Consider the following 60,879-nt stretch of genomic DNA (forward strand, 5'->3'; position numbering starts at 1 on the left):
CACACATTTCACTGTAAGGCTATCTGTGTGTGTGTGTGTGTGTGTGTGTAAGAGTGTGTGGTATGTTTTGAGGAGGGACTTCTGTATGCAGTATGTGGTTGAGCAGCTCTCTCTGCATTCTTAACATGCTTCCCTCTCTCTTTACAAGAACAGTGTGAGCACATCAGTGGGCTACACCACACACACACAGTACACACACATGAACACACACATACACAATGTACTGATGAGAGGGGCACATGCAGGGTTCAGAGTAAAATGCTACGCTGTTGTTGCTGCTAATATAAGCGAGCGGCAAGCGACAACACATTAGCCATCGTGCTAGCAATAGCCTTGCTTACACACTGAAGCAGCCAGTGCTTTCCCCCTTTAAGACGCCAAGCACTCACTCACTCAGGTTTAACAGGATAGCAATTCTCCACAAGGGGGCGCTGTTAGTTCCTGAGCAGCTTTCTGGTGCTTTGCAGCAGTGACACTGTGTGTTCTTGTTAAATTAATTAAACCATATTTATTTACATAACCCCCCCATTCTCCTCCATGTTGTGTTCATGTTCATCAGATTCATGTAAAATACAGTAGTATTTTTTAGTACAGAATTAATACTGTTCAATAATTACTAGTAAATATTGAGTACTTTATAATACACACTGAATAATTCATTGTAAAAACTGAATATTTTATAGTAGCTACTGAATAATTCATCGCAGATATTGAATTATTTATAGTGTGCACTGAATAATTTATTTAAAATAGTTTGTAGTTACCATAGTTTAGTAAATACTAACAATGTATACTAGATACTAAATAATTCATTGAATATACTACATATTTTAAAATAGTTACTGAATAATTAATAGTATGTACTAACTAATACATTCTAAATAATGAATAATTCATAGCAGATACTGAATAATTCATAGTGGTTTGTTGCCAAAGTAAATACTAGATAGTATACTAGATACTGAGTCATTCATAGTAGGTACTGAATAATTAATTGTAGACAGTTACAGAATAATTCATATGTAATTACTGATTAATAATTGTAAGAAGTAATTATAAAAAGTATATAAAGTATATCATAGTATTTACTGTATAATTCTTAGTTGATACAGAAAAAATATAGTAGATGCTGAATAATAAATTCCAGTGAATAATGCATAGTATGTAATTCCTGAATAATTAATAGTGAATACTAAATAATCATTTTTAAATGATACTGAATATATCAGTATTACTGAACAATTCTTAGTTTGTAGTTACCAGTAAATACTAATTCATTGGTATGTAAACTCCATAGTAATACCATGTGTGTGTGTATGTAATTGGTATCTAATTCGTGGTATGTAATTACTTATTAATTCATAGTAAATACAAAATGTATCAATTATACTGTAAATATCAGTATTTACTGAGTAATTCACAGTGGGTAGTTCCCACAGTAAATACTAAAATAATATAAACTAGATACTGAATAATTCATTGAAGGTAGTTACAGAATAATGAATATTATGTAATTACTGAATAATAGTAACAACAGTAAATACTAATTATATATACTTTATATACTTACACTAATTACATAAATAATAAAGTACATCATTGTATTTACATTTATAGCAGATACTGAAAGTAATCAGTGAATAATTCATAGTATTTCATTAATTGTAGAAATTAAGTAGTTTATAGCAATTACTCACTAAGTACCTGACTAAGTCTTAATGGTTAATTACTGAATAATCCCGGCGTTAATAATATCTCAGTATCTTCTCATTCACTGGTGTGTGTGTATCCACACTGGGGAATCCAGCGTTGTTGATTTGACAGAAAATTTGCAAATCTTTGAGGGAAGGAACGATTTGAATAAACAGATGTTTGCATCTCCAGAGCTGTGTCAGATTTATCATATGCAAATGAGCTTCTTTCTCTCTCCACTGCTGGAGACCCGACTCAGCGTGCCTGATTTTGCCGATTCACTGAAAGCCATGCATCGAATGTGCTTCATTCAGACGTGGTCATCCCATAATCACATAGATACAGTACATTACATTACACCAACACATCTACTCCCAAAGATAGAAGACGATGTTCGAGTCGGTGTGAGGTCATTTTCAGACGCGCTCTGTGGTAAATTTAGTATCCATTATCAGAGCAGGGCTGTGTGGTAAAAGCCTGGCGATCAATCACACCACCTGCCCTGCTCACACGATTGGCCCGTTCAGCAGCCGGAGCTCAAAGGTACTTGTGTTTAATCTCTGCACTGAATGCCAAATGATGAGGAGAATAAAATCTGATAATAAGAGTGTCTGATAATCACCAATTTGGTCTGACCCTTGTTTTGTAGCATGCTTCTGGCATAGTCCTACCCTACTAGGCCTCAAAGGCCTGTCTGTGGCACCACCCTTCACTTATTGCAGCACATATTGATTTAGCATCCTGTTACCTGGCCTATTGACATCTCCAAAGCTAAGCCAAAATTACAGGCTTACAGATCTCCCAGATGGTACACCAACAGGGAGCCGTGCCCCCCCAGGGGATGATGGTTTTTGATGATGGGAGGAGATACATAACCACGTTACTTAAGTCACTGTCGGAGGTGGGGTTTTTTTTTTTTCTGGTGCGATGCTCAACAGTAGTGCTCAGAACCTGGTCATAATTAGCTTCATAGCCTGTGAATTGGGATTTCATCTGAGGAACCAGTGTGATGTAGTCTAATGAACCTCAACGAACAGTACCTGTGCTAATATAGCATAATTTAATTCCATAGAAATGATGAAGACAAGTAAATTCACTGCATTAGGTTCAGCAGGCCCAGTAAACAGTGTAGTAAAGCACACACAGCCTCCTTTAAGGTCCACAACCCTAGTAATACCATGTGTGTGTGTGTGTGTTTGCTGCTTCTCTTAGATACACACACATTATTGCTCTTGAGAACCATTCAAACATGCATATGTGTGTGTGTGTGTGTGTGTGAGTGAGTGTGTGTGTGTGTGAGTGTGTGTGTGAGTGTGTGTGTGTGTGAGTGTGTGTGTGTGCATAGTATAAACTGCTCCTCAGATAAGAGCGTGTGGCGTGTGAGCGTAGCCCCGCCCCATATGGTGATGTACAGCATTTCAAATATCACACCACTCTAAGCCACGCCCCCACCCCAATGGACCACGCTGAAACCGGTCAGATTTGCCACTGGACAGTTTAATGAGACGCTGATACAGCACCAGGACACTTTACCTCTCTCACACACTACTACACACACACACACACACACACACTCCAGCCGGTGTCTATTTTTCCACCTTAAACAGCTAACGTCACCAACCTGCTCGCTGAGGTCCAGAGCATCCTGCCTGCCAGCCTCCATTCAGAGCTCCGCTCGAGCCTTCTTCAAGAGATGCTGCTACGGTGGATCTTGAGCTGTGTGCTGCTTTGCCTCGCCTGCTTGACTGTAACACGTAAGTAGACGTAATGAACATTACACTGGCGCCCAAGCGCTCATTTACGCCTAACTAGCATCACTGAGATAGAAGTCTGAGGCTGCATCTCAATTCGGCTCCGTGTTCCCTATGTAGTGTTTTAGGAATGCGATGAAATAGCTGCCAGGCGTGGTGTATTTCTACGAGAACGACATTTACAGTCACCCATAGCTGGCACGACCACCTGTTTGGGATTTAGTTCACTGTTTTGGGTGTAAATGCCGCTGCTTCGTGATCTTGCTAGCTAGCTAGCTAGTGCACTACGTAGGGAGCGATGTGAGAATTGGGGCCGTGCCTCTAACTTTACCGGGCGTTTAAACTGGGACTGGGAAACAGCTTAACTGGGAAGTAATTCATCTGTAAAATGAAAATTGATGACAATTATTTGTTGTAATTATTATTATTATTAATAATAATAATAATAATAATAATAGTGTTTGTCACATGTGTTATATTTGGAAATAGCGAGTGGAGTTTAGCATTTAGCTAGCATAAACAAGCATGTAGGTGTATCTAGTGTAGGTTTATGTCCTAATCGGACATCAGGAGGAGGTAAATTACAGCTAGATGGCGAGAATGAGAAAGAAGAGGACGAAGAGGAGGAGGAGGAGGAGGAAGAAGGGAGCATCCCAGGTGGGATTGTCATTCTAGATTTTTCCACGATTGACATTTCACCTCAGTTTCTCGCCGCATCAGTTTCTGAGGGTATAAGAAAGGATAATATCAAAATGTAATAATTTTGTGGTAAATATGTGCGTCGTTTACCGTAACATTTAGCTAACTTCCCACACACCCGAATGGGCTTTTTTTAACAATGGAATGAATGGGATGTGCGATCGCCGCTCTGATTGGTCAGACCGAGAGAGCAGGCGGCGCTGCAGCCAATAGGAGAGCAAGCCGGTTTGTTGTGTGTCGTGGATGCGGCGTTTCTCGTTAGTGGGCGTGGCAGAAAAACAAGCCGGTCGAACTGTGCTGGGTGCGGCCAGAAACCCACGATGGGGCTGAATTATGGGATTTAACATGATCCCCACGATTAATTCTGACTAGATCAATAATGCTGACACATACAATCACTGAGCAATTTATTAGGAACACCTAATAAACTTTCCCACTAACTTTCCCACTGTACTGTAAACCTACTCATTTCTGCAGTTCTGCAGCGCATACAGTCATGCAGACATGGGCCAGCAGCTTTGGGTAATGTTCACATCAACCATCAGAACCGGGGGAAATGTGATCTCAGCGATCTCAGTGATTTGCACACTGGTTTGAGGTTTTTTTTTTTGCACAGCGGTCCCTAGATTTCTGCCGAGACACCTCACTACAGACGCTAGGGTCAGAAATGAGCACCAACAGCATGACCCAATCCATGGACCCAACCTGCCGTCCGTGTGTCAGCAGTCCAGGCGGTGGCGTGGAGGCGGTGGTGTAATGGTGTGGGTAATGATGTGTTCTTGGTGTGCTTTGGGCCCGTATGTCAATGTCAATCAGTCATTACTCGAGCTCCTCTGGACTATTTTAAGTATTGTAATTGACCATCAGCACCCGATTCATTCACCCGACTTCAAAGCAGATGTTGTCTTAAGCTGGTTTCATGAGCATGACAATGGGTTCAGTGTTCTTCTGTGGCCTTTCCAGTCACCTGATTTGAATCTAGAAGAACACCTTTGGGATGTGGTAGAACGGGAGTTTCGCAGCATTAACCCTCTAGCACAGCAAGGCCTATTCTACACACTAAGGTGTATTACTCAGTAATTACAGGGACTTCTGTACAAACCGGTGGGGCTATTATTTGGTAATAAGACTTTGTAGTAACACTTTCGACCCGCCGGCGGGCCACAGGCTTTTAGGGGATATTAAGGGTGCTCCTAAAAGGAGTGTGTTTTTGGTGGAATTCTTGCCATTAAAAAGGAAGGCCCTACCCGGTGTTCCTAATAAAGTTCTTAGTAAGTGTCCCACTGTAAAAGCCTGGCTTTTCCCTCAGAAAGCAGAAGCGAAATTGGAGTAGAGTCTTGTACTTCTGCTCCTAACGGCTGTTTTAACCACTGATTGTTTCAACTCACTCTCACTGTACTGCCCAAATAAATGCAAGGTCACGCCTGATAAAGGTGCTACGCCCTCCATTTCCACATACACACACACACAAACGGACACACACCCCTATCCTGTCCTGCTGTCGGATCATGTAAGGACTGCCGTTCGAAACAGGACGATAAACCAGTGCCACATGTGTCCTTAACAGTTCCTCTGACCTTAAACACCTACCACACAGAGGCCCATATGCTTATGCAATGCAGCGCCTCACAGCCAAGGTCTTGTTTTATTGGTGGCTAGATAAAGTCTTTGTAGGGGGGGCTGGAGCTGGGCCTGGGTAAAAGCTCAGTGTTCATGCATATCACAGTGCGGTAATAAATTAACTCTGAAAGGAGAGGCAGGCCAGACCGTGAACTTTACACACGGACGCTCTGTAAGTAAACACAGCGCTCGCGTAAACCCATAAAAGGCAGAGGGGAAGGAAGGGACGTGGTTTTTAATGTAGGATTGCGCAGTGGATAGTAGGGGGGGACGTCTTGAGGTGTGGACAGAACGGAATATGCATAGCCCCACTGATGGACAATGATTAACTGTGGTGTTTCTTGGTAAGACAAGGCAAAAAAAAGCCCACCTGAATCTTCTCAGGAGTTGTTGTGTGGAGGAGTAAAGTACTCGCAGATCCTTCATAGTACTGTACAGTGCTTTGCAGTCGAGGTGTAAAGATTAAAAGTGCCCTAAAATATGCGCAGTGTGTTCATATGTTATTATATTAATATGTTAAAATGACGAGTACAGTTTAGCCTTCACCCTCCCAGCACTGGTAGCAAGCACACTGGTAGTATCATGTGATGATGGAGTCGAGAAATGGAATTGACTAAATTTGGGGGAAAAAATTGGGGGGCAGACCAGTATTAGGGCTTCATGATGTTTTGTCATCAGCCAATAAAGCACTAATATTGTGTCTTGAAATAATAATAATAATAAAAAGAATTTAAATGTAAAAAAAAAACACTCCAGGATGTTGTTACCAATAATAATAATATTATTAAATAATAAATCCAATAATATATTTTTAAGTAATCATGAAAAGCTTATACTGCTTTAGAGAGGGTTTAAAAAGACATGCAAATAACATGCACACATGCAATATAATAAAAACCATCAAAGCAATAAATTTGTTCTATTATACAATATAAAAATACAATATTTCTATTATTACATACGAACAACATACATATTAATAAAAATGAATGAAAACAAAGGGGTTTAGTTCCTTTAAATAAAATGTAACATCTAAACAAGTTGTGTATTTGATGTATTGAGATACAAAATCGGGCGTATCAGTTTAAAGTGAAGCACAGTTTAACTAAAAGTACGTGAGTTTATTGAATTCTTGGCCAACATTATTAATTATTCATTTGTAACTCTGTTAATCAATATTAGTTCAGGTAAAAACGTCTTAACATCAGTCAGGTCCTGATAATTACCACCCTGTCACAGTGTCTGGAGTTTGTGAATTTGTTTTAATGACTTGAGCTGAAAATGCCACCACAGCAGTACGTCACGTCTCTCAGGATGTGGTAGACCTGACTTCTGACACCTCATATGGCTTTTTCTATTAATACATGAGGGGCTAGTTAAACACACACACACATATATATGTGTGTGTGTGTTTGTGTGTGTATATATATATATATATATATATATATATATATATATATATATATATATATATATGTATCCATATAAATATATATATATATATATCCATGATATAGTAGCAGTAGTATTTGAGAGTGTGTGTGTGTGTGTGTGTTTCTAAATAAAAGCGTATGGGTGTCTGAAAGAGGATAAGTTAAGTGTCAGGTGATTCCTGCATTCCAGGGCAGCTATATGCTACTGTCCAGTGTTATTTAGTCCACTATGAATAGAAAGGGGTCCAAGCATTCAGAAGCTGTTGACCCAAATACTATGAGCAGACTGTTTCCGTAATGGAAGGCATTCCACATTTTTTCTACATTTGGCCTTATGGCCATTTAGCCACGTGTCGGTCAGTTTGGCGCTTTTTGCTCTACTTGTATGTCGTCCTTTTTTTCACTGATAGAAAGTGACATTTCTGCGAGGCTTGCGATCAGATTGGTCTGGTATTCTCATCCAGGTTGCGTTTTCACAATGAACCTGACACGACACCACAGGAATAACTGCAGGCAAGGTCGTCACGGCTTTAGTTTTGACGGTAAGCTGAGCTCCTAAAAGCGTCAGATGTCTTTATTTTTTAGTTCCTCAACTGAAGGAGAGTTGAGGGCTGAGCGGTCACAAGCAGCTGCGTAGACCTAGTTTCTCCAAGTAACTTGTGTTATGAGAGGTGAACTGGGAAAATACTGTACTCCCAAACTCAGTGGGAATAACGAGGGATTTGGGGATTTTTGTCTCAATTAATGAAACTTTAATTAGTCCAATTCTGGAAAGAACGTAAAGGCAAAATGTTGGGCGGGGACAGTCCTAATAAGTCCTAATCCTAATAAGTCGTTGCTGTGTAAAATATCCAAAACAGCAACTTTACAGGAGAAAGAAAAAACTTTCCCAACTTTCAATGGAAGTCAATGGAAAAATATATTTCAGCATTTCTATTGGTCCAATTATTGATTTTTTTACACAATGTAAAGAACTGTCTGGTTAAATGATGTCCAACATAACAAATTTCAATAACATACAATCAATAATACATTTATTTTGGGCAGATGGGCAGAAGGATGGCCTGCAGTTTGGACATTGCTGTTGGCGCTCCCTCGTTACATATTATATTCTGTTCTGTGGGATAAAATATAAGAACGCTAAAAAATCAGCATCAATTTCAGGTGAATTTAAGTTAATAGAGACTTTTTGGGGGATTTTCCTCAGTTTTCTCTCCAATATGGTTCTATTTCCAATCCCACCCACTACCTAGGACTCCCCCAGCCCACAATGCTACCAGCGCTAAGAGGCTGACGGCTAGTGAAGGCCAGCATGTGCTCCACCAAGTCATAATAAGCACCACTGCATCTTTTCCCACTAACAGTCACTGCAAGTTCTGCTACAGAGGGCGAGGGGTGGCTATTTGAGTCCTACCCAGAGTTATGCAATATTCCATAGCTAGGAGTTGGGTAACATACACTCTATCAGCAATGTACTAAAATTCTGAAACTATTTATGGAAGTAAAAAGTCAGATATGAGAGAGACGATGGACGCTAGCGTAGATCTCACGAATGAGAACACATGGTCGGTCTTAGGTGCTCTTAGGCAGACAAGACAGATGTAGGGCTCATTCCAGGGTCCAGCCAAACGAGCTCTCTCTGTGTTTCATGGAATCCAGTTCTGCCACTACATTCCTTCCAGTTTCCTCCCAGTTTCTCAGGGTCTGGTTTTAAGCTGGGGGTCGGTTGTGGCTGGGGTTTGACCTAGTTTCAGCACCTGTGGTGTAAATAAGGAATGAATGTATGGGGAACCTATAGAGGGGTGGGGTGGTATAGAGGGTCCTAAACACTGTGCACTTGAACTGTATCTTACTGAGTGTGCTCATTTTAGAGGTATAGAGTTACTGTTGTTTATTATTATTGATATAGACTAGATTATAGATTATCAGCAGTCTATGTAGACACAGTGTTTTTGACTGGGGGATAAAGGTGGATGATAGGAGTGAAAATTTGCAGTATATCCAGATGTCTTCCAAGATTTAGCTGGGCAGCGATGCTATAGTGTGTAAGGGTTAAAAGACCCCCATATTCAGCATTTCTGCCTGTTAAAAGTAAAAGTCAAAAAAGCTACAATATAGGGGGTTCCTAATGCGCTGGTCTCATGGCCTGGGGGTCTTGATTTTGAACCTTGAACCATGCAATGTCAATCTGGGAGAGCACAACTGGCCATGCCCTCTCCGCTCTCTCTCCTTGTCACCCTTAAGCGCTGTTGGCTGGCACTGTTAGCTGTTGCGGTTGGGCTGGGGACCCCGCACTTTCCTCAGAACGTTGGCAGTACCAAATTAAGAGCAACATGGGAAAATTTGGACAGAAAATGTATTTGAAAAATACTGCAAGGTATCTAAACGAATATATGAATTAATACATAATTATATTATTAAATAATTGAATTATAACAGATTTTAAATTTGCATTTTCCACAGTGCCTCAATTGTGTATATAAATTGCCACAATAGGCCAATAATATTATTAATAAGGAGAATTTCAGTAGTATTATCAGCTTAATAACAGTCTTTAATCTGCTTTAAGCCGCTGGGTTTGGGAAAAGCGCTATGTTAATTAGGCAAAAACCCCTATTGCGCAAGTGCTAACTGTTGCACTGTTGCACATGCAGGTTTTTATGGTCATCAGGATGGTGAAAAAGAAAGGCTGCTGGTGTTTCCCACTTTTGGTTAACACAGTGTGATGACCTCATCTGCGAAATGGTAAAAAAACATGGGACTGATTCTCACTGGTTTATTGTAATGCCAGAATGTCCCCGATCCCTTCTGTGGGAAACGGAGAGCTGGACTGCTGAAGAACGTAATTCCAAGTTATCCATGACAGCTGGTGTAGTTTTGGGGGAATATATACACTTTTAGATACACACACTCACACACACACACACATAGTTGTACCAGACCTCAGTGGGCGGCCTGCCCAGAATTTCCCTCACTCTCTCTCTTCTCTCTCTGTCTATTATAAGTAACCCTTGTTTCACCAATCCTCTCAGATTTTCTCTGTCAGTGTAGCAAAGTCTTATTGCAACACAGGCCTGCAGTGCGTCACCAGCAGTGTGTGTGTCCAAGAATTACAGGTTTCTTATGGAAACTGGTTTCTTAAGCATCCATCCAGTTCAGATCAAGTTCACCAAGTCCTCTCGTCTTCCCCCCGCCTTCCCGCGTGTCTCCGCAGCATCCGAATTATGCGGAACGTCCTGAGAGACCAATGAGCAACTGGTGGTGTGACTGCTAAACTCCTCCTCTGGCTGTTGTCTTAAAGAGACAGCTAGTGGTCCTCGCTCGGAGTGGCCGGCTCAAGGCTCGAGTCTTAAAGAAGGGATAACGGGAAGAGGAGAAGCGGAACGTGGCCGTGACCTTTTTCTCGTGGCTGACGTTAGCTGTCAACGGCAGACGACAGCCACCTTGAAACCACACACACACACACACACACACACCATCTTAGACCCTCCATCTCTCTCTGTGAGTCTTGTATACATCCAGTCATGTGAAGAAATCAGGACATTACGTCTCTGTTTGAACATCTGGACATTTGATCTTCATGATCAGTATTGGGAGGTGGATCATCATGGCCAGACTCCAAAGAGCTCTCTGAGGCCTGGGATCAGACCTTTAGACATGTAGTGTATATGTTTAGCTCTTCAGCTATTCAGGTTGGTGTGGCGCAACAGATGGTGCACCACTACCTGACAGTGAGCTACCACACCATGTGGGACACTGGGGTTCGATTCCCAGTCTGGGTGACTATGCAGCGCTACACCAGTAAGAGTCCTTGGGCAAGACTCCTAACGCTACATTGGCCCGCCCCTGTAATACGAGGAACCTTGTAAGTCGCTCTGGATTAAAGCGTCAGCTAAATGCCGTAAATGTCAAAATGTCAATTATTGACATAATGTGAATCTGAAAAGTCGTCGTGTCAAAATGTCACGAGGAATGGACCAATAGAAACGCTCCAATATGGCTTCGAATCATTTTTGAAGCTAGTAGTATAATGAGCCACTTGCGAAGTCATGCGAAGTTCATCAGATGCTTTATGATTTGCGATCATTCATTTGCAACACTTCCTGTGAACTACCACACCTGGCTAATCACAAAATACAGCATATATAAGGGAGTGTTTGTGTGTGTATGTGTGTGTGTCACGGTCATTTGATTGTATAGCATGTGATAAGATCCATATAGTGCTTCCAAGTAATTCTAGGTTGTGAGGTGGTGAAGCATTAACCTCTCTAGGTTACACATTATCAACCTCTTACGCCACTTTTTACAAGCGCTGTTTGGGGTCCGATACAGCACCAACGGCACCAGAGCCCACCCTTATCTATATCAGCTATTGTTATCTGAGGTCCAGTTTTCGCACCTTGGTGAGCCGCCCATCCCTGAAGCAGATTGTTTGTGCCATGTTTGTGCTTCTTTAGCTTTGAACTGGAGCCACGAGACTAATGTAGCCAGGACTTACTGGAGGTCTTAAAAACTGTGTGCAGGTGTTCAGAAATCTCATTTTTAGCTTTTGTCGTTTCTGCCTCTGGTTCACACACTGGTTTTCTGGTTTACTGTAAACATGGCTGGCAGTAGCAGTCATCCCGAAACCTGTTGCGCTAATGTTGTGACTCTTGCCGTAACCGTCACCCTCTTCTCTTCCGTCATGCTGGTTCAGGTGCGGCTACCTGCGGCGAGCGGCAGTTCCAGTGCTCAAACGGGAAATGCATTACGACCCGCTGGGTGTGTGACGACATGGACGACTGCGGGGACGGGTCTGATGAGCTGCCCGCTACATGCAGTGAGTTTATTGCCAAAGCGATCACGTTCATCACCTGGCTGGAGAAAATGCTAATAGAAAATATGCTAATGCATTTAATTTAATTTAAAGTTAATTATTTATTTCATTTAATTTCATCTCTATATCTATTTAGGTCTATTTTTATATCTATTTCTATCATTATATCTATTTTATTTAATCTTTTATTCATTGATTTTGAACAATTCCCTAATATGCCCATCCCCCCACATTGTCTCCCCATTTTTCAGCTTAAAAATAAAATAATAAAGTAAGATAATAAAAATAGATAATAATAACAAATACATCTGTAATAATTGGATAATTCATTTAAAGTGAAGGAATTCAGAAATCAATTAATTATTAATAAAATAATAAATTGCTGTTTCTTTTAGTTTATCTGTGATTTCATTTATTTTTATTATATTTTATTATATATATCATTTTATTTATTATTTATTTATTATTTTAAACAACAGTATGGATGCCACACTATTTACATACCCTTCACCCCATTCTCTGTTCTTCAGCTTTATAAAAAAATAAATAAATGAAAAAAGTAATTTAAATGAGTAATTAAGTTATTTAAAACAGTAAAGTGATTAAAAACAAATAAATAAAACAGCGATCAAGTAAAAATGACAATGTTTAAAGTAGATAAATGTTTAAAACAGATGATACATTTGTAGTTTTTAATCTCAGTATTTATCAATAACTCCTGGTTACTCTAATGTCCAGGCAAGAAGAGCTGTCAGCAGTCAGAGTTCAGCTGTGGCGACAGGCTGAACCAGTGTGTGCCCTCCCGGTGGCTCTGCGATGGCAAGGCCGACTGTGAGAACGGACGGGACGAGGAAGGCTGTGGTATGGCGTCGTCATTCATGCGCACCCTGATATCACATTCAGTTACATCCCAGTGTCTAACCGGCTGTCTCTCTCTCTCCAGTTCTGAAGAACTGCACGGGGGAGGAGTTTCGCTGCGCCGACGGTCAGTGTGTCTCCGCCTCGTTCGTGTGCGACGACGAGTCGGACTGTTCGGACGGCAGCGACGAGGCGTCCTGCAAACCGCCCACCTGCACAGCTGGCTCCTTCCAGTGCAACAACTCGGTGTGTGTGCCCCAGCTGTGGGCATGCGACGGGGACGCAGACTGCGCCGACGGCTCAGACGAGTGGCCCCAGAACTGCGGCCAGCAGAAGCCCCCGCCGACGCCCTGCGGCGCCCAGGAGTTCCACTGCAGCAATGGAGAGTGTGTCCACGGCATGTGGCGCTGCGACGGGGGCTTCGACTGCACTGACCACTCGGATGAGGCCAACTGCAGTGAGTTTATCACAGTTTTTTGCAGTTATGGTTTATTTAGCCACCGGAGATCGAGGTCTGGTTTACAGTGGAGTTGATGGAGGGGGACCTTGTGAGATAATGAAATACTAATTATTCAATCAAATTTCCATTTTATTACAAACATTGATATGAATATTAAAAGCATGTTTAAAACAAGGACATTACATGTACAACATTAAGATTGGGTCAGCTGACATTCTCCTTTAACGTGTTAATGTGTGTGTCTGTTTGCAGGTGCGCCCACCTGTCGGCCAGATGAGTTCCAGTGTGCCGATGGTACCTGTATTCCAGGCATCCGGCAGTGTGACGGCGAGTTTCACTGCAGGGACATGAGCGATGAGAATGACTGTGCGACTGGTGAGTACACACACACACACACACACATTCCACTCTCTCACATGTTCCTGAAGCTGTTCTCGTAACTGCATATTTCACATTGTTATAGTGTCAGAGCTAGAGATGGGAGGATACCACATTTTCCTTTTCTGATCCTGAACCAGTGTTTCTTCTATATATATATTTTTTTTTTTACTAAATTTTCTACCCAATTTAGCTAAGCCAACTAACCCACCCACTCAATAGGACTCCCCTTATCGCTTGCAATGCTCCTGACACCAGGATGCTAAAGACAAGCGCATGCCTCCTCCAATACATGTGAAATCAGCCAATACTGCATCACTAAGCAGCCAACGCACTCTGAGGATAATGCCAGATCCCCAGCTCTGATACATCAGCCAACAGCCACCTGTGCTGACCAGCATCACAGTGGGTAACGAGAAAGTGCCATCTACCCAGAGAGAGAGAGAGTGGCCAATTGTGCTCTCTCAGGCTCTGGCTGCTGATGTCAAAGCAGCATGAGCCGGGATTCAAACTCGCGACCCTCAGGCGATAGTGTCAGCGTCTAAGTCTAAGCCCTTAATGCACTTGCAATGCATTCCTGTCAGCGTGTTACTCTGGTTGTAACATCGTCCGTACCTCTCCCATTGTGCTGATTCTGATTGTGACTCCTGACTGTTTAACCCTCGTTTCTCCATGCAGTGAGCAAGTGTGAGGGTCCGGACACTTTCCAGTGCCGCAGTGGAGAGTGCATCAGCTTGGACAAGGTGTGCAACAAGCAACGAGACTGCAGGGACTGGTCCGATGAGCCCCTCAAAGAGTGCAGTGAGTAATCATCATCATCCTCCTCATGATTATTATCACCATCCATATGCTAGAAATGCTAGACATGCTAGAAAACCAGCATCAGGCACTGTGCTACTGGGAAAACATGCGACCAGCCCAAACGGCTGAGACAGAAAAGACAGTAAGAGGAGTGCAGGAGTGGGAAAAACGTGAGTGTAAGCGAAGGTCTTCTCTCTCTCTGTCTTCTCTCCAGACACCAACGAGTGCCTAGAAAACAACGGTGGCTGCTCTCACACCTGTAAGGACCTGAAGATCGGCTATGAGTGCCTCTGCCCTGCAGGATACCGGCTGGTGGACAACAAACGGTGTGAAGGTGATGACCGCAACCTTCTTCTAACTTTGCCATTGCGCTTGAAGTGTATGGACTGCTTGTTTGGGGACACCTTGCTAATGGAGATAGCTGTAGGACTGTAGGATGTAGAGTTTCTCTCCAAGGTCCTGAAGCAGGAGTGCACAGCTGCAGTCCTGGAGAGCCAGTTCTTTGTAGATTGGCACTTTTTTCCGTGTCTCCAGTCGTTGATGCAGTCGAAGTGGGGCCAGGACAACTATTCAGGACTGACGTTCTTAGTCTCTCGTTCTCACTTTCTCTCTCTCTCTCTCTCTCTTTTTCTGCCTGTTCCAGACATTGACGAGTGTGCAGACCCTGACACATGCTCTCAGGTGTGTGTGAACCTGGAGGGCAGCTATAAGTGTGAGTGTGAGGAGGGCTATGAGATGGACCTCATGACCAAAGAGTGCAAGGCTGTGGCAGGTATGTTGGAAGGTTTAACTGAGCTGCACTACATACACGATATGTCCAAATGTTTGTGGACACCCTTTTAATGCACCCATGCTGACACAGACGAGTTCCTTAACAGGTTCTTCTCATACCTAAATATTTTTCCTTCTTTCATCTTCAGGAAACGTCCCATACCTATACTTTACCAATCGTCATGAGGTGAGGAAGATGACGCTGGATAAGAGTGAGTACACATGTCTGATCCCCAAACTGAAGAACGTGGTGGCACTCGACATGGACATGTCCGGTCGGCGGATTTTCTGGTCCGATCTCTTCCACAAAAAGATCTACAGGTGGGTGTTCAGTTTCTGTTAATTCTTATTAAAAGTACGATTCATTAATTAATCTACAGTTTCATGAAATATACTGTCCTCAAACATCTGTCATGTTTTCATTTTTATCACCAGCACTCCTGTGGACCAGGCTGCTGACTCCTCCCACCACAGCACTGTGATTGACGGCCACATCTCCGCCCCCGAGGGACTGGCTGTTGACTGGATCCATGGCAACATCTACTGGACTGACAGCGTCTTTGGACTCATATCCGTGGCAACAACGGATGGACTGAGGCGCAAAACTCTGATCAGAGAGGAGCTGAAAAAGCCTCGGGCCATTGTTGTGGACCCAGAGCGCAAGTGAGTTCCTGTTTGACACAGTCAGGATTACTGAGACACTTACCGCCAAGAAAAAGAGCCTCCGTTCAACAGCACTGTTAAAAACACACATGTGCCTTAATGATAATGTAGCTGATTATAGTGTACTAATATTCATTCATTCAAATGAGAACCCGTTAATTAAAGTCTTATTGTTCAGTTAATAATCTTAGAACTAACACTGAGATATAATATTATAAATAATGGCATATACATGAACAGATTTTTACAGGTTAAGGAATAGTTTGGCAGAAGAATTCTTTTGCTAATAATAAATAAAAACAAACAGCCAACAATTAGCATTACCAGGGTTTCCATGTGTTTCCATGAAATTTAGAGACTCCTGGATAATTGGAAAATTGCTAAAGATATTTCTGGAATATTAGTGAGATCCTGGAAAAGAGTTTAGAGGCCAGGATTTTCATAGAAATTCCTGAAAAATGAGAAAATTGCTGTAATTGTTAAAAAATTATTATTATTATATGTACAATTATTATTATTATCATTTATTACCATTATTATTATATTATTATTTTTTATTTATATTATTATTATTAGGATCCTATTTTTTATTAGTAAGATCCTAAAAATAATATTTATTTAAAGTCTATTTTCCCTGTCATGGATATTCCTGGAAAATTGATCAATCTGTCAAAATAACCCAGAAATCTTTGTCAGATCCTGAAAAAAAAATCTACACTATTTTCCCAGTCATGGAAACTCCTGGAAACATGTAAAATGAGAAAATTGCTTAAAATATCCTGTAAATATTAACCTGATCCCATAAAAGAATTTAGAGATTATTTTTCCCAGTCATGGAAACTCCTGGAAACATGTAAAATGAGAAAATTGCTTAAAATGACTATACCTATACATCATGCATGCTAGTTGCTTGCCACCATTCACAGTTAGTTAATATTAGCATATTCGCAGAGCCTTTCCTCATATTCAATGGAAGCGTTGTCAGTGAATCCATTAATGATCTGAATATTACTTTGTCCCTGTAGCTTCATGTACTGGACAGACTGGGGACACCCTGCCAGGATCGAGAAGAGTGGTTTGAACGGCGCTGACCGCACAGCTCTGGTGACTGACAATATCGTCTGGCCCAACGGCATCACACTGGGTGGGTAGTCCTTCACATTCACTTCAGACCTTCAGTCCCAACGCAGGACTGATATGGTGTTGTAGTTCTGAGTGCTACATTACCACAGGCCCTTAAATGCTGAAAACACTCCACTCAGTGGCTACATTTCCATCCATTCTCTATTTCTAAATGATAAAATAAACATTTATGTAATGGTGTTATTTTGGCATCACTCAGTTTTACTGCTCATTATGTGCAAACCTCCAGTCTAAAGTTCTAATGTATGCCTGTCCAGACATGGTGAACCAGCGGCTGTACTGGGTGGACTCTAAGCTGCACACGCTCTCCAGCATCGGGGTCAATGGCGGCCTGCGTCACACGCTCATCATTGACGAGGGAAAGCTGGCCCACCCACTCTCGCTGACTGTGTTTGAGGTGCGTGTGTGTTATAGTGTCGAACGCGTGGCTTTTGCAGCTGTTCAGCAGGAGTTTATAGCCAGTTCTAGCTCAATAAACTCTTCTTAATGAGAAATCCCGCGGTTAAGTCAGGTTGGGAGATCAGAGATCCTGAAGGAACAACACAGTAGTTTAATAACTTCCTCATACGTTGGCAGCGTTTCAGAGGCATTAGGAAAATCAGCCTCTTTCTTGTCGGTCTGCTTTAAGAGCTGAACGGCTTCTGTAATCCTTCTCAGGCTAAGTGGATCAATAACACCCTCACTTGGCTGAGTGCCTAAAGACTTTTGCACTCTTTCCAATCCATTTGTTGCTTTCTGTAGGAGAAAGTGTTCTGGACGGATGTGTCCAGCAACAGCATCATGAGTGCGAACCGTCTGACGGGAAGAGACATTGTGAGGGTGGCGGAGAACCTGGTGTCACCTGAGGACATTGTGCTGTACCATGACCTCAAACAGCCCAACGGTGAGGAAACGTAACTAGACAGTAACTCAGTAATTAGACAGTAACTAGACAGTAATTCAGTTTTGACATGTTTTAATATAATAAAAGAAATAATAATAATATATATAAAAAATATATATATATACATAACATACAATTAGATATTTATAAATACTATTATATATATTTTTTAAAAAGTTGCTATAATGTTATTTATTGATAAATATATATGATATTTTACTGTAAAAATACTTCAATATTTCAAATTTTATATGACTAATCAACTAGATTACTAGATTTTCTTAGGAACATTAAGAAGTGCCTATTTCTAATTATATAGTATATTATTAATTAGTTTTCATATCATTTCTACATCGTTTCTACACCATGCAGGTACAAACTGGTGTAAGGAGGGTAATCAAGTGAACGGAGGCTGTGAGTACCTCTGTCTTCCGGCTCCACACATTAATCAACACTCCCCCAAGTACACCTGCGCCTGCCCCGATCACATGGTCCTGGGCCCTGACATGAGGAAGTGTGTGGAAGGTAGGAGTGGCCTCTAGTTCCTTACTGAATAAGCTATAAGTTCCACAGTACACAGCCAGTAAAGAGCGTTTAAAGGTGCTACAGAATGCATTTATTAAGTATTTAAGATGTAGAAATAGTCAGTGTGTGACTTTGCTCAGATTTGTGGTTTAGAAGCCTGTTTACCACCCTGTTATTTTGCCTCAGCATAAAAACACTGTGTTTTTACTTTTATGGTGGGATTGTAAAAAAAATGATGAGCTGCTTTTGTCTTCTGGTTTACATCACTGCAGCGGCCCACAGCTGCATAGCTTAGCCTGGCGTAGCTTTTTGTCCTCTCAGGAGCAAAAACCCACTCGCTACACCAGGATACAAACAGTGTTCCAGTCTAGGGCATCTCTCTAAGAAGAAACTCCCATGAATTGTTTGTTGGCCAAAACGTCTCTCGTCTTTCTACCCATCTGAATGTCGAACCTACTTGCGTTTACACAGTTGATCAGGCAGCAGAAAGCACAGGCACCACAGCAGCGCTCCCACCCAGAGTCCCAGAAAGAACTACACCTAGACCCCCTGCCAGACCCAGCACTGCCCAGCCAAAACCCACAGCCAGAGGAGGTGCTGCTGGAAGGAAGAACCTTCCGGATAACACAGACAAAGGCGAGCAGCCAGCTACCAAGACTGAGATTACCCCTCAAGAAGGTACTGCCCACTTCTTACATGCGTTAAATGTGTTACTAGAACAGCCACACGAACACAAGCTGATATACAAACTCTCATGGCAGCGGAAATCTGTCAAACCGATGCGTGTCACACAAAACCTCACATGTTAAAAAAGCAGCCTTACAGGAAAAGGACAAAACTAGTACAAAGGTTAAATTAGTTTACGAACTTTAATATCTAGACTGTCTCCAAAATCTCCAAAATAGCAGCTTTACAGGAGAAGGAAAAAGCCTTCTGTATTTTTAATGGAAGTCCATATAAAAAGATTTGATTCCAAGTCATTTTGGAGCATTTCTACTGGTTCATCATGAAATTCTGACACAATATATAGAACAACTGCCAGATGCAGATTAGGTGAAAATGTGAAAATCTCCAAAACTGGAGATACAAGGTTTTTGCATGATGCTGCAATTTTTTATGTTATTGAAGATCCCAGATGTCTAACATTATTGTAATATCTTTCTGTAGGTTCAAACGATGGCTATGTTGCAGTCGCCAGCCCCTCCCAGCACCCTGTTGCTCTCTACGTGGTCCTGCCGATAGGTGTGTATGTCTTTGCAGACTATTGTACACCAAAATTGCTCTCAACTGAATGCACTCAGCTGAGTGTTCCAGCGTTTACTGTATGCACTCATGGTTATATGTGCGCTACCCTCTGTCACCTTTAGTTGCCATGTGCCTGACTGTGTTTGGCGCCGTGTTGCTGTGGAGACACTGGAGACTAAAGAACACCAACACCATTCACTTTGAGAACCCTGTCTATCAGAAAACAACAGAGGACAAGGTGCACATCTGCAGGAGCAACAGCCAAGACGGATACATTTACCCATCGGTAAGGCCATGCTCACCCCGCACAGGCTCATTTGCATATCTTTAGGACCAGGACATTTCCTGCTGTGGTAGCTTTGGTTTGGATCGGACACAACCGGCACAGTGCATAGATGTTTTTGCTAGCTTTTCTGGAGATACACTGAATTCTAGAGCATCAAGGTTTAGCAATATGACTCTTTGTGTTTTTTGGAAGCACCCTAACCCAAGATGCTATGTAATGTACAATATTTCAAACACTGTGTCATACATTATCAGAACTCACAGACGAAGCAGGCCTAGAACATTTACAAGGTCCTTACTCCTATATTGTTTTTGAGATTCGTGTAGAAAATTTAGTGTTTTTTTGTACCAAAAACAATTTGGGAGTTCGGACCGTGCCATCAGTATATGATGCTGTGGAAGGAGACTGTAAGGAGGGGGGAACTCAGATAGCAGGGAGTCCTGTTGATAAGTGGAGCTGGGACTAAGAGAAATGACTTCAAGGGAAGTTAAAAGGAGGTGACGGGGTGGTAAATTTATAGGATGTCAGATTGGGAGAAGGAGGAGGAGTTCTTTCACGCCTTAAAATGAAACAGGCTGTATTGTGCTTCCAAAGTCCAAAAGCAGCCTGGTTGGTAACATCCTTATAGCAACAATGTAAATGGGTGGGGCTAAACTGCTGTAGGCTGATATACAGGCAGATATATGTAAATTAGTTGTTTTTTTTTTTATTATAAAAACACTGAATTCAAATATACAAGAAAAATTGGTGTGTGATCATATATACGCATATATATATATCATAACAAACCATTTCGCTACTTTAGAATTTGTGGTGCATTCAGTTAGCCAGTGGATGTACCCTAGTATTGTATATGTATATATATGTATAATGTATGTGTTATATCATCTCAATTTTTCATGTTTTGATATAATGTAATTTAGGCAGCAATTCTGACAAAATTTCATGATGAATGGACCAATAGAAATGCTCCAAACTGCTTAAAATCAAATCCTATTACATTGACTATTACATTACAAGCCCAGAAGGCTTTTTTTCTTCTCCTGTAAAACTGCTATTTTGGAGATTTTTGCCATACAGTCTAAACATTGAAGTTCCTAAAATGATTTTGTCTTTGCATTTGTTTTTAATTCATGTTCATAATTGTATTCCTTTTCTCTCAGCATCAGATGCTCAGTCTGGATGACGAGGAGGACATGGCGTGACGTTTCTCTCTGCAAGGCTCAGACTAACCCATGGGAGGTCAAATCTGAAGAGAAAGAGAGAGCAGTCAAAGTTCACACTCTGTCCATCTGGCTTTATATTTGCTCCGCACATAAACCACATAACCACGAACGGAAACGTGACCAACGTGAAGGAAAGAAACCCAGATCATGAAGCATTTTTTCCAGACACTGAAGAATGTCATCACCATGAAGCCACCACTCTCACTTTGGTTTGGTTTAACCATTAATATATATATATATATATATATCTTTTCTCTCTCTCTCTCTCTCTCTATATATATATATATATATATATATACATCATTTTCTCTGATCAAATTCCTGTGGAATGCTCCATCCATCAGCTTTCTAAAGGAATGACCTAGGCCATTAAATTCCACCTTAATATAAAGGACCACTGCAAGACCTGTAAGACTTTTTTGAGAAGTTCTACATGAAGACCACATGATACATTCATAAGCTTGTTTTTGGAGCAGTAGGCACTCGAAAACAAAGGGCATGGCTAGAAATTCACATAGGCCGTAGTGTGCCACCATGCCCTGTATATCAAAGGAGGGATGCTGGAGCGTGTGGACAGTGCAGAGGGCATGCAGATGACCGGTATAACCACTGAATGGGTATAACCACTATAACCACATGTCCAATGACTTCTCACAAAAGTGTTACCCACTATATTACATATTAGTGAAATATTGGTAATGTTCCTTTTTCTCTTACATGAAGGTTAAACACTCGTTGTGTTGCACTACATATTGTACAGCTTTGATATCATGATATACTCCTTCGGTTTGTACTCGTTCACTCACAGCCGTCCTTTACCAGTCCCAGTCCAGACTGCAGTAGATTACTTTGCACGCTGAGATTTCTCGACACAGTTTATTAAATGCATCGTTTTAGTCAATAGTTAACAGTTTGTTGATCCAAGCTGTCTGTGTAAGTTCATTAGTAGCCAGCTGTCTGAAGGTCATCATGGCACCAAAAAAACCCCCCAAAAAACGGAGAAGGGCAGGACTAGCTAGGACTAGCAAACAGTACATGAGCTTTCCAAAGGGACCTTACTCAGCAGAACTATTCAGGGAGAGATAAACGCTGGCGGGTACAGTTTTGATACGCTGGCATTTTGCACTTGAAGCGCACAGTCCGTTACCTCTGGTGAAGAGCGAAGAAGAAACCTGAGCTTTACGATGTTTCCTACGAACTACCTGTTCTTTCGTTACCATTGTGCGTTCAGACGTCTATGTGCCTGCGCAATTCCATCTGTAGCTTAGCTTGATTTGTCCCACCCCCTACAAGTACTCCTCACTGGAGGATCAGAGGTCAGGTGGGTGGAGTCTGACCACATTTAACTCCTCCCATGTGTTTTCAGTGGCATAAAAGCATTGGTAGGCAACGCAACAAATTTGGTGCAGTTTAGTAGGTAACAACATTATCTTCCCCATGGCCGGGCAATTTCTTTGTAAGAGTTTACATCAAAACTCATAACTCTACATTTAACTCTACATTGGATAAATTAGTAAATGTTAATATACCATACCGCACAGCTAAGGCGTAGGAGTTTTACTACAAAATAGACCATATTTTGGTTCAGCTTAAGTGTAATGCTAAATAAATTCAGGGTAAAAAGTGGAATTTGCCATCTCTCGGTAAAGTGGCCCGAGTGGAATAGGAATATTAGCATGTAACATGTTTCCAATAGTAGGACGGAACACCAGTATTTTCTAGCATTAGCTTGTTCGTATAAATTAACCAGGATTTCACATAATATTAGCCGAAAAAGTCTTTTTAGCTGTTTTAGACAAAAGAATGAAAAAATTATGTAAAAAGTACTAAAGGATTTGCCATCTCTTAGTAAAGTGAGCCAAGTGTAATAGAGATCTTAGCATATAGCATGTTACCTAAACACTGTTGTGAGTTAGCTGAAGTTGGCTTGAGTTAGCTGGAGTTGGCTTGAGGTAGCTAGAGTTAGCTTAAGTTAGCTTAAGTTAGCTTGAGTAAGCTTGAGTTAGCTTGCTCGTGTTAATGAATCATGATTTCGAGTAACTTTAGCCAACCAAAACAATAAATGCTCTGAAATCGGAGACAATCATATGCAATTTTTCAACAATGTAAGTACAATGTTTTGAAAACTAGCGATTTGTTGTGGAAGGATACGGTGGGAGGAGTCAGTTGTGGTTCAGTCCGATAAAAACACGATGGGGGAGGAGTTGGATCAGATCCAGCTCCACCCTCTGGACTTCTGGTCCTTCAGCAAGTCTTATTTCCAAGCCTTGGTCGAAAAAAACATGCCTTATAATATGAGCTACTGTGTGAGAAGATTAGATGTTGCCTTAAATGCTGTTGTATATCGAGCGTCTCCTCAGGTTTCGAAACAAGTGTTGTTCACCAGGTGATTGTCAGTTCTCCACTTTTCCTTTGATGAAGATTTTTTTTTGTTGTTGTTATTTGGGGTGGGGGGTTGGGTGGGATTCAAGAAGATGAAGTTCAGGAAAAGCAGTTTGAGATTCAGTTGTTGTCGAATGAATGAAATGAATGAAGAATTCCTAACTTGATCTAAATGCAAGACGTCTTAAATGTAAAAAAAAAAGAAGTGTGTACATAGTGCCTCTGTAAATATCCTCCTCTGTTGCTCAGTGCTTTTTTTGTATTGAGTTTGTACATTTTAAACCTCAGACTTTTGTAAATTTGAAAACGTGCTTTATTTATTGCGTATCTGTGTCAGTTTGCCGTGTTGTTTTCTGGTCTGTTTGCTTTGTGCGGAAGACGAGGTCGACCTCGCGCAAAACGAATAGTCCTGCACTATTCAGACGAGAGATGAGCCATGTTCACCTCATTATGTTGTATGAATGACGTCCAAGGACACTTCCCTGGGAGGAGAACCACATGGGTAAATCACAATGTGAAAAGCTGAGAAACGTAAAATTGTAATATTTGTGCCTTTCAAGACTGTACATGTTTCGGAGGCTTTGGAGTTGGGAGTTCATTGTTTGTTTGTTTGTTTAGTTTTTAAGTACAACACGTTTACTAAAGGCATAAATAAAGTGTCCATTGGATTGAGTGCACAGAACCTACCTGTTAGACCACTGGGCTTGACATCATATTTCCCATGAAGGAAGCAACGCAAAACAACAGCTGACTTGTGTGTGGTCATTATTTTGGGCTAATAAACATGTTTTAAATATGAGAAATATGAGTCTGTGTTTATTTAATATGAACATTATGACGCTTAAGGGTGGAGTAATACATTCTGGGCCCCCTGAACACAAACCTCTGCAGGTTTCCCCTCAATACTGCAGTATTTTCAAGGCCTATACTTTTTTTTGGACGGAGGCTGAGCTGAGTTTTCTTCGTAAGACCCCCTAGCACTAGCAGTGCCCCCAATACTAGGAGGGCCAGGTAGCCAACATACTCTGAGGAAAGCACCAGGTCCCCAGCTCCATCGCAGCTAACAGACGCCATCTACCCACCCGGAGCACGATTGTGCTCTGTCTGACTCCGGTTGCTGATGGCAAAGCAGCATGGCTCTGGATTTGAGCTCACATCCAAATCTATGCTGGTTGAGGGCCCCCTAGTAGCTGGGGCCCCTGGGTGATATTATGCAGTGTTGATTTTTAACTGTCACTCTGGAGTGCCACCCTCAAGAGCACATCTTCGCTACCTTTAAATAGGGAACATAGACTGTGGACAAAAGTATTGGGACACAAGTATTTAAAATAGTTCCCCCTGGTTTTCATGAAGTAGCTGTCTGCGCTGCTTTCTACTAGATTTCAGAGCTGTGAGGATTTGATTACAGTCAATGACAAGAGCGTTAGTGAGGTCAGGATGTACGGCCCCACTGCTCCACAGCTCAGCACCCTTTAGCCCACGCCTGGCATTAGGCAGCAGCATGGAGCCAATAGGTTCATGATGTTTATCCGATTCAGAGAGTCCTATTCTATTGGCGGTACTTCTCTACAGGGACTAGACAAGCTGTGTGGGTCGGTGCAATTTAAAGTAGAAGTCATCAAAAAGGGTGTCCACAAATATTTGGACATATAGTATATGTCCAGGGCAGTGACAGGGCTCTCTAAAGAAACCTTATATATAGGCAGAGATACAGGCGTACTGACCAGACCACTCACCAAAGACACACACCCAGAAGCCCTCTCAGTCTCCTCTTCATTCATTATAAATTTACACTGTATATCTCTGATGAAGATCTGTTAGCTCGGAGCTCTGAGCAACCACATGGTCTTTTGCATAATTAATGGCCTAATCTATACAGTGCAGTGCTACAAACCCAAATGTACTGCTGCCTGTGCTAAGGCAGGATAGGAGGTCTCTGGTTAGACAATAAAAAGAGGCTCTATTAGGTCAAAACTGGACAGTCTCTTTTGTTAAGGGTCCATTAAACTAGTCTTGACCTGAGTCAAGCTACTAGTCAGAGAAATGCTCTGTGTGTGTTTAAATGTCCTGCTTCTGACCATTACGCAAACTGGGCCTCATCCTGGCACCCATCTCCCCATGTAAACACAGCTGGAGCAACCCGTCCTATCGGAACCCTGGTTCACCATGTCCCAGACTCTCGGCTGGGTTGGTATGGAGGTAGACTAGAAACCAGACGCTCGGCTGAGTGGAGATCTTTGATGTTTGCGTTCTGTATCACCTGTCTCACCTGTACCTGCTGTGGACGTCTTCTTTACGAGGACAGATTTAAAGATCTATGGTCAAGTTCGTGCCTCAGAAGTCTATCAGGCTCACACTGTCCTGTCTCGAAGAGTGCAGCGCAGATACTTAGTTTCACTAAGTTTACTGATAGACATCAGTACTGAATCCAGAGCGGCATGCTGGTGGACAGTGGTTTGTCCTGTTTGGTCAGCATTCCTGCCACAAGCACCGCCTCTAGCATTCCAACACCTCTGTGGCACCGGCATTTCTCTGTTAAGTTTTAAATGTGGTCATAGTCTTCTCCTTGTAGTGAAATGAATGTAAAGTAGTAGTAGTAGTAGTGGTAGTAGTAGTAGTAGTAGTAGTAGTAGGAGTAGTAACAGTAGTAGTAGTAGTAGTAGTAGTAGGAGTAGTAGTGGGAGAAGTAGTAGTAGTAGGAGTAGTAACAGTAGTAGTAGGAGTAATAGTTTCAGCAGCAGCACTTTTCTTCTTATTCTTATTAGTAGTAGGAGTAGTAACAGTAGTAGTAGGAGTAGTAGTAGTAGTAGTAGTAGTAGGAGTAGTAGTAGTAGTAGTGGTAGTAGTAGTAACAGTAGTAGTAGTAGTGGTAGTAGTAGTAACAGTAGTAGTAGGAGTAGTAGTAGTAGGAGTAGTAACAGTAGTAGTAGGAGTAGTAACAGTAGTAGTAGTAGTAACAGTAGTAGTAGGAGTAGTAGTAGTAGGAGTAGTAACAGTAGTAGTAGTAGTAGTAGTAACAGTAGTAGTAGGAGTAGTAGTAGTAGGAGTAGTAGTAGTAGTAGTAGGAGTAGTAGTAGTAGTAGTAGGAGTAGTAGTAGTAGGAGTAGTAGTAGTAGGAGTAGTAACAGTAGTAGTAGGAGTAGTAACAGTAGTAGTAGGAGTAGTAGTTTCAGCAGCAGCACTATTCTTCTTATTCTTATTCTTATTAGTAGTAACAGTAGTAGCAGTAGTAATAGTAGTTTCAGCAGCAGCATTATTACTATTCTTATTTTTTAATTATTATTATTACTACTAGTAGTAACAGTAGTAGTAATAGTAGTAGTACTAGTTTTAGAAGCTGGACTATTATTATTATGATTATTATGATTATTATTATTGTTATTATTGTTATTATTTTCATTCATCTTATTATTAGTTGTATTGGTAGTATGAATAATAATAATAATAATACAAATATTAATAAGTTGTAGTAGTGGTAGAATTTGAAGCAGTATTATTGTAATATTAATGATTAGTTGTAGTATTAGCAGTACTAGTTGCAATAATAATAATTAGTTATTACTTTTATTATTGTTATTATTAGTAGTAGTATTAGTTCTAGTAGCAGCAGTAGCAAAAAGAACAGCATTTGTATTATTATCATTATTATTATTACTATTACAGTAGCAGTGTTATTATTATTATTATTATGCTATTACTACTGTTATTTATACTAGTAATAGCAGTAGTAGTATCATTATTAGCAGTATTATAGATGTTTTGTTTTGTATTAGAAATCAGGAACATTATTATTATTATTATTATACATTTTTATTGTCTTTCTGTCTTCAGATCTTTTTGCTGCACAGAGAACAGTGCTTCACTGATTTGACTGAGACGTGACTTCCACATGATTGCAATATATTACATCACCATCATGATCAAACATTGCCAAACAGAAGTGAGTGAACTGTAAGTAAACACAAAATAAATGAAGAAATAAATGTGATGTCTAAATCAGTCGCTCAGTGTCCTTCTTCACTCTTCCTGTGATGCACTGTGTGAGTAAAAGGTTAAAGGTCAGATGTAAATGCGACACATGAGGCCTTTTATCACCGTCATCGTTATTATCTTCGGCTCTTCCACTCAGTTTGCATATTCTAATTTCCTGCCTCTCACTGGCCCGCCGCGTCTCTGTGGGCGGCCCTTAGATCTCACACCACTCTGGGCAGGTGACGAAGTGGGCGTGTCCTCATCACTGTGAGGAGGATTAAGCTTTGATGTCCTTCAGATTCCAGAGCTGAAACATCATCTACCAGTTCTGGTTCTGTCACTAATGAGTAACCAGTCTGGTCTCGGTGAAACAGCCATGAGAAAGAACCTGTCTCTCAAAGGCGGGAGGAGTGCTGGCTTTGACACACTGGCGCTGAGGATGTAAGATGTAAGATTTGCACAGGTACCTGCTTTACCTGCGAATATTCCCAGGACAGGTCCCAGGAGGTCTCAGGGGTCACCGGGTGCGGGCCGTGCTGTGCTGTAGCTTCATCCAGAGTGTACAGTTGCTATAGAAGTGCTGAGTATGAATAGCAAGGCGCTCTCATCCCCTGAGGCCGTGACTGGACCCAAGGGCATTAAACCTGACCCCGGCTGCTGACGGAGGCTCGGGTCGGGTTTCAGTCCTTCTGGAATTTTAATGAGGGTTTCTATAGTCCCGCAGCTAACGAACCCAAATTAGCAAGTCACTCATTCACTCAGGGTTCATTGGGGCTATTCTTAACCATCTGCTCATTTTTAACACTATATCTACACTATGTGGACAAAAGTATTGGGACACCTGCTCAGTCATAGTTTCTTCTGAAATCCAGGGTATTAAAAAGAGCTGATCCTGCTTTTGTTGAAGTAACTGTCTCTACTGTCCAGGGAGGACGGATTTCTACTAGATTTTGGGGGAGCACTTCTACAAGGATATACCCCTCTAGCCCACGCCTGGCATTAGGCAGCATGGTACCAATGGGTAGACGACTGGGTCAGAACATCTTCAAAACATTAGGCATGTCTTGTGGGGTTTTTCTGGTAAGCAGTGGTCAGTACCTGCCAAAGGACAACTGCTGAAAAGGTGACAGGGCCATGGGCACCTCACCCACCTCACAACGTACAGGACTTAGAGGATCTGCTGCTAACATCTTGGTGCCTGATACCACAGCACACCTTAAGAGATCTTGTGCAGTCCATGCCAAAAATGTGTGGACACCTCCACTAATGAATGCATTCAGCTTCTTTACGTTGCACCCAGTGCTGACACACACATACTCAGCTTGTCTAGACCCTGAAGAGAGGTACTGCCAATAGAATAGGACTCTCAGGAGCAGATAAACATCAACCTGTTGGCACCATGCTGCCTAATGGCAGGCGTGGGCTAGAGGGGTATAAAGCCCCCCATCATTGAGCTGTGGAGAACGTTGTGAACGCGTTCTCTGGAATGATGGTGGTGGAGCTCCATTCAATATGTCTGGGATGGGATGAGCTGTGGAGTTGGGGACGATGAGGTGGGGTGATGATCATCCAACATCTTGCTTTAGTTGCTACATGCAATCAAATCCTCACAGCAATGCTCCTCCAAAATCTAGTAGAAAGCCTTCTTCCCTGGACCGTAGAGAGCAGGATCAACTCTTAACTCTTGATTTCAGAAAAAAAAACAATAAATCAGGTGTCCAAATACTTTTGTCCATTGTGTTTGTATCAGCTGTTGCTAACAATAAAAAGCTCCTTTCCCAGTGTCGTCCTCAGGGCCACATACAGAGGAATCATTTGTATTTGAATATGTGGACCAACACTGATCCTAGATCAGCTGGACTGAGACTGATAGGCCTCTGGGCTGAATATAAATATTCACATCCTAAAGAAACATCCTTGATCCACCCAACAGATACCACACCTCACACGCAGATACGGTGACTCTCGCTGTGTTTGTTTTACCTTTGGGTAGATCATATTCATATTTTATGGCTATTTTTAGTCATAAAGTCATCATTCTCATCCTGTACTGAGTTATAAACATGAGTCAGAGACTCCAGCATGAAACTCATCAGGCCTACACACGTGGCCTAGTATATATATCTGATGCTAAAAGGGGTTCTTCTTCAGTTCTTCTTCAGAACTTCAGAACTCAAAGAACCGTCTGCTCAAATGCTTAAATGGTTCTTTGCTGGCCTCTTCTGTAGGATATAGGGAACATCTTGTAGAGGGAGCAGTTCTAAATAGGACCAAAGCAATATTACGGTTTTTAAATTTGGTCACATCAGCAGAAATCCTGCTGATAAAGCACTGATGAAGTGTTTGTAGATGATAATGGTCTGGGAGAACTTTGAGGTGGGGGTCTGGCAGGATAGCAGGACTTGAGGTCTTGAGATCCATCTATTGGCTTTGAGGTAAACGTGCTTATCAGAATACGGAATAAATGCCTTACAATATATATATGCTTATATATACAATATGTATATGTACTATGTGTAGGGGTGCTGGGTTGGGGGGTATGGTGGGGAGTTGGGACGATTCTAGGGGGCCAGGGGACTGACAGGGGCCCTAGAAAATTGATGAAATGCAGAAATATTTGGCATAATATCATGAGGCCTAAAATCCCTGGCAGCGCCCCTGACTATAATAGGCCACAAATCTGAATTGGCCTGTGGTTTGAACTGGAAATAGGAATAATGAATTAAGCCTAGCCTTGGACTAAACTTCAACTCCTGTATCCCATCCATACAGCGAACACACACATACACACCAGTGAAACACACACAGTGAGCACATGTGCCCGGAGCAGTAGACAGCCATTGCTGCAGCGCCTGGGGAGCAGAGATGGGGGGAACAGTGGCATATAAATATAATATATATATATATATATATATCATTATATTTATCATTATAATATAATTATATAATAATATAATAATTATATACACTACATGTATATATATATACACACAGGCACTCACGTCTGAAGGACTAGTCTCTGCAGCAGCAGTATTCGAGTAGTGCCGCAGCGCCCCCGTGTGGTCATGCCCGCGTAGCGCAGCTCCACCGGCGCAGGTGAGCTTCTCCTGCCTCCTACCTGTCTGTCAATGTGTTACCTGGCGTTGCACGGCGTGACGTCAGCGCGCCGCACGAGGAAAAAGGAACCGAGGAGTCCATGAGCAGTCCGGGAGCGGAGTAACAGACAGTTCATGGACTTATTTGGGGGGTTCGGCTCGTCGTTAAACTGACTGTTTACACGGTGTTTCGTAAAGGCCGCTTGAATCCGGATTGGACTTTGAGCCATGTCTGCTTCTGCCGTGTTCGTGCTGGATCTCAAAGGCAAGGTGAGGCAACTAAGACGGCCAAAACGGGAACCAATCAGGCCAGGCCTAGCTTATATGTGCAGACGTGGAGTGTGTGTGTGTGTGTGTGTGTGTGTGTGTGTGTGTGTGTGTGTTAGCTGTTTACACTTAAAAGTTCACACTCCTGAAGCCTGACTGTGTGCTAACCTTCAGGAAGTATACAGCAAATACAGTAGCCTAGGTGCACTCGGACCATGGGCCGAGGCCTATCAACTGTGCTCCTGAAGGGCCTTCTAAAGAAGTTTTCTACACCTAATGTTTGGATGATATGGATGAAATTTGATATCCTAATGTTTTGCAAACATGCCATGGGCCAGACGGGTGTTATAAGGACAGGTGTAGTGGTTCTCTATAGCACCAAAAAGGGTTCCACTATCATTTGATGCACCTGTCAAGGGGTGGGATCTACATATTAGGCAGCGAGTGAACAGTGAGCGGTCAGGCTTAGGTATCTGAGACACTCTGACAAGGACCGGACTGTGATGTTCTTGACGCCTGGGTCAGAACATCTCCCAAATACCAGGCAGGTCTTGTGGGGTGTTCCTGGAATGCAAAGGTCAGTACCGATTAAAAGCGCTCCAAAGAAGGAGAACCGGTGAAGGATCATTGAAGGGAGTCCAGTTCCACAGAAAGGCTACTCTACCTGTCCAATATTGTGTAGGTTTGCCCTGGTGGGGCAAAAGGTTCTGACCCGCTGAGACATGTTCTCCACGACATCTCGGAAGTCGTCCTGTGAGATGTGAGGTGGGGCCTCAGTGAGCTTCAGTGAGCCTTAAGTGCCCCTGACCCTGTTCCATGGAGGACTTTAGGTAGGTACCGACCACTGCGTACAGAGACTCCCCCCCCCACCAGACCTGCCTGACCTTCTGAGCCAGACGACTAGCCGTCGCAGTCTGGTTCTTCTCAAAGTGGCTCATATTCAGATGGCTGCCTAATATGTAGCTCCACCCCTTGACAGGTGCCCCTGGAACCTAGGTCCTCATAATGTTAGTCATCTCACCTGTCGGTGGTTTTAATGTTCTGGCTGATGGATGCATCTGGATGCATCAAATCTCCCTCCCTTTTCTTGTGTCTTCCTTCTCAATCTTCAGGTGCTGATATGTCGCAACTACAAAGGCGATGTGGACATGTCTGAAATAGACCACTTCCTTCCTCTGCTGATGCAACAGGAAGAGGAGGGGCTCCTGTGCCCTGTTATTTCACATGGCAGTGTCCACTTCATGTGGATCAAACACAGCAATCTGTACTGTATCCTTTCACCGCTTTGGCCAGACAGTGCCGTCCGTGATTTATCGGATTTAGCCAGACTAACTGCTGCTCAGGTCGCCTGCTCAAATACTGTAACTACGCTATTTCAGTGTAATTACACAATTACCTCATTAATTACCATGATCGGAAAAAAAAACTCATATCTCCAAACTGTCAAGTTAACAGGAGAGGGAACAAACTGTCAAACTGTCAGTGGAAGTCAATGGAAAAAGATTTTAATTGAAGTAATCGAAGCATTCCTATCGATCCATTCATCATCAAATTTGACACAGTATAAAAAAGATTCATATTTAAAAGTGAAAAACGGCAGAAATTGAGATTTTCGCATGAATTGGTCCATATCCCAGCTCGAAATGCCATGTCAGAGGCCAGCGCCAGCCATGCTACAGCACCCCTGCTGCAGACAAGGCCATGGGCTTTGTTCAAGGACCCAACAATGGCAGCTTATGCCAGGTTCACACTACACAACTTTAGCCCTGATTTTCGAGAGGCTGACAGGTTTGAAAGACGATGAAATTCGCAAATCTGCGTTCGCTCTGGGCTGGCTCGCTATGTGTGAACTGCTGAATGATGGCGGCCCTAAACCCGGTAGTGTAAAAAAAAGTGTTGTGAGTGGAAGTCATGCTGTGAGTTGAGCTCGTTCCAGTTACGCATTCCCATAATTCCACACTATGCCAAAACATTTCCGAAAAACAGTTTAGCGCTAGCTAAGACTGACTCAAAGTTCACCACGACTGCTTTGACCATCCTTTTATGGTGTTTTATGGTGAACCTAACCAAAACATGCCCCTCAGTCCCAGGTTAGTGCTGTTAACTAGCAATATCCAAGATTAACATTGTTACCGAGATCAGTTGTTAACCGTTGTGCATCCAAACAACATGGAAACACGTCCACAGATGAAGGTTGGACAGTACTGCTAGAAGCTAGAAGTGCTAATACGCTGCCCAATGCTACTGCTGTTATTACTGTTCATGTGTGGTGCGGCCATCTTGGATTTTGAACGCGGGGTTGGTGAGGCTCTCCCAGCTTTCCGAGTAGGAACTCCGTCTTATGGGGACGTTCCAGTTGAAATGTCCTTCTCTGAACTCAAAAACACTGACATCCCAGATCAAATGGGACCGTTGTGTAGTGTGAACCTGGCATTAGCGGTAATGGGTATTGAACCCACAACCCTGTGATCGATAAACCAGGGCTCTAATGAGGAGATAATGAGAGTTGTGAATGCTGTCGACTTTGAAGAAATGCTCTGATATGGAGATATTGACTGAATTCACTTGGTGCCTGTGGACCTCAACACGATGACCTCAGTGGTGGCCACTACAAACAAGAACTCCAACGCATCTCTGGTGTATTCCTTCCTGTACAAGCTGGTAGAGGTAAGGCTTTGCATGTTTCATCCACCACAGTGCAAGAGCACCAATCACTGGAGCTCAGCCATGCTGCAGGGGCTCGTGGACATTTGAGGGAGGTGTTAGGGTTGGATTATTCTCTGGATAGATGAAGATCTTTGTCTCTAACGTTACTTATATAGTTCATTAAGGTGGCCATTTTATCAGAAACATCCATATATATGTAAGCACTGTTCAGGTTTACAGTTTCAAACCGTAGTCCATCTGCTGCCTCGAGGTCCCCCTCTACCTCATTCCTTATTGTAAGTGGATATATGGTATGTCCAAATATTTGTGGACACCCTTTCTAAAGAATGCATTCAGATAATTTAGGTTGCACCCGTTTCTGACACAGATGTGCTAATGCACACACACAGCTTGTCTAGTCCATACAGCTGATAGAATAGGGCTCTTTGGGGAAGATTAACCAACATGAACCTATTGGCACCATACTGCCTTATGTCAGGTGCGGGCTACGGTGGGGGGTATAAAGCCCCCCAGCGTTGAGCTGAAGAACTGCTTTCTCTGGAATGATGCCACTCCATCCAGTATTTTGATTTTGGGATGAGTTGGGTTGAGTAAGAATTGATGAGGTGGGGTGGTGATCTCTCAACATCCTGACCTCACTAACACTCTTGTGGCCGAATGCAATCAAATCCTCACAGCGGTGCTCCAAGACCTAGTAGAAAGCTCAGTTCCCTGAACATTAGAGACAGTTTAAACCCCAACACAATTTTTTTTTTTGTTAAAAATGTAATTGATTTAGGAAGAAACAACTTATGAGCAGGCGTCCCAATACTTTTGTCCATGCAGTTTATTATTTGGATGGTGGGTCATTCTCACACCAGCAGTGTTGCTCATAAAACTGACCGCTGACAAGCTATGCAGCAAAGGTTGAGCTATAGCCTGTAATTGTACCCGAGGTACTACAAGGCTGGTGTTTCTAATAAAGTGGCCACCAACTGTAAGTGACTAAGATGCACTACAGTGAGTTCAGAGAGCTGCTTCTCTCTATTAGAGTCCTGCATCTACAGCGTATGGCGGATGCTCCAGTCCAGAGCAACTCAGTCATGTAACAGATCTCAGAGAATGTAGGGTTAGGAACCCAAGTATGGGGTGTGGTGGTGAGGAGAACCTCAGGTCTTCACCTACACCTGCACTGACCTCCAATGACCTATTTGTCTTTGTCCTTATTCCCCCTGCAGGTGTTTACGGAGTACTTTAAGGAGCTGGAGGAAGAGAGCATTCAGGATAACTTTGTGGTGGTGTATGAGCTGCTGGACGAGCTCATGGACTTCGGCTTCCCTCAGACGACTGACAGCAAGATCCTGCAGGAGTGTGTACCAATAGCATCAATCCCTTCAGACCACGACCACTCCCAAGGATTTAGTTTAAGCAGTTTTCACCCAGTCTAATAACTTTGTACCTATAATGAGCGTTGATCTATGGCCGGGTTGCCCAACCCATTCCTTTCAGATCCTCCACCTGGATCAGGTGTGCTAGATTAGGGCTCGTTTCCTCATGCCCACCACACTCTTAAAAATACAGGCACCACAAGAGGATTGTATAAGTGATGCCATGGAAAGCCAAGTGTTTTTATAAAAGATATCAATTGACAAAAGTATTGGGACACACCCTTTTAATCACTGAATTCAGGTGTTTTACTCATTGCACCACAGGTGTATAAAGTCAAGCCCCTAGCCATGCAGTCCGTCTTTCCACACATTAGTGAAAGAATAAGAGGTTCTTAAGAGCTCACTGAACTCCAGCGTGGTTCTGTAATGGGAGCCGCCGCTGCTACAACAACAACAAGAAGAAGTCAGCTGGTGAAATGTCTTCCCCTCCCTCATTGCTTAGAGGGATGCTAGCCAGTTTAGGTTTTTGCTGGCCAGGTCAGTCAGTGTAGGCCTTAGCTTAGGCCTGTACAGACTAGTTATAGACTAGTACAGAGCTTGCAGACTCAACATCCTTACCTGTATTTGTCCATATATGATGATGCCATTTCTGAGTGATTTCAGTGTTGCTGGATAATGACATCATAACTGCAAGGTGCAATGCTGTCTGATCTGCTTTAAATATGCACAGGTACATCACACAACAAGGCAACAAACTGGAGGTTGCTAAGACGAAGGTGCCCACAACAGTAACCAATGCCGTGTCCTGGAGGTCTGAAGGCATCAAGTACAAGAAGAACGAGGTTTTCATAGATGTGATTGAGTCCATTAATGTTCTGGTGAGTGATGAGGGCCCTGGTCTGTAGCTACTTTTACAGTGAAGTTCTTACATATATACAGTAATTAAATCAGGGAGTGTAAGATGATATCAGATGGGTTAACCTGCGTAACCCTTTTGCCCAAAATGCAAAACATGTTGTGTTAAAGAGAGCAGATCATGCACAGCTGAATTTTCCTGACTGTAGGGTTGCAGCGTTATACCATTGTAAGGTGTCCCATGGAATGAAAAAGTGATTGATTAACATACTGTGTACATTAGCTTTATACAGAACTGGAAACAAATTCAGCCAAATAGAGAAACCCACCAAAAACCGACTGATCAATTAATTAATGCAGAAAATAATGAGCAGAATAATCCATAATAAAAAAAAAATTATTAACTAGAAAAAAAAGCCTCAAATGTAGCTTTTGTATTTATTTATTTATTTATTTTCAAAAGTGAGCCATTTTACATATAATTCCCAAAACAATAAATCGTAATAACAATAATAATAACAATAATAATAATAATAATAATAATTAATAATATTGAATACATTTCAGGTTTTAAGTATAGCAAAGCTTTTGTTCAACCAAAAACAACTGTTTCATTCCTATAAGTGTCAGTGTATCATCATCATCAATAATAATAATAATAATAATAATATCATTATATCTATAATTATGATTATCATAATAATCATAATCATAGAAGAAGAAGAATTAGAATTGTGGTCTCCGAGTGGTCCAGTGGACTAAGGCGCTGCTGCTATAATCTGAGCATTGCTGGTTCGAATCCCTGGCAGTCCATCAGCAGCTGTTAGCTGTGAATTGTCCTCCGAGCGCGCTGCCTGCCTAGTGATGCTGCATTAACGGCAGTATGAAAAGAGGCGATTGGGTAATTGATCTTTCATATTGGGGAGAAAATAGGGTCAATTTTCATTTTTCCATAACTCCGCCCATTCAGCCTACCACCTTTTAGCCCCGCCCAAACCATTCAGCTTACTGCACTCAGGAGTGTTTCTAGAATCAGGCACAATACAGAACCACCAATCAGAACAGAGCTCATTTATTACACACCTGTCTTAAAGGCACAGTAACCAATATTCTAAATACTGTGAGGTGAAGAAAGGTTGAACAGTGATCGTTTTTGGAACACAAACCTGCCAGGCGCTGTAAATGGCCCTCTAAAATACCTAATAAAATACCTGTACAGTATGACGAGTAAATGTCGGATTTGGGCTTGTTGATATGTGACCTATTGACTTAATGCATTACTGTCTGTGTTGCAGGTGAATGCCAATGGCAGTGTGATGAGCAGTGATATCGTAGGTAGTATTAAACTGAAGACGATGCTCTCAGGGATGCCTGAGCTGAGACTGGGCCTCAACGACCGGGTGCTCTTTGCCCTCACTGGCCGTAAGTAGCAACTACAGCTAATCACCCGGACAGCGTGTAGCGTTTACGTCAGAACGTCCAGCATGCAGTCATGCAGGCTTCCTAATCTTCATGAAAGAGTGTAGAAGGAGGCCTCACGGTCTCCGTATCCACGTTCTCTGCTGTTCTCACTTAGTTTGGCGCTTGAAGAAACCTGTGTGTTTGTGCAGGAGACAAGGGGAAAACCGTAACAATGGAGGACGTGAAGTTCCATCAGTGTGTGAGGCTCTCGCGCTTTGAGAGCGACAGAACCATCTCATTTATCCCTCCAGATGGGGAGTCTGAGCTGATGTCGTACCGCATCAATACTCAGGTGAGTCGTGTTAGCTCTGTTCAGTTCGTCTATATTTACATTTACATTTAAGGCGTTTAGCAGACGCTCTTCTCCAGAGCGATTTACAAAGTGCTTTGCTATTTACCCAAGAAGAACCTCAGCTAGTTTGAAAAGGCCAAAAATTCTAAGATCCTCTAAGTTTAGACTCTACTAAACACAAGTCAGAAGGAGACCACTCTGCTATTTGCCCAAGTATTCTCGGAGTACTTCAGTCTGGGTTTGAAGACAGCGAGCGTTGGACTCTGCTGTTTGGACACCCTGGGGAAGCTCATTCCACCACTTTGGTGCAGGACAGAAAAGGTCTGGATGCTCGTCTTCCGTGGATTTTGAGGGATAGCGGGTCGAGCTGAGCAGTACTTGAGGCTCGAAGAGCTCTTGGTGCGGATCGGCTTTTGACCATCACCATCAAGTAGGGAGGGGCTGGTCCTTTCTGGGCTTTGTAGGCCAGCGTCAAGGTTCTGAATCTAATTGCTAACTGTGCACTGTGGCAGTGCCAACTTCCATAACCCCCAATTCCTTCCTCTAACAGGTAAAACCTCTGATCTGGATCGAGTCTGTTATTGAGAAGTTCTCTCACAGTCGGGTGGAGATCATGGTAAAGGTGGGTTTTCAGTGTTTTACATGTATATTTGTTTGAGGCTTCATTGTGGGGAATGCCTCGCCAACAACTTCTGAGTTTATTAGCCCCTTAAGTCTTAATTCTGATGGTGAGGAACGAAAATTAGGTCACAAATACAGTATTTTGTTGTTATTGCATAATTATTCATGCATTATTGGAGGGTTATTGGAATAGTAGTTTGGCCTAAAGGTTATTTTCATAATAAGTGTGTATATATAAGATATGTTATCTTCTTGTTCTTGTGCTTTCCCTGCTCCCAACACACCTGATTGGACTAATCAGCTCATTAACAAGTCACAGGAAGTTAAAGTGTTAAAGCAGGGAGTCCACTAAAATGTGGCAGGGCAGGGTGCCTCCAGGACCATGCTGCCTAATGACACGTGTGGGCTTGAGGGGTAGAAAGCCCCCTAGTATTGAGCTGAGGAGCAGTGGATGGTATCCAGTACTCAATCCAGTATTTTTGGGATCTTTCACTTGTTACAGCTCTTTAATACACATTGCTTTCCACTCTTCTCCAGGCTAAAGGTCAGTTCAAAAAACAGTCAGTGGCCAATAACGTGGAGGTAAGAGTTCCTGTCCCAAGTGACGCAGACTCCCCCAAGTTCAAAACCAGCACTGGCAATGCCAAGTACGTCCCTGAGAAGAACCTGGTGGTGTGGACCATTAAATCCTTCCCTGTGAGTTTTATATCTATTCATGCATTATACATCCACTTACTGGCCACCTTTTTTGGGGGTGGTTGCGTAGTGCTCTGGGTTGTTGCTCACAAGGTTGTGGGTTCGATGCCCAGATTGGCCTGGCTGTCACTGTAGGACCCTTAAGCAATGCCTTTACCTTCCTCTGAGAGACAGTGGTACATCAAGTCCTAGTTAGAGCCCTGTGTTATTGATCACAGGCTTGTGGGTTCAAGCCCCACATTTGCTAAGCTGCCCATGTTGGGCCCAACCGATGGCAGTAGAAAACAGGGACGCGGTGGTTCCATACCTTTAGGTCCTATAGAAATTAAGCCAAAACTGTCTGCCATGTTGTCTATTTTGCAACCAGAGTAGGGACCAGAGGCGGAGCCAGACTCTTCTACTAATTTGGTAGACCCGCCCCCTTCTCCCGCATTCATTAAGCTAACAGCGCAGAAGCAGAGGGAACCAGTTACACTACAAAGAAAAGACAGAAAGGATGTCATGCAGGTCCTGCAGATGTCCGGCCTCGTCCAGCCAAGGCTGTCAGTCACCTAATTCTTAAGTGTAGCTCCGCCTCCTTACAATATAGAATAAGCATTTTAAAAATATCATGACAGGGAAAACTGACTGTTGGAGTTTGGAGACATTGGAGATGGAAAGACAGCTTTGAGGAGGAAAATGAGATGAAAAATGGGCGGGACTGTTTTGTCATTGAAACATGTGGGTGGGGATGGGAGCGGGTGGAGCTACACATCATACTGCAACCAGCCAGCAGAGGCGCTAGACCTGTGGTTGCTTCACTTTTGAGAGATGTTGCGCTGTCCATGCTCACTACAGTCATTGGGCCCGACAAACTTTTGGTGCTCCAGCAGTGCTGTATAGCAGGGATACGCGAGGACAAGAATGGAGTGTATAAGTATAAAGACAGAAAGGGAATCGAACCCAGTGTTTCATGTGGTGTTTCTGTTCTTTTGTATTTTGAATGAAGAATTTCAAGCATTTTAGTTCTACTCTCATATGGTTTTATTCAGTGTATTAATTTTTGTCAGCTAAATGGCTTTTATATGCGATGTGACAAGCCAGTAGCTTGATAATAAACAAATGACTGGATGACTCTTACTGGATTAGTTTTAATGTCAGGCCTGTTTACTCTCCAACACTTTGAATGCGGTTATTCATCATGTGTGTGAATATGTAATGTGTGTGTGTGTGTGTGTGTGTGTGTGTATGTGTGTGAGAGTGTAGGGAGGAAAGGAGTTCCTGATGCGGGCCCATTTTGGCCTCCCCAGCGTGGAGAATGACGAGATGGAAGGAAAACCCCCGATTACTGTCAAATTCGAAATCCCATACTTTACTGTGTCAGGGATACAGGTATGTGTGTGTGTGTATGTGTGTGTGTGTGTTTATACTTACAGTAGCATCTAATTTTATTTCCGATGTTGCAAAGATGGATGTATCTCGATGTAATCATTCCAAATTGTAAATAATATTAAATATACCGTTAAATGTTTACCTAAATATTTGTCCCTGGCTGGCTGTGTCCCAATCCCCAAGGTGCGGTACATGAAGATCATTGAGAAGAGCGGCTATCAGGCTTTACCTTGGGTCAGGTACATCACGCAGAGTGGAGGTAAGCCAGTGTATTTGCATGTGTGCAAAGAGCAGACCTTTATCTAGGTCAGTGATTTGCATACGATCACAGCATGTGTGAGGCAGAGCATTTTAGACTGTGTCTAAAAACCAGCGAATGCAGCTGAAATATGTGTTTGACGTATTTCCCTTTACAGATTACCAGCTAAGGACAAACACCTAGAAAAGCACTTTGGCATTTCCTGACCTTGCTCGAGCACCAGGCCTGATGACGCGTGGATCGAGTTGATATTTGCATCAGAAACTGTCTTGATATTTCAATTCTTCATTTCTTTGTGTTTCCGGAAGCAGATATAGTGTTATTGAGGGTTTTTTTTTAATGGCTGAAATGCTTTGTTTTAAATGTGTTTTAAATGATTTAATGTCATAGTTATATAAAATAATGCTAAATCAAACTAGATCAAATTATGTCCATGAAAATAATTATTATTAATAATAATAATGACAACAACTACAATAATAGTAATAATAATAAAAAAGTGTGTACTATGTGGAACATGTTTTGATTTTTATTTATAGACACTTCTGTATGTTTTTAACCGTACAGGTTTGATTTTGGTCACACTAAATAAACCAGAATGATAGATTTCCAATATTTTCACTAGTAATAACACATTAATAGTAATCAATAGTAATAAATACTTGCATGTATTTTACATGTAAGTAATATTTTCGTAGACACATACTTTATCTGAGTATTATTAAATTTGCTAAATTCATTTTCAGGAGGAATATACATTTTATTCATGACATTAGATTTCGACTCTCTTGCCAGTTCTTGCATGTTTATTTATTATTGCATTAAAACGTCAGACTCATATTAGTGTGAAATTACATCGTGCATATCCTATTTAATATTTTCCCTAAGTACTTTCCCAGTACTGCTTATTAGCTGTCACTAAATAAAACCCTCCATCAGTTAAATGTAGTTAGAAAACACTTGGGCTGGATCTCAATTGCCCCCTACACGCCACACAGTGCCCTGTGTCTCTGTAGGTAGTCATAACATTATGGCTAGGCCACTCAAGCAGTGCATTAAACCGGTATGTATCTGTTTGGGCCCTGTGAGCACATCCCAAACGCATGGCTTTTTTGTTTGTCCATAAAATAATGAACTAACTGGGTGCAGAAGCCCTTATATCACGACCTACCTAGTGCACTACATAGGGAACAGGGGTTGAGATTGAGACCGAGCCTTTTTCTTTTTTTTTTTACATTTTTACTTGTTTAAATGTTTCTGCTTTTATTATATATTTTTTATCTCCCTCTCGCTCAGTATGGTTCTGAGTCCGTATTTACGCACAGCTCCAGTACTTTTCTGTACTTTCTAAGCCCTTGGTTGCCCGAGTTGTTTACACGTCCCTTGCCGTGACTCTCTCCCCCTCTCTCTCCCTCTCTCTCTCACATCAGGTTAAAAAAGTGTGTAAAGTTAATCAGCGAGTGTCTACGGCTTTTCTATCCCTCCGTTAAAGTGCGTTAAAGCAATGCGGACTCAGGTCTCCGTTAACCCGCCTTTTCCCCCGCTTTCCTCGCTACTAAAGGAGAAGCATGAATGAACCCTCGCCGTACACACAGCCTTCTTCTCAAATCGCCCGCCTTCGGCGCTCTCCGCTCCGATTGGTCAGTCGCGCAGTTGCCGTGGCAACACTGAGGCAACCGCGCGTTCGCCCCGCCCCTTTGACCATATATGGTGCGTCCCAGCCCCGTTTGTAGCTTCTGATTGGTCGGCGGCGCTCTCGGCAACATTTTGTGAAGTCACCATAGAAAAATTCGTCTCGCCGGACTGCTGCTGCTCCCAAGCGCGCAAAATTAAAGAGGCACCGCCGCCTGGAAACGCGGCCAAACCTGGGTTGTTTGGCTTTATTTGAATCGAGGAAACCCAAAACAAGCGGGGGAGGACAACAAAGAACAGGAGCCCTGGAGCTAACGGTCGACACGGACGACGGACTGAAGATTTGAACGCGGAGATAAGGTGAGGCGACGGAGCGCTGCTCCTGCGTCCAGTACGGTTTCATTTCCCCATTCTCTGTGATTCAGAGCGCCGCGACTGAGCCCGGCCGCACCGGCGGTGCCTTTCCATGTCTTATTCCTCATTAAATGCCTCCTTTTTTACGTTAGTTTGAGCTCAACCGTCCTTTTCTGCTCCGTTCTCCGGCTGTCAGCCATGTAGGTATGAGCTAGCTCGCGCCCGCTGTAGTAAACAACTTAGCTAGCATGTTAGCTTAGCATAGGCGCAACAAAGCTAGGATATGCGCTGGTATTCAGTGAGGTAGGAGATGCGGGCGCCTCTCTCTCTCTCTCCCTCTCCCTCTCTCTCTCTCTCTCTTTTCTCTCTCTCTGTCATTTTAAAGCTGTGATTTTAATGCGGCTGATTTCTACACATGTTTTAAAGCCTTAATCTGGCGCGACGATGGTCCTGAGCGAGAAGGAGGCGGGGAGGAGGTTGACCTCGGCCGCAGCGAGAGGAGACGCCGCGGAGTTGCGGCGGGTGCTGCAGGACTGCAGGGTTCACCCAGACACCCTCAATGAATTCGGGAAAACCGCCTTACAGGTGAATACAAATGTCCCAAAAACCTCCCCCATAATCTCTCACTACGACCACGAAGTGATCAAGCCCTATACGCCTCTCTTTTATTATTAATAATTTGATTAATTAGTTCTTAATTGCATAAATAATGTCAAAAATACCCCAATGATGGTTATCAGAAACCCAGACACTCCGGAGTCCACAGAATGGACAATATGGGTAATCAAATATAGGCATAATAGATTTGCATGTGTTTTCCGGGTTGGTTTTAATAAGACGAGGCCACAAGATAATATCTTGAGGCCACGAGATGATAGTGCTGTATTGCTGTTAAAAATAATATGGATTCATAGCCTAAATATACTATCTTAAGGCCTTAATATATTATTTAATGGGCTGTATTGTTTTAATTGTCAGTATGAACTTAACTCGTGGCCCTTAATATATTATCTTGTGGCCACGCCTTATTAAAGACACCAGTATCAGTGTGTATCTTGGTGGCTCTGTTGAATATTATTATTATTATTACAATATTATTGAGTACAATGGTTTATTTAGTTGTGTACTGTTCTGCACCAAGTCCAATTAAACCTAAAGTAATTAAAGTATTGATTACAGTATATTGATATATCTATATATAGTAGTGAAGGGAATTGGAGCTGTGGAGTCATTTACTTCGTCTTATTCTCCGATATGTAACTCAGGTGTGTAAACGGCTACGTCCTCCCTGAGGGACCATGGCGGGGCCAATTGATCAGGGAACTCCACATTGCAGTGTGTTTGATATTCAGCAGTAGGTGTAGCAGCACAGCTCATGTTTAGGTTCACAGTTTGATGATTTCCCTGCTCAAACACACGTAACTAAACCCAGTCATTAACTGATGAGGTGAATCGGGTGTGTTTGAGCAGGGAAATCACCTGACAGTCTGGACTCTCCGGCTTTCCAGGGCGTAAAGCTGTCACTTACTTTTGGTTTCCAGACCAGATACGGGACTGATGAGAAACAGCAGTCAGACTTTTACCTCTCATTACTGAGTCATTAGTGTTTATTATCAGTATATGACTTATTAATTCATTTGGCACGAAGCTATGAACTCCTCAGTCTTACGCTGAGTTCATTTACATAACTTGAGTGATCGTACCAATACCAGTTCCTGAAGGATGCTTTGTTACCTTTATCTACATTTAATAGATAAAGCATCTAAGGTGTGGCTTACACCTGAAATTACTGCTGGATGTGGGTAATTTTACTTAACACAGCAGAAGCACTGAGGTTAATACTAGCAATAAAGCCAATCAGCCAACTGGTATATGGTATTTTTCAGCACTTAAGTGGTATTAAGTGGGTCAGTACCATGAAAGTATTACATTTTCTATCAGTAGTATTATTGTTTACGTGTTTGCTGTTTTTATGGAATACTATAAATGTAATTTTCTAGCTGACAATCATGTAATTACCTCTGAATAACTGTGTAATTCATGTAAAATGAATAGCAGCGGTCAGCACCCTATTAATACTATATGTTATTGAGTATTAAATATACATTTTGGCTTCGAAATGTCTGTAAACTCTAAAAACACAAATAAATTGCATGATCAAGACAGGATAATAAGTCAGGATAATAAATTTAACCTCAATCACGAGCAGGTTTTTAGATCAGCGCTGATTTTCTTATTTACCATGCTTGCTGCTCTCCAGGTTATGATGATGGGAAACACCAGCGTGGCTTGCCTGTTGCTGGAGAATGGTGCTGACCCCAACATGCCGGACCGCTTCGGAATAACGCCGGCTCATGACGCAGCCCGAACAGGCTTTTTAGACACACTCCGTGTCCTAGTGGACTACGGCGCTTCGGTCAACGTCCCTGATCAGTCTGGAGCCTTACCCATCCACCTCGCCATTCGAGAGGGCTACAGAGATGTGGTGGAGTACTTAGCTCCACGCTCAAACCTCGGGCATCAAGACACGCGAGGGGACAACGCGCTGGACATTGCCAGGGCAACGTGTCCTCCAGATATGGTGGAACTGCTAAAACGGCAACTGGAGTCCACCTTGGCATTACAGTCGTAGACAAAAAGGGGTAATATCTAGAACGTCACCCCTTGAAACAATTCTAGAGCCCAGTCCTTTGGGGGAGGGGTGCACTTTTTTTTTGTTTGTTTTTGGTGTACAGTACTAGATTACCATGTGTTTACTTATTTTATTAGGTGTTTAATCGTTCATTTGCATAGTTAAATCAGAATACTAGATGAAGAATGTAGCAGCAGCAGTTTTGCACAGAGCAAAAGTACCAGAGTTGGTGATGAGGGACGCTTTCCCTGTCCAGCGGTCCGGGTGTTTGCCATGCACAATTGTAAATAGCTCTTTTTTCATCCCTTTTACAGCCAACATTACATTTACATTTACATTTACTGCACGGGTCTGTGTAGAAAACTTGAACTGTTAACCTTTTTAAGAAAAAACGAAAAAGAAAAAAGAAAGAATTACTGTTGCCTTCGCTCACTTAGTGAGGTCTGCAACATGCACTGATGAACTTGTAGATGATTTGCTTAGTTTGTGTTTCTTTTTGTGTTAAATCTTTAGTGTTTGTGACGTGTATATAACATTTTATGAAAATATTGACTTATTTATTGAGAAATTGTAAATAGACATTTATGTTTACTGTGGGTTTTCTGATGTTATTTATGAGAATCTTTGTCAACACCCCTTGGCCCCGCCCCGTAATTTGATGTACTGGTATTGTTATTCTGTGAATTCTTTGAAATAATTAAATGCTTAAACCTGAATTTGTTGTCTGACTGTGTTTGTACAGCTCAATCAAGATTTTCTATCACCACAAGAGGGCGCTGCTCACAAGCATTTCTCACTGGAAGCCAAAATATGCTCCCATGACTCCCATGACATGGAAAAAACTATTTACAGCAAAAATGCTGATCATTTTAGTGTTTTAAAATATAAATAAATAAAATCGAAATAATTGAGTGGTTTGGTGAAAGGCGTCATTGTCCCCACTATTTGCAGTGGAAGTACATGGACCCAGGAGTTGTCATGTTTACAAATTTAGCCATTTTCATGATCTATGCAAAAGTTGCAAATGTTATCTAAGCTCTATATACAATGTTGATGATGGTATTATGGTGGCAAATCTGAAAACATACATTTTTAAGGGACTAATTTGCTGCTCAAAAGCCTTCATGTGTCCCTCCACCATGATTGGATTTTCAAACAAAACATTTTAGGCCCAAATCTCCTCAAACTTATCATAAACTAGTGCATTAACCCCTTAAATGGGCAATATCCCACCAGAGAATAGCCAAACCAGTTTGTCCAGAAGTCCCTGTAGTTACTGAGTAATAGGCCTTGTGTGTAATGAGCCTCGAAGTGTTAAGGGGTAGTGTTAAGCATCAGGCAGCATATTTGAACCTATTCCCTGTAACACAGTGTGTATTACAATGAGGATTTAGCTTCGTCTGGATGTCCGCATCCTTTCACCACCACTCTAGTTATTAGAATTACGCAGAAAATCTGTGGGACACCCATAATCAAACCAATTCTACAACGACTCACAAAAGGGTTAGAGCACAAACACCCCAAACACGGCTGTTCCTCCTTCAAAAGCAAAACCCAGGCCAGTAAAACAGAGCTGTAAAACGGGCCAACTTCAAAACCTCACAACTGTTACATCACAGTCTTGACTCGGTATTATTTAACCACACAGAACTGACACGCACTATAACATGTCCAAATATTTATGGACACCCTTTCTAATGCAGGCATTCAGCTACTTTAAGGTGCAAATGCACACAAACACACACACACACACACACACACACACACACACACACACACATCTAGCTTGTCTAGTCCCTGTAGAGAAGCACTGCCAATAAATAAGGACTCCTAACGTCAGGCGTAGACTGGGGGGGGTGTATAAAGCCCCCATGTAGCATTGAGCTGTGGAGCAGTGGAGCTGTATTCTCAGGAATGGTGCTTGGTGCACCACCCAATACTTTTGCGATGAGTTGGGGTAGTGAGTTGGGAATGATGAGGTCAGGTGTTGCTCATCCAACTTGACCTCTTGACCTCAATAACCCGTGCTCCCTTTTTGTTGAATGCAATCAATCAAATCCTCCCAGCAATGCTCCTCCACAATGTAGCAGTGGGGACAGTTACTCCAACAGAAAAAGCCTTGATTTTGGAAGAACCAATGCATAAGCAGGCGTCCCAATACTTTTATCCATATAGTGTATCTTAACAGTGCAGGCGGCCCAAGGTGACTCTCCCCAAGGACATTTCAAATTACCCAGCCCAGGAATGTGCTTTACCGAACAGGCCGAGGAGTGTGCTGTCAGTGAGGTAGACTCGCACAGCGCTGAGCAGGAACAGTTTGTCATGGGGTTTAAAGCTCGGAGGACATCGACACAATGGGTGTTTTGTTGGCCCTGGCAGCTTTAAAGCCAAAAGCCCAGGCTACCTGTTGCATCCTGTAACTAAATCTCGAGTGCCAGTCCTCCAGATCTCTTTCGGCTGCAGCCCTTTGGCCGAATGTCAGTCAGCTTTAAGGGTTTATGGCTGTATTTAATGCATGTATGATTTTAGCATAAGGGCTCAATATGTTTATGTTGCAGCCTGTGAGCATGGATGGGGAATTTGAGGCCTATCTTACTGGGATCAGACATGAAAAGCCTTCACTAGAGGGCGCCAGACAAAATATATCTCCATTTAAGTTACATCACAGACAGATATGAGTTCCAACATGCTCCTCTCAGCACAGTTTCAGAGCCACAGTTTCAGTTTCTACAGAAAATGGAGGAATTATAACTTAGATTAGTGAATCCTACGCCACCGCAGTACTGAGAGCTGAATGTCGAGTGTTACTGCACTTCCTTTCGGTGTCATCCTCTTTTACAGTAATGCCTTTGTCAGCATTTTCTGTGACACTATGTGGTTACTAAGGAGTGTTTCATATGCATAACCACCGGCAAGCTTTCCTATAACAGATGTTTACTCAGATTCACTACCAGTACAGGCTCTGGGTGGGGCTTTAAAGAGCCTCAACATAGGAATTAGTGGGAATTGGGGTCAAAGCACATTAGAGCTGTTACCATATTGTGATTATTGGTATTATTTCATATCAGCCATAACATTAGCACCACCTGCCTAACAGACCTTGTGTAGGTCCCTCTTGTGCTGCCAAAGCAGATCTGACCATTCGAGGCATGGACTCCACAAGAAGGTCCTGTAGGTTGTGAGGTTGTGGGGCTTCCATGAGCATCACTGAGCCCATAGGTGCCCATGACCTTGGTGCTGCTGGCTCACCGGTTGTCCTTTCTTGGAGCACTTTTGGTAGATACTGACCACTGCATACCAGCAACACCCCACAAGACCTGCCTGATGTTCTGGAGATGGTCTGATGACCCAGTCGTCCAGAGCATCACAGTTTGGTTCTTCTCAAAGTGTCTCAGATTCTTACGCTCGTCCATTTTTCCTGCCTTAACACCTTCATCACCTTCGAGAACTGACTGTTCACTCGCTGCCTGGTATGTAGATCCACCCCTTGACAGATGAGGCCACTGGAGATGAAGATAATCAATTATTTTTTGCTTAATTTATGGCTGAGATATGCCTCATTGCAAAAATAATTCAAAGAGGGACACTGAGTTTCTTTACAGTGGTGGTGAACAGCATCAGGAGTCCAAACCCAACAGTCCACCTTTTTTGGGACTATTTTGTCTCACTACGCCCTGCATGTATCCCTCCACCATGGCAGCATTTGAACCTGTTTTGAGGTAAAAACCTTCTCAGCTTATACAGCTTGCTATTGGGTCTCGATTAGCAACACTGAGGGTCTGGGTCTGGGTCAGACATCTGGTACCTTTCACTACCGTTGGGAGCATTTCTATTAGAGCATTTCACACAAAGCAACTCTGAATGGCTTTGTTAGCATCTGAATAATTAAATTTTGCAAATATTTCAAAACACTGCTGGAAACTTCCTTCTAACAAACAATGCACTGTGCAGGCCAACTCCATACAGACGGAAATTTCCATTAGCCAAAGGTGGGCCTGAGAAGGAGGGATGAGTTGGGGCAGGAATGAGTGATTCAGTAAAGTGCTGCTGTGATATTCCTGCTATTGCTGTAGTAACTGGCTCGGCCTTACAAGTCAGGGCAAAACTGCACACACACTCACACACACACACTGTTAAATCAACACTCTTAGTGTTACGCTGACACTGAGTGTTAAAATTTCAATTTAATTTTAATTTTAATTTAACACTTCACTATCTTATCGCTGAATGCAATCAATCAAATCCTCACAGCAATGCTTCTCCAAAACCTAATAGAAAGCCTTCCTCCCTGGACTGCAGAGACAGTCACTCAAAACAAAAGCAGAAGAAACGTGTTTTTTTTTATAGCCTTGATGTTAGAAGAAACAATGAATGAGCAGGTGTCCCAATACTTTTGTCCATCGCGTTTATCTTAACAGTGTATTTTTAACACTGGCAAATTTGCTGCCAACAACTGCAGATTTCTCCTAACTTAATCTCTACTGATTCCCTTGTGCTGGAGGAACTCACCGAGGTGTAGCTCATGTTTAGGTACACGGCACTTTCCTTAGAAACCAGCGAGGAAAGATAGGATGTAGGCCAGGTAATACTGCCTGGACCAGGAATGTAATACTAGTAATACCTGCTGCGGGTTCGAACTTGCTTCTCCTCATTTTTTTCCACAGACTAGAACAGCGTCAAACAGCATTTCGCTGTGAGGTTGTCGCTCGGTGGCCTTTGAACGCTTGTAGCTTTCATGTCTGCTGTGTATTTGTTCTGTTGGAGATACAGATGCTAATAATGAAATAACAGAAAGCTGATATCAGTTGTTCCGCAGACTGGCCAACTTTAAGCCATGTATAACTATGCAAACAAACCGGCAGATTTTTTCGCCTTGCATCATCTATGAACGCCTACAAGACCCCTACTGCATCTCAAAAATGGCCAAAACCCCTCAAACCAGCCAGTCTGACCACCCACTGCTCCAGTTTGCACCAGAAAATGCCTCCAATATCCCCATTGTAAGAGTCATTATTAACAGGCAATTCAAGCATACAGTGATAAGACTTCCTTTATTGAAATACAGGTACAAACACTTCCAAACCTAAGGCACTTTATGCAATAATTAAAAAAATGAATATCATTCAGTATTGATGATTGCTCATCTCCAATGTACTGAGTGTCTGAAGCCCCCCCCAGTTCAAATCAGGGCTGGCATTACGATTGCGGTTGCTGGAAAACTTCAAATTAAACCCATTAATTTCAACTACCGAGTCTCCCAACGCATTCCAGAACCAGCCCAGTGATCTGGAAGTCAACGTACCCCTCTCTGTAGCAAGTCTGCCCTTGCTTCAGGACTCAAGGTGAGCTACATTCCACAGTTTGGTGAGTCGAACACGTCAAACTCCGAATCACCTTTCATTCATTCTGCGTTTGACCTCAGAAGGCAACAGGTCGAGCAGGCTATCCTCCACGATCAACCCGGTCAGTTTCAGCAGCCCGCAGTCTCCTATTTCCGAAGGCAAAGACTCCAGCCGGTTCCCTTTCAGCTCCAGATTGATCAAATGAGCCAAGTTCCCAACTCTCGGCGACAGAAAGGAAATGCTGTTGTTCCCCAGCGCCAGCGTCCTCAGCCTTTTACAGGAGAACAGCTCGTCTGGCAGCGCTTCCAGGGAGTTGTAGGCCGCAGAAAAGTGCCACAGGCTCTGCAGGATCCCGATTTCCGGAGGCAGAGATGTTAGCTGGTTGCGAGAGAGGTCAAGGTGCTGGAGTTTGGTGCAGTAGCAAAGCCTTGGAGGCAGGTTCCGGATTTTGTTCCAGCTCAGGTCGAGTGTTTCCAGTGAGCGCAGTTTGCAGATCTGCTCAGGGATGGAAGTGATGGAGTTGTGCCACAGTTTGAGCGTGCTCAGTCTCCGGCAGTGCTGCAGACTCAGGATCTCCTCCACGGTGGTCAGCCTGTTCCCCTTCAAGTCCAGCTCCTGCAGGTTGGTCAGGCTAAAGACGGCGCTGGGCAGGCGCTCCAGCTCGCAGGCTGTCAGTTCCAGACTGGCCAGGTTCACTAACTTCTTCAGGCTGCTGAAGGCTTGCAGCCGGCTGCCCTCGTTGTGCACGCACAGGCTCAGCAGCTGGCCTGCCAGGTCCGCCACTGCGGAGGGGATTTTGGTCAGCTTGCTGCGCAAGGTCAGCACTCGGAGGTTCTTCAGCTCACGTAAGGTGAACAAGTACGTGCTGCTGCGGGACAGCTCACTGGACAGGGGGCCACTTATATGGAGTTCCTCCAGGTTCTGTAAGGTGTACATCCATAAGGGGACCTGCTCTAGGCTTTCGAAGTTGAGCCGGAGGACCTTCAGGTTCTCTCGCAAGTGAGTGAGAGCCGCCAGCTGAAGTTTGGCGGGACAGTGGATGAGGCAAAGTTCCTGCAAGGCTGTGAGCTGGGTGACTGTTCCAGGGATCATCACGTTGCTGATCAGTTCCAGTTTCAGAGATTCCACCTCCGGAAGTTCAAACACAGTGTCCGGTAGACCCGGCAGCATGAACAAGTGCAGTTCCAAGCGGTCACTGGTGTTCCGGGAGAGTCGGGAGCGGAGTTTCTTGACAGGCCACTCGTGGTTAAGGTTTACCTGACCCAACCTGCTCTCGCTCACCTCAGACAGAAACACAGCGAAGCGCTTGGCGTAGAGGGGGTCATACTGGTCACTGAGGTGAAGGAGAAACGCGAAGTCATTTTTGACGTCCGGGATGTCATTGATTCCCATTTCCAGACGGACCTGCTCGAAAGAGTACTCCTTCAGCGGCCGATGGAACAGCCAGTAGAGGGAGTAGATAGACAGGAGTCCATACACCCCAACGAATGAGATGTAGCAGTAGGCCAGTTTGCAGAAGAGGTGGGCTTTGTTATTATTGCAGCAGAACAAGCTAAAACCAGTCAGGTCGGGCGGGACTACGCAAGTGACCACAATCTCAATGTTGGAGACCAAGATAACACTGTAAATGGTGATCACTGCAAATTTGAAGACCTTGAGGGATGTCTGGAGAACATACATGTGGTAAAGGAGATCTGCCTCTTCTACGTGTGTCCGAAACTTCTTCACCTTCTCAAACAGAGCTTTGGCCTGCTCGCCTTCCTTCTTGTCCAGGACAGACGCTGCAGGCTCTGGCTCATCCTTCTCCGAGTCAGACACGACGGATGTGGACCGGATAAAAATCACTGCCTCATCGTCCCCATCGGGGCTTTCCACAGCTGATGGTCTTACACTGGTGTTCTTTCTCCACGCGACTGCCCGCTCGTCTTCTCGCTCCTCAGACACCTCGCTAATTGCTCGCGTAGTCCAGGGTGAGTCGAAACACTTCCCCAGGATTGTCACGAACAGCTCGATCTTGGACGATGTCCCGGGGAACTTGAACCAGAAGCTGCTGGCCACCATGAAGATCATAGTATGTATAACAACCAGGTAGGGGAAATACTTAGCGTACCAGTGCACGGCTCGTTCGTAGCAGAAGCTGTTGATGAAGATGTACTGGTGGATGTCCAGGTCGTTCTTGCGGCCGAAGACCTCCACGACGTTGGGGGCGATCTGCTTGGTGATGGCAAAGTCCCAAAGGCTTTTATTTTCTCTGGGCTTTCGGAGGTGGTTGCAGTTCATGTCCTCGTCTGATGTTTCACTGACGCGGTCAGGGAGGCAGGAGATCTTCTCCTGAGTCAGCTACAAAAAGAGGAACACAGATGAGAGCTTATCCTTAAATCTCACATGACATACACTATGTGTCCAAATGTTTGTTGACACCACTTCTAAATGAATACATTCAGCTACTTTAAGATGAACTCATTGCTAAGACACATGTGCAAATGCACACACAAAGCTTGTTCTAGTCCCTGTAGAAAAGTACTGCCAAAAGAATAGGACTCTCTGGAGCAGATGAACATGAACCTATTGGCACCATGCCGCCTAATGCCAGGCGTGGGCTAGTAGAGGGGTATAAAGCCCCCCAGCATTGAGCTGTGGAGCAGTGGAAGAACTGTGCTCTCTGGAATGATGGTACTTTTTGGAGGAGTTGGGAAGTTTATAGGATTAGGTGAGGTGGTTAACGTCCAACATCCTGACCTCACAAACGCTCTTGTCACTAAATGCAATCAAATCCTCACAGCAATGCTCCTCCAAAATCTAGTAGCCAAGCCGTATTTTTTTAATATATACAATAGTTGTTACCTATGAGAATGTCCTGATCTTGTCCAGTGGTCCAGGGATATTTTAATAGATCAGGTAATGACTACCTTAACCACGGTGTTCAGAGTGCCATCTAGCGCCCATAAGGCGCCAATAACGGCCATTATGTCCCAGCCGGCAGCAGCAGCAGCAGTGTGGACAGAGCAGAGCTCTCAGACAGTAAATAAAGGAGTTGAGGTTCTGCAGTGTGGAGCTATTTTACAGTGGAACCTGAAACAGACCATAATATCTGACCCTTTATAAAACTCCCACTGAAACGCTCTGACCGTTTTACCAGCGGGAGAACCGGCACTCGCCTTTCTCTGTTTATAAACCAGCACTGAAGAACCCATTCAGAACCGAGTGGAGGCTAACACTAATGCTAACACACACACACATGCTATAGAAACCCCTATCACACACACAGCACATTTACCCACTATAAACCAGTTATTACACACCAGTAGACCAACAACCACAGATAATCAGTCCCCAATCACACACAGACAGGAGGTGATTAGACTGCAGTGTTGTAAAGGAGCTGGGAGCTGATTGGTCAGGGAGGAGAGTCAGACTGGATTGTAAGATATTAAACACTATATAACAGTCACTTTAAGAAAAGTCTCGACTAAACTAAACCAATCGAGACTAGATGGTATCGTCTGACGGCCAGCATTAAGAGACTCGGATTCGGTCGGGGGGCAAAATAACTGGATCTATAACTACAGATACTGTCCACAGACTAATGGAAACATGTCCAACACTTGTCACACTAACCAGCTTTCCCTACATGTAGGAATGATTGGAAATAATGAGTTTGTCTCTCCCAATCAGTCATTCGGTGGCACAGCTCTGGAGTGTCTCAGTAGAAGCAAGCTTAGAAAGGCTGACATAAGACGGTATGAATGAAATACTAAGCCCTGGAGAGTTCCTAATCCAATTCTATTCGAATCTGGGTCAGGACAGTGCAAAAACAGGCAAGACTGTTATGCCTTTCTCACACTCGAAGGTCAGCCTCACTGATAAGGATCCCTGAATAACACATTTAAACAGAGGGAGTAGGACTTAACTCGGAGTTTCTCTGCACAGCACAACATACTGTCTTCTGTCTCTTCCACTCTGTCCCTTTTCTACTGGTCAGACCACCCTCTGTACATCAGATGCTCGTAAGAGGGTAGCCTGGTCACACCGCTGCTTTAAAAACCAGTATGAGACGTTACTACGTTACTATCATGCCACTACACTACACGGCAAAAGTATTCGGACACCGGCTCATTCACTGTTCAAGGGTATTTTGTTGGAATAACTGTCCAGAGAAGGCTTTCTACTAGATTTCAGAGCATTGCTGTCAGTGAGGTCAGGATCTTGAATGATCACCATCACCCACCTCATCCCCAACTCTCCGACTCATCCCAAAAGTACTGGATGGAGCTCCACCATCCACCATTCCAGAGAACACAGTTCTTCCACTGCTCCAGAGCTCAATGCTGGGGGGCTTTGTACCCCTCCTCTAGGCCACGCCTGGCATTAGGCAGCGTGGTGCCTACAGGTTGACGAGCTGTGTGTGTGTGTGTGTGTCAGCAATGGGTGCAATTTAAAGTAGCTGAACGCATTCATTAGACAGGATGTCCACAAACATTTGGACAGTAGTAGTGTAGCTTCCATTCGTATGTATGCTTATCGGACCACCCTCTTTAAAATCAGTTGCTTATAACAGGTTAGCCTGGTTACACGGCTGTGAGGACCAGTAGGAGAGGTTTCTTCCAGTGCCAGCAGAGAAGTCAAATAGTCACTGATCAGCATGACTCAAATGACATTGAGCAAAACTGGTGACAACTAGCTTCCATTGTTTGTTAGCAACATTAGCATGTATGCTCTAATTGCCTAGCGCAACTGCACAAATGTCATTTCCCACTTTTTTTAGAACTGGAAAGGCTTTCAGAACTGGAGCAGAACGGGTGATACTGGTGATAAGAATGTGTACAGTACACTACAGGGCAGGAAAGTAACTGTTAGCATATCATGAAAAGAAAAGGAACCTTATCTCCCAATTCATCTGCTTTAGGATGAATAAACAAAGCCCTGGTCACATGGTTGGCTCTCAGCTCTCGGCTCTCGGCTCTCGGCTCTCAGCTCTCAGCTATCAGGAGGGCTGATAGTGAAAAGTAGCATACCTGAACAGTGCACCCGAACACTCCCATCATTAGCATGGCTATGCACAGGTACTCAGAGAAGACGTCCCACCAAGGCTTTAGGACCCGAAACCTGGGATTCTGGTCTGAGGCGATGTTCCGAAACTCATTAACTGGTATCATCCTGGAATCTGTGAATTTCAGAGTAAACGAACGACTGTTAGTCTCTCTTTGGCGCCTTTAAGTAAGCCCTGTAGCAGAGATCTCCAAGACTGGACCCTGAATCCAGTTTCCGGTCCTGGATTCTGAAATCCCCATTGGTGGACTGATGTGTTGATGTAACGACCAGAAACATGCATTGTATTCAACATTCGTCCAGATTTGAAGACCTTTGCTCAATAAGTTGCGAAGTGGGGCCTCCTCCATGAGCATCATTGAGGCCTTTGATGGTGCCCATGACCCTGGTCATCACTGGTTCACTGGCTGTCCTTCCTTGGACCACTGCATGCTGGAAACACCCCATAAGACCTGCCTGATGCTTGCGACATACTGAGATACTGCGACCCTGCTAGCTATTTCAAAGGGTGTCAAAGGGTCTGGTTTTTACGCTAGCCCATTTTTCCTACTTTCGAAAACATCACCTGTGTAATATGTAGACCCCACCCCTGGATAGGTGCCATCGGAACCAGATCATCAACGTTCTTCACTTCATATCGCACCATTTATCTGCAACCCAAGAGGATTCCTGCCCCTCAAAGCACTGGTTCTGAACTTCTGCTCAGTTCTGCAGGTTAAGACTTACCGGAAATGATCTCAGGTCTGGCCCTTAAAGACGATGCTGGCGATGCTCCTGTTCATGCACCCCTCAGACAGATGCACCCCTCAGGCCGAAGGTTTAGGTCATGCTGGAATCCGAGGGAAGTCTCACTGCTTTCATGTTTTCATTCTCTGAATGTGTCTGAAATAGAGAGAAAGCAGGCCACGCTGCTGAGGCAGAGAGGCAGAGAGCACGTCTTGCGTAACAGGGCAGATAAGAGAGAGACTTCTGTTTGATGCTTCTGCTTCTGTCGGACACGTTCAGGTAAATCGTTTGGTTAAGCCACCCTTTCTTCATGGAATGGGAACGTTCTGGACGGTGAGGAGGCTTAGATCAACCTCACTGCCCAGACAATGAGGCACGAGAACTGGAAGTCTCCGTTCAGGAGCTCTGAAACCGGCCGGGGTGTCAGGATAATCCGAGGGAACCAGGCTTTAATTCAAGCTGCTTTACCAGAGATCCAGAGTTCTCAGTTTACTCATCTTCGGGACTGCATTTTTGTGTCCTGTGTTTCAGTGATGATGTCTTCGGTGATGCACTGGTTAATCATTTGGGGCGGTTCTTATGCACTAGGCCGCATATTACCTTGATTTCCAGTAATCCAGTACAGTACAGTGGGGTTCAGCAGCAGACTAAGCTAATACACCAGGTACATGAAGCAAGTCTCACTGCATAATTATGGGTTAAGCAAGTATTGCTGTCATTTTTCAACAAATTAAGGATGAATTCTTTACCAGGTGCAACAAGCTGGGGAGTTTGCAAATGTACAGAAATCTAATCGGGTTCTGTGGTAATACTACAAAACAAGAGGTCACCAGTTCAGGAGCTGGATTCACAAAAGTGTCTTACGTAAGAAATTCTTCTTAGATTGACTTTTCCGCTTAACTTCATTATTATAAATCATTTTTTAATAATTATTTTTAATTTAAAAACATTGAAAATGTGTCCTGCATCGTTTACGATAAGCTGTGCATTTTTTGTGAGGAAAGCTTTGAATCAATTCATGAAAGTGTCTTAAGAAAGAAATTCTTCTTAGATAATTTTTTTTTACTTTGTTCTTAAGAAAAAAAAATCCTAAATAAATAAAAACAGCAAAAAATGAGTTATTTTTGTTCATTTGTTTTTACATTATCAACATTAACAATGTGTCTTGAATCGTTTATGAAATCCTACAAAACGAATAATAAAACTTTCTTTAGAGAATATTTAATAACGTCTTAATTTTTGTTGTGGGATCATTATGTTATATTTACGATTACGTCTTATCTTAAGATTTTTCCGTACGTTTTTTTTGTTAGGAAAGCTTTTCTGAATTTGCCTCTAGGGCCTAATTCACAAAAGTGACTTTTTCTTAACTTAAACTCAAGAAAAATTCTAAGAAAAGTTGTTTTTTTAAACTATGATTACTTAAATACTTACTTAACCTTGCGACGGCCTCACGCTGGTCTCTGACCGTGAGAGTTCAGAAGATCAGCCACTAAAACGATCAGTTTAGTTGGTTGAATTATTAGAATTATTCTATAGTAAAGTACGGATCGTTTCTAGGTAAGGAAGATATCGACTTTCCCATGATTCTGTGTTTCCTCCATTTTTCTCCTCACTGCACGGATTTAACTGAATAATGGAAAATTGAATATACTTGTCTTGTTTATGATAAGCTATAAAATGCAGCATAAAAGGATACATTACAAAAGCCTGCATAAGAAACAAGTGTCTTAAGAAATTAAATAAATTAATTAAATAAAATTAAAGTAAATTAAAATTAAAAAAATAATATTTAATATTTTTGTTGCAATGATTACAAAAATGTGCCACTTGTTGCTACATCCCAGCATGTGTCGGGATGAAACCTTTTGGGTTTAAAACAATAAAATACCCAAAATGTGCACACTATATGGACAAAAGTATTGGGACACCTGCTCATTCATTCTTTCTTCCAAAATCAAGGGTGTTTTAAAAACAGCTGATCCTGCATTTGTTGGAGTAACTGTTTCTACTGTCCAGGGAAGAAGGCTTTCTACTAGACTTTGGAGCGTGGCTTTTAGGATTTGAGGTCAGGATGTTGGATGATCACCACCCCACCTCTTCCCCAACTTACACAGTTCCACTGCTCCACAGCTCAGTACCCCTCTAGCCCACATCTGGCATTAGGCATGGTGCTTATAGGTTCATCTGCTCTAGAGTGTCCTACTCTATTGGCAATACGTCTCTCCAGGGACTAGACAAGCGGTGTGTGTGTACAAAAGCCTGCAATTAATTAATTAAGAAATTAATTAAATTAATTAAATAATATTAAATCAATTTTTTTTAAATTTAAAAAGAGAATTTTACATTTTTGTTGCAATAATTACATTTAAAGTTTTATTTTTTTTTACATTTACATTTAAAGCACATTTGCATACTCCTGCAGGTTTCTCCCATTAAAAGCTGTCTAATATTTCTGTAGTGTTGCTACATAAACATATATAATATTGTTTATTATCCTGTAATAAACGAATTGAAGGAATTTACCATTTACAGTAGAATTACATTGTAATGTAAAAGAGCTTCAGCCAAATACTGTAAATGTAAATGTATATTATAATCTATATTTTCATTCCAGTGTAATAATATTTCTGCAGTGATGTCTCCAGACTTTTAGAATTAATATGTTTTTACCATTTACAGTAAAATCCCTGTAATTGGACCTGTGTAACATGATTCAGGTGTATGGAGAGCTTCAGCCAAATGCTGTAAATGTAAAAGTATGATATATTATAATCCACATTTTCATATCTGTATAATATTCCTGCAGGTCTGTTTAAACACAGTTTAATAAACCTGTAATAAACTAATTAGCTAAGTGAAAAATATCCCTCTATTACACAGACAGTACAGACATTATAGGACAACAAGCAGAAGCACGGATCAGGGCTGTGGACGGGTCTGAGATACCGTCTAACCCACGGGGCTCCGAGGACACCGCTTTCCCACCGCTTTCCCACCGCTTTCCCACGGCTTTCCCACCGCTTTCCCACCGCTTTCTCTGCCTGGGTCTGAAGTTTCAGTGACAAACAGTCTGGTCGTGAATTCCTGGCTGAACCAAAGCTCGCATTAAACTCACCTCCTCTCTCGCCTCCTCTTCAGAAGTGAACGTGTGCGGGAACTCCGTGTGGCTCCATGTGTTTGCCGGTGGCTCTCCGGTGGCTCACCCCACACCAGAGGAGCTGAACCGGATCACAGGTTTCGGTTTATTGCCTGCCGGCTGCGTTGGCGTTGGCTTAGTGACGGTCGACTCGCGAACGAGTCATTCTTTTTGAACGATTCCTTTAACGCACTCGGGGAGTCGGTTCCTAAGCACATGAATCGAAACTCGTTTGGTTCATTTACATACCAAAACAGTGCATTCTTGATAAGCTCGGCTTCCGTGTTGGTGAGGATTCGTGTGTGTAAAAATAAACAATGCTAAATATGCTTGTGAAAAAAGCTTGTATTAATACTAACATTTATTTAATGCTTTTTATTAGAATTATTATTATAGTTATAGCACGAACTATAGTATTACGGAAATACATAGCAATGTATATGAAATACTGTAATTTTTTACAGTCATTTATTTTTTACTATATACTGATAGGGATACTTCCCAAATTTTCACACACCAGCAGACTTTTCACGGACTTGGAAAAAAAAAGACTATATAAAGAAAAAATATGTTGTGAAATTAGGCTGAACTAAATATCGTGTAAGATAAAGGAGTGTTGAGTCGGTAATGACCACAAGCTAAACATCAGCATTCGGATCGTTCGGATTCGCATTCGAAAAGAATCGGCTCCCTTAATTGAATCGAACTTCTCACCGCCAATCAAAAGTGCTTTTTCCAGGCGAGCACCGTTCCCCCGTGGAATTTGGTGTCACTCTGTGACTTATTACACGGTGAAGTAATGGCCCTCTACATTACCTCAAGCTACAGGCTGCGTGAATATAACACACTGACTCACCGGTTCACTCCTGAAGAGGTTCCCAGTTCTGGACTCGGTTCAAAACGCGGAGTCGCTCTGTGGTACAGTGAGCGGTGCCTTTGCGCCCCCGTGTGGTTGAATCAGTGAAGTGCATCGTGTCAACCATGTGTTCACTAGGGCTGAGCGTTATTAAAGGATAAAGGATAAAAGGATAAAGGTGCACGTATTAAATTGGGGCTGATAAGACTAATACCTGAGGTTTAAACAAAAGAAAACTATTATGCTATTTGGGAATTTTAATAGTGACCATACAAGTATTAAATGTACATGCCCAACCCTAGTATTTATCACTACACTAAAAAGACTGACCAGTATGGTATGTGTTTGTTTGAGCTTGACTAGCTTGATTGTTTAGCTGTAGTCTTCCAGCATGACCAACCTGATGATGCTTGCCCACCAGTTTGACCACGTACAGCAGCCTAAAACCAGTCCAATAAAAGGTAAATTACATAAAACCTCAGTACCGAACAGCAGTGCCACTTGTTGCTACATCCCAGCATGTGTCGGCACAGGAGCTGAGATCTGTTAGGCCCAAGTCTCCTCGTTTTTGGGATCCTTTTGGGTTTGAAACAA

General features: G+C 42.8%; 4 protein-coding genes across 4 annotated transcripts; 3 read left to right on the top strand and 1 right to left on the bottom strand.

The window, feature by feature from the left end:
* The first annotated feature begins 3,144 nt into the window (after positions 1–3,144).
* ldlrb (low density lipoprotein receptor b) lies at positions 3,145–24,435 on the top strand. Its single transcript, XM_072683463.1, has 18 exons — positions 3,145–3,446; positions 11,892–12,014; positions 12,750–12,872; positions 12,955–13,326; positions 13,582–13,704; positions 14,386–14,508; positions 14,723–14,842; positions 15,152–15,280; positions 15,429–15,600; positions 15,715–15,942; positions 16,968–17,086; positions 17,343–17,482; positions 17,827–17,968; positions 18,341–18,493; positions 18,965–19,171; positions 19,661–19,735; positions 19,861–20,024; positions 21,188–24,435. Exons 1-18 carry the CDS (start codon positions 3,386–3,388, stop codon positions 21,227–21,229), a joined length of 2,616 nt encoding a protein of 871 aa, XP_072539564.1. The 5' UTR covers positions 3,145–3,385; the 3' UTR covers positions 21,230–24,435.
* A 6,350-nt stretch (positions 24,436–30,785) lies between these two features.
* Positions 30,786–40,976, top strand: ap1m2 (adaptor related protein complex 1 subunit mu 2). The gene is made up of 12 exons (XM_072682810.1): positions 30,786–30,969; positions 32,079–32,235; positions 33,566–33,633; positions 34,851–34,981; positions 35,731–35,878; positions 37,151–37,277; positions 37,466–37,608; positions 38,159–38,230; positions 38,767–38,925; positions 40,171–40,296; positions 40,480–40,555; positions 40,713–40,976. The coding sequence occupies exons 1-12, from the start codon at positions 30,928–30,930 to the stop codon at positions 40,736–40,738; spliced, it is 1,275 nt and encodes a 424-aa protein (XP_072538911.1). The 5' UTR covers positions 30,786–30,927; the 3' UTR covers positions 40,739–40,976.
* Positions 40,977–42,334: 1,358 nt separating this feature from the next.
* cdkn2d (cyclin-dependent kinase inhibitor 2D (p19, inhibits CDK4)) lies at positions 42,335–45,889 on the top strand. Its single transcript, XM_072682811.1, has 3 exons — positions 42,335–42,547; positions 42,968–43,126; positions 44,802–45,889. The coding sequence occupies exons 2-3, from the start codon at positions 42,986–42,988 to the stop codon at positions 45,171–45,173; spliced, it is 513 nt and encodes a 170-aa protein (XP_072538912.1). The 5' UTR covers positions 42,335–42,547; positions 42,968–42,985; the 3' UTR covers positions 45,174–45,889.
* Positions 45,890–50,226: 4,337 nt separating this feature from the next.
* On the bottom strand, positions 50,227–56,448 carry LOC140559333 (volume-regulated anion channel subunit LRRC8E). Its single transcript, XM_072682812.1, has 3 exons — positions 56,291–56,448; positions 55,531–55,679; positions 50,227–52,855 (listed from the first exon to the last, which is right to left on the bottom strand). The coding sequence occupies exons 2-3, from the start codon at positions 55,669–55,671 to the stop codon at positions 50,564–50,566; spliced, it is 2,433 nt and encodes an 810-aa protein (XP_072538913.1). The 5' UTR covers positions 55,672–55,679; positions 56,291–56,448; the 3' UTR covers positions 50,227–50,563.
* Positions 56,449–60,879: the final 4,431 nt, after the last annotated feature.

Source organism: Salminus brasiliensis, chromosome 7, assembly GCF_030463535.1.
Source record: "Salminus brasiliensis chromosome 7, fSalBra1.hap2, whole genome shotgun sequence".
NCBI classification, from domain to species: Eukaryota; Metazoa; Chordata; class Actinopteri; order Characiformes; family Bryconidae; genus Salminus; species Salminus brasiliensis.

Bases quoted from the DNA above. Each gene is read 5' to 3' on its own strand.
- ldlrb (XM_072683463.1), top strand. From the start codon at position 3,386: ATGCTGCTACGGTGGATCTTGAGCTGTGTGCTGCTTTGCCTCGCCTGC. The intron at 13,705-14,385 runs GTGAGTACACAC...TTCTCCATGCAG, and splicing joins TGAGAATGACTGTGCGACTG to TGAGCAAGTGTGAGGGTCCG. The intron at 19,172-19,660 runs GTACTGCCCACT...ATCTTTCTGTAG, and splicing joins TGAGATTACCCCTCAAGAAG to GTTCAAACGATGGCTATGTT.
- ap1m2 (XM_072682810.1), top strand. From the start codon at position 30,928: ATGTCTGCTTCTGCCGTGTTCGTGCTGGATCTCAAAGGCAAG. The intron at 37,278-37,465 runs GTAAGTAGCAAC...GTGTTTGTGCAG, and splicing joins GCTCTTTGCCCTCACTGGCC to GAGACAAGGGGAAAACCGTA. The intron at 38,231-38,766 runs GTGGGTTTTCAG...ACTCTTCTCCAG, and splicing joins GGGTGGAGATCATGGTAAAG to GCTAAAGGTCAGTTCAAAAA.
- LOC140559333 (XM_072682812.1), bottom strand. From the start codon at position 55,671: ATGATACCAGTTAATGAGTTTCGGAACATCGCCTCAGACCAGAATCCC. The intron at 52,856-55,530 runs GTATGCTACTTT...CTCTTTTTGTAG, and splicing joins TGTTCGGGTGCACTGTTCAG to CTGACTCAGGAGAAGATCTC.
- cdkn2d (XM_072682811.1), top strand. From the start codon at position 42,986: ATGGTCCTGAGCGAGAAGGAGGCGGGGAGGAGGTTGACCTCGGCCGCA. The intron at 43,127-44,801 runs GTGAATACAAAT...GCTGCTCTCCAG, and splicing joins TCGGGAAAACCGCCTTACAG to GTTATGATGATGGGAAACAC.